The sequence below is a fragment of the Rutidosis leptorrhynchoides genome, chromosome 5 (assembly GCF_046630445.1).
Source record: "Rutidosis leptorrhynchoides isolate AG116_Rl617_1_P2 chromosome 5, CSIRO_AGI_Rlap_v1, whole genome shotgun sequence".
Taxonomy (NCBI): Eukaryota; Viridiplantae; Streptophyta; class Magnoliopsida; order Asterales; family Asteraceae; genus Rutidosis; species Rutidosis leptorrhynchoides.
The window spans coordinates 399,807,991-399,880,079 of record NC_092337.1 but is presented as its reverse complement, the minus strand read 5'-3'; the positions used below and the strand labels follow the sequence as shown (position 1 = coordinate 399,880,079).

The following is a 72,089-nucleotide window of genomic DNA, read 5'->3' as shown; positions in this document are numbered from 1 at the left end:
TTAACGTGGTGGAATACCTATCTAGAGCAAGTGGGACAAGACGATGCGTACACACTACCGTGGTTAGCATTCAAGCACTTGATGAACGAGAAGTACCGTCCCAGAACCGAGGTCAATAAGCTCAAGACAGAACTTAGAGGGTTACGAACCCAAGGATTTGATATTACCACGTACGAAAGACGATTCACAGAATTGTGCCTATTGTGTCTGGGAGCATTCGAAGATGAGGAAGAGAAGATCGACGCGTTTGTGAAAGGATTACCGGAAAGAATCCAAGAAGATATAAGTTCACACGAGCCCGCCTCCATACAACAGGCATGTAGAATGGCTCATAAACTAGTGAACCAGATTGAAGAAAGAATTAAATAACATACTGCTGAAGAGGCCAATGTGAAGCAAGTCAAAAGAAAGTGGGAGGAAAACGGTGATAAGAATCACCAATACAACAACAACAGCAATTATAATAATAATCGCAACAACTATCCTAACAATCGCAACATCAATCGCAACTACAACAAACGGCCCAACAACAACAACAACAACAACAACAACAACAACAACAACAACAACAACAACAACAACAACAACAACAACAACAACAACAACAACAACAACAACAACAACAACAACAACAACAACAACAACAACAACAACAACAACAACAACAACAACAACAACAACAACAACAACAACAACAACAGCAACCACAACAATCATCTTAACAACAATAATAACCGCAACAACAACAACAACAATCAGAAGCAGCTATGCCAAAGGTGTGAAAAGTATCACTCGGGGTTCTGCACCAAATTTTGCAACAAGTGTAAAAGAAATGGTCATAGCGCGGTGAAGTGTGATGTCTACGGACCAGGGGTTAACAGAACGAAAGGAACAAATGGTGTCGGAACGAGTAATGGCGGAGCAAGTAGTGTCGAAGCAAGTTATGCCAATGTAGTTTGTTATAAATGTGGAAAACCGGGCCACATTATTAGAAATTGCCCGAACCAGGAGAACACGAATGGACAAGGTTGCGAAAGAGTTTTCAATATTAATGCGGCAGAGGCACAGGAAGACCCGGAGCTTGTTACGGGTACGTTTCTTATTGACAAAAAATCTGCTTACGTTTTATTTGATTCCGGTGCGGATAGAAGCTATATGAGTAGAGATTTTTGTGCTAAATTAAGTTGTCCATTGACGCCTTTGGATAGTAAATTTTTACTCGAATTAGCAAATGGTAAATTAATTTCAGCAGATAATATATGTCGGAATCGAGAAATTAAACTGGTTAGCGAAACATTTAAGATTGATTTGATACCAGCAGAGTTAGGGAGTTTTGATGTGATAATCGGTATGGACTGGTTGAAAGAAGTGAAAGCAGAGATCATTTGTTACAAAAATGCAATTCGTATTATACGAGAAAAAGGAAAACCCTTAATGGTGTACGGAGAAAAGGGCAACACGAAGCTACATCTTATTAGTAATTTGAAGGCACAAAAACTAATAAGAAAAGGTTGCTATGCTGTTCTAGCACACGTCGAGAAAGTACAAACTGAAGAAAAGAGCATCAATGATGTTCCCATTGCAAAAGAATTTCCCGATGTATTTCCGAAAGAATTACCGGGATTACCCCCACATCGATCCGTTGAATTTCAAATAGATCTTGTACCAGGAGCTGCACCAATAGCTCGAGCTCCTTACAGACTCGCACCCAGCGAGATGAGAGAACTACAAAGCCAATTACAAGAACTTTTAGTGCGTGGTTTCATTCGACCAAGCACATCACCGTGGGGAGCTCCTGTTTTGTTTGTCAAGAAGAAAGATGGTACATTCAGGTTGTGTATCAACTACCGAGAGTTGAACAAACTTACCATCAAGAACCGCTACCCACTACCGAGAATCGATGACTTATTTGATCAACTACAAGGCTCGTCTGTTTATTCAAAGATTGACTTACGTTCCGGGTATCATCAAATGCGGGTGAAAGAAGATGATATTCCAAAGACTGCTTTCAGAACACGTTACGGTCATTACGAGTTTATGGTCATGCCGTTTGGTTTAACTAATGCACCAGCTGTGTTCATGGACCTTATGAACCGAGTGTATGGACCATACCTTGACAAGTTTGTCATTGTTTTCATTGATGACATACTTATTTACTCAAAGAATGACCAAGAACACGGTGAACATTTGAGAAAGATGTTAGAAGTATTGAGGAAGGAAGAATTGTACGCTAAGTTTTCAAAGTGTGCATTTTGGTTGGAAGAAGTTCAATTCCTCGGTCACATAGTGAACAAAGAAGGTATTAAGGTGGATCCGGCAAAGATAGAAACTGTTGAAAAGTGGGAAACCCCGAAAACTCCGAAACACATACGCCAGTTTTTAGGACTAGCTGGTTACTACAGAAGGTTCATCCAAGACTTTTCCAGAATAGCAAAACCCTTGACTGCATTAACGCATAAAGGGAAGAAATTTGAATGGAATGATGAACAAGAGAAAGCGTTTCAGTTATTGAAGAAAAAGCTAACTACGGCACCTATATTGTCATTGCCTGAAGGGAATGATGATTTTGTGATTTATTGTGATGCATCAAAGCAAGGTCTCGGTTGTGTATTAATGCAATGAACGAAGGTGATTGCTTATGCGTCTAGACAATTGAAGATTCACGAACAAAATTATACGACACATGATTTGGAATTAGGCGCGGTTGTTTTTGCATTAAAGACTTGGAGGCACTACTTATATGGGGTCAAAAGTATTATATATACCGACCACAAAAGTCTTCAACACATATTTAATCAGAAACAACTGAATATGAGGCAGCGTAGGTGGATTGAATTGTTGAATGATTACGACTTTGAGATTCGTTACCACCCGGGGAAGGCAAATGTGGTAGCCGATGCCTTGAGCAGGAAGGACAGAGAACCCATTCGAGTAAAATCTATGAATATAATGATTCATAATAACATTACTACTCAAATAAAGGAGGCACAACAAGGAGTTTTAAAAGAGGGAAATTTAAAGGATGAAATACCCAAAGGATCGGAGAAGCATCTTAATATTCGGGAAGACGGAACCCGGTATAGGGCTGAAAGGATTTGGGTACCAAAATTTGGAGATATGAGAGAAATGGTACTTAGAGAAGCTCATAAAACCAGATACTCAATACATCCTGGAACGGGGAAGATGTACAAGGATCTCAAGAAACATTTTTGGTGGCCGGGTATGAAAGTCGATGTTGCTAAATACGTAGGAGAATGTTTGACGTGTTCTAAGGTCAAAGCTGAGCATCAGAAACCATCAGGTCTACTTCAACAACCCGAAATCCAAGAATGGAAATGGGAAAACATTACCATGGATTTCATCACTAAATTGCCAAGGACTGCAAGTGGTTTTGATACTATTTGGGAAATAGTTGATCGTCTCACCAAATCAGCACACTTCCTGCCAATAAGAGAAGATGACAAGATGGAGAAGTTAGCACGACTGTATTTGAAGGAAGTCGTCTCCAGACATGGAATACCAATCTCTATTATCTCTGATAGGGATGGCAGATTTATTTCAAGATTCTGGCAGACATTACAGCAAGCATTAGGAACTCGTCTAGACATGAGTACTGCCTATCATCCACAAACTGATGGGCAGAGCGAAAGGACGATACAAACGCTTGAAGACATGCTACGAGCATGTGTTATTGATTTCGGAAACAGTTGGGATCGACATCTACCATTAGCAGAATTTTCCTACAACAACAGCTACCATTCAAGCATTGAGATGGCGCCGTTTGAAGCACTTTATGGTAGAAAGTGCAGGTCTCCGATTTATTGGAGTGAAGTGGGGGATAGACAGATTACGGGTCCGGAGATTATACAATAAACTACCGAGAAGATCATCCAAATTCAACAACGGTTGAAAACCGCCCAAAGTTGACAAAAGAGCTACGCTGACATTAAAAGAAAAGATATAGAATTTGAAATTGGAGAGATGGTCATGCTTAAAGTTGCACCTTGGAAAGGCGTTGTTCGATTTGGTAAACGAGGGAAATTAAATCCAAGGTATATTGGACCATTCAAGATTATTGATCGTGTCAGACCAGTAGCTTACCGACTAGAGTTACCTCAACAACTCGCGGCTGTACATAACACTTTCCACGTCTCGAATTTGAAGAAATGTTTTGCTAAAGAAGATCTCACTATTCCGTTAGATGAAATCCAAATCAACGAAAAACTTCAATTCATCGAAGAACCCGTCGAAATAATGGATCGTGAGGTTAAAAGACTTAAGCAAAACAAGATACCAATTGTTAAGGTTCGATGGAATGCTCGTAGAGGACCCGAGTTCACCTGGGAGCGTGAAGATCAGATGAAGAAGAAATACCCGCATCTATTTCCAGAAGATTCGTCAACACCTTCAACAGCTTAAAATTTCGGGACGAAATTTATTTAACGGGTAGGTACTGTAGTGACCCGAACTTTTCCATGTTTATATATATTAATTGAGATTAATATTTACATGATTAAATGTTTCCAACATGTTAAGCAATCAAACTTGTTAAGACTTGATTAATTGAAATATGTTTCATATAGACAATTGACCACCCAAGTTGACCGGTGATTCACGAACGTTAAAACTTGTAAAAACTATATGATGACAGATATATATATATATATATATATATATATATATATATATATATATATATATATATATATATATATATATATATATATATATATATATAGTTAACATGATACTATGATAAGTAAATATATCATTAAGTATATTAACAATGAACTACATATGTAAAAACAAGACTACTAACTTAATGATTTTTAAACGAGACATATATGTAACGATTATCGTTGTAAAGACATTTAATGTATATATATCATATTAAGAGATATTCATACATGATAATATCATGATAATATAATAATTTAAAATCTCATTTGATATTATAAACATTGGGTTAACAACATTTAACAAGATCGTTAACCTAAAGGTTTCAAAACAACACTTACATGTAACGACTAACGATGACTTAACGACTCAGTTAAAATGTATATACATGTAGTGTTTTAATATGTATTTATATACTTTTGAAAGACTTCAATACACTTATCAAAATACTTCTACTTAACAAAAATGCTTACAATTACATCCTCGTTCAGTTTCATCAACAATTCTACTCGTATGCACCCGTATTCGTACTCGTACAATACACAGCTTTTAGATGTATGTACTATTGGTATATACACTCCAATGATCAGCTCTTAGCAGCCCCTGTGAGTCACCTAACACATGTGGGAACCATCATTTGGCAACTAGCATGAAATATCTCATAAAATTACAAAAATATGAGTAATCATTCATGACTTATTTACATAAAAACAAAATTACATATCCTTTATATCTAATCCATACACCAACGACCAAAAACACCTACAAACACTTTCATTCTTCAATTTTCTTCATCTAATTGATCTCTCTCAAGTTCTATCTTCAAGTTCTAAGTGTTCTTCATAAATTCCAAAAGTTCTAGTTTCATAAAATCAAGAATACTTTCAAGTTTGCTAGCTCACTTCCAATCTTGTAAGGTGATCATCCAACCTCAAGAAATCTTTGTTTCTTACAGTAGGTTATCATTCTAATACAAGGTAATAATCATATTCAAACTTTGGTTCAATTTCTATAACTATAACAATCTTATTTCAAGTGATGATCTTACTTGAACTTGTTTTCGTGTCATGATTCTGCTTCAAGAACTTCGAGCCATCCAAGGATCCATTGAAGCTAGATCCATTTTTCTCTTTTCCAGTAGGTTTATCCAAGGAACTTAAGGTAGTAATGATGTTCATAACATCATTCGATTCATACATATAAAGCTATCTTATTCGAAGGTTTAAACTTGTAATCACTAGAACATAGTTTAGTTAATTCTAAACTTGTTCGCAAACAAAAGTTAATCCTTCTAACTTGACTTTTAAAATCAACTAAACACATGTTCTATATCTATATGATATGCTAACTTAATGATTTAAAACCTGAAAACACGAAAAACACCGTAAAACCGGATTTACGCCGTCGTAGTAACACCGCGGGCTGTTTTGGGTTAGTTAATTAAAAACTATGATAAACTTTGATTTAAAAGTTGTTATTCTGAGAAAATGATTTTTATTATGAACATGAAACTATATCCAAAAATTATGGTTAAACTCAAAGTGGAAGTATGTTTTCTAAAATGGTCATCTAGACGTCGTTCTTTCGACTGAAATGACTACCTTTACAAAAATGACTTGTAACTTATTTTTCCGACTATAAACCTATACTTTTTATGTTTAGATTCATAAAATAGAGTTCAATATGAAACCATAGCAATTTGATTCACTCAAAACGGAGTTAAAATGAAGAAGTTATGGGTAAAACAAGATTGGATAATTTTTCTCATTTTAGCTACGTGAAAATTGGTAACAAATCTATTCCAACCATAACTTAATCAACTTGTATTGTATATTATGTAATCTTGAGATACCATAGACACGTATACAATGTTTCGACCTATCATGTCGACACATCTATATATATTTCGGAACAACCATAGACACTCTATATGTGAATGTTGGAGTTAGCTATACAGGGTTGAGGTTGATTTCAAAATATATATAGTTTGAGTTGTGATCAATACTGAGATACGTATACACTGGGTCGTGGATTGATTCAAGATAATATTTATCGATTTATTTCTGTACATCTAACTGTGGACAACTAGTTGTAGGTTATTAACGAGGACAGCTGACTTAATAAACTTAAAACATCAAAATATATTAAAAGTGTTGTAAATATATTTTGAACATACTTTGATATACATGTATATATTTTTATAGGTTCGTGAATCAACCAGTGGCCAAGTCTTACTTCCCGACGAAGTAAAAATCTGTGAAAGTGAGTTATAGTCCCACTTTTAAAATCTAATATTTTTGGGATGAGAATACATGCAGGTTTTATAAATGATTTACAAAATAGACACAAGTACGTGAAACTACATTCTATGGTTGAATTATCGAAATCGAATATGCCCCTTTTTATTAAGTATGGTAATCTAAGAATTAGGGAACAGACACCCTAATTGACGCGAATCCTAAAGATAGATCTATTGGGCCTAACAAACCCCATCCAAAGTACCGGATGCTTTAGTACTTCGAAATTTATATCATATCCGAAGGGTGTCCCGGAATGATGGGGATATTCTTATATATGCATCTTGTTAATGTCGGTTACCAGGTGTTCACCATATGAATGATTTTTATCTCTATGTATGGGATGTGTATTGAAATATGAAATCTTGTGGTCTATTGTTACGATTTGATATATATAGGTTAAACCTATAACTCACCAACATTTTTGTTGACGTTTAAAGCATGTTTATTCTCAGGTGAATACTAAGAGCTTCCGCTGTCGCATACTAAAATAAGGACAAGATTTGGAGTCCATGCTTGTATGATATTGTGTAAAAACTGCATTCAAGAAACTGATTTCGATGTAACATATTTGTATTGTAAACCATTATGTAATGGTCGTGTGTAAACAGGATATTTTAGATTATCATTATTTGATAATCTACGTAAAGCTTTTTAAAACCTTTATCTATGAAATAAAGGTTATGGTTTGTTTTAAAAATGAATGCAGTCTTTGAAAAATGTCTCATATAGAGGTCAAAACCTCGCAAAGAAATCAATTAGTATGGAACGTTTTTAATCAATAAGAACGGGACATTTCATATTTGATCAGAAACAATTGAACATGAGGCAGCGTAGGTGGATTGAGCTGTTGAATGATTACAACTTTGAGATTCGTTACCACCCAGGAAAGGAAAATGTGGTGGCCGACGCCTTGAGCAGAAAAGATAGAGAACCTGTACGAGTAAAAGCCATGAATATAATTATTCATACTAACTTTACTACTCAAATAAAGGAGGCGCAACAGGGAGTTGTAAAAGAGGGAAATCTGAAGAATGAAATACCTAAAGGATCGGAGAAACACCTTAATATTCGGGAAGATGGAACCCGGTATAGGGCTGAAAGAATTTGGGTACCAAAGTTTGGAGATATGAGAGAAATGATACTTGGGGAAGCACATAAAACCAGATACTTAATACATCCCGGAGCGAGAAAGATGTACAAGGACCTCAAGAAACATTTTTGGTGGCCGGGTATGAAAGCCGATATTGCTAAGTACGTAGGAGAATGTTTGACGTGTTCTAAAGTAAAAGCCGAACATCAGAAACCATCAGGTCTACTTCAACAACCCGAAATCCCGGAATGAAAATGGGAAAACATTACCATGGATTTCATTACTAAATTGGGTAATATTTGGGTAATAGCCGATCGTCTCACCAAGTCAGCACACTTTCTACCAATGAGAGAAGATGATAAAATGGAAAAGTTGGCGTGATTATACTTGAAAGAAGTTGTCTCCAGACACGGAATACCAATATCCATTATCTCTGATAGGGATAGCAGATTTGTTTCAAGGTTTTGGTAGACATTACAGCAAGTATTGGGAACTCGTCTAGACATAAGTACTGCCTATCATCTACAAACCGATGGACAGAGCAAAAGGACGATACAGACACTTGAAGACATGTTAAGAGCATGTGTTATTGATTTTGAAAATAGTTGGGATCGACATCTACCGTTAGCAGAATTTTCCTACAACAACAGTTACCACTCGAGTATCGAAATGGTACCTTCAGAAGCACTTTATGGTAGAAAGTGCAGGTCTCCGATTTGTTGGAGTGAAGTGGGAGATAGACAGATTACGGGTCCAGAGATAATCCAAGAAACTACCGAGAAAATCATCCAAATTCAACAACGGCTGAAAACCGCTCAGAATCGGCAAAAGAGTTACGCGGACATTAGAAGAAAAGATTTGGAATTTGAAATCGGTGACATAGTCATGCTTAAGGTATCACCTTGGAAAGATGTTGTTCGTTTTGGGAAACGGGAAAAACTAAACCCGAGATACATTGGACCATTCAAGATAATAGATCGTGTCAGACCAGTAGCCTACCAACTTGATCTACCTCAACAACTCGCCAATGTACATAACACCTTCCACGTCTCAAATTTGAAGAAATGCTTAGCCAAAGAAGATCTCACTATTCCTTTAGACGAAATCAAAATCAACGAAAAACTACAATTCATTGAAGAACCCGTCGAAATAATGGATCGTGAGATTAAAAGACTCAAACGAAACAAGATACCAATCGTTAAAGTTCGATAGAATGCCCGTAGAGGACCCGAGTTCACCTGGGAGCGTGAAGATTAAATGAAGCTGAAATACCCGCACCTATTTCCAGAAGATGCGTCAACACCTCCAACAGCTTAAAATTTCGAGACGAAATTTATTTAACGGGTAGGTACTGTAGTGACCCGAACTTTTCCATGATTATATATTAAATGAAAACTGTGTTTGCATGATTAAATGTTTCCAACATGTTAAGCAGTCAAACTTGTTAAGACTTGATTATTTGAAAATGAGTTTCATGAAGATAATTGACCACCCAAGTTGACCGGCGATTCACGAACGTTACAAACTTGTAAAAACTATATGATATATATATATATATATATATATATATATATATATATATATATATATATATATATATATATATATATATATATATATATATATATGTAGTTAACATGAAATTATGATAAGTAGGTATCTCACTAGATATATTAACAATGAGTTATATACATAGAAATGAGACTTTTAAGTTAAGAAACTCGAAACGATATATATAACGATTATCGTTATAACAATGTCTTACCAAATACATATGTATCATATTAAGATATTGTTACACTATATTTAACATGATAAAATGATAATTAAGTATATCATTAAGTGTGTTAACAATGAACTACATATGTAAAAACAAGACTACTAACTTAAGGAATTCCAAACAAGTCATATATGTAACGATTATCGTTGTAACGACATTTTAATGTATATATATCATATTAAGATATATTCATACATCATATTATTATGATAATATGATAATTTAACATCTCATTAGATATAATAAACAATGGGTTAACTACATTAAATAAGATCATTAACTTAAAGGTTTCAAAACAACACTTACATGTAACGACTAACGGTGACTTAACGACTCAGTTAAAATGTATATACATGTAGTGTATTAAGATGCATTTATACACTTTTGAAAGACTTCAAGACACATATTAAAGTACTTATACTTATAAAAAAAATGCTTACAATTACGTCCTCGTTCAATTCCATCAACAATTCTACTCGTATGCACCCGTATTCGTACTCGTACAATACACAGCTTCTAGATGTACTTACTATTGGTATATACAATCCAATGATCAGCACTTAGCAGCCCTTTTGAGTCACCAACACATGTGGGAAACATCATTTAACATCTAGCATGAAATATCTAACAAAAATACAAACTTATGGAGCCTATATCCATACCCCATATTCACGTGAACTATGACCAACCATAAACACATTCACTTTTCTATTTTCTTGAATCAAATTACTCTCTCTCAAGCGTTCTTCCATTGTTCTAAGTGTTCTCCATCATCTTCAACAAAATCTAGCTCAATCTAGTTCATAAATCCCTACATAAACCAAGTTACAAAATAATTACACAAGAACACATCAACAACACTTTCAAGTTTGCTAACTTACTTCCAACCTTCCAAATCCATTTAGTGTGATCATCCAATCTCAAGAATGTGACGACCCGGAAATTCCGATCAAATTTAAACTTAATCTTTATATGATTTCGACACGATAAGCAAAGTCTATAATATTGAGTCTAGAAAATTTTGGAACTATGTTTATGTATTCAATTACTTTCGACCAGTCCCGACGATTCATGAACACTTAATTGTAAATTGATATGGATATACATAGATGTATTTTTATTATAACTTGAAAGGTTATTAAATCTTAGTATGAAATTAATTATTTTATATATATATATATATATATATATATATATATATATATACATATACATATACATATATATATAATTAGTATATTAGGTTATGTAATAAAAATTGATAATTAAAATGTATTCATATATATATAGTAGATTAAATATACATATGGCTTCGAAATTAGTTATTAAATAATAGTGACGATTAATTGTTAGTCGATTGATATTAAACGAAGTTAAAAATGAATATTTATAAATACAAAATTTTAAATTATTATATTAGTATTATTATTATTACCTTCATTATTATTATAAATATTAACAGTAATATTAATATCAGTATCATTAATATTGTTGTATATAATATTTATATATGAAATAAGAGACAGTTAAATTGTTATAATATTATTATTATTATTAATATTATTGTTATCATTACTAATATCATTATTTTTATAATTAGTAGTAAATTTATAATTTTGAGTCATTATTATAATTATAATTAGTATTATTATTAGTACCATTTATAATATTATTGTTATCATTTTTATTATGATTACCATTATTATTAATTATCATTAAATTTGTCTTTTCTTTTATATTTATTATTAATATTATTATATCAGTATTTTTTTATTTCATTTAATTATTTAATATTATTATTATTAATAATATAATTAATTCTATTATTATTAGTAATTTTATTTAATATATTTATAATTATTAGTTAATAATTCTAATAAAGGCGTACTGATTGGAAATCAGTAATAGGAAAAGTGTACCATTCTGTTAGCTTTCATTATCTGCAATAATCCTTATCTATAATTGGTATACTATAAACCAAATACAATTTCCAAACAAGATCTGTGTTTTATTTTATTTTATTTTCTTAATTCTATACTCGTTTTGTTTGAGAAAAAAGTATGTCGACATCCACATCATCCAAATCAATCAATTCTCATTAGTTATATACTTTATATAATGTTAATTACCACCATAAATCTAACGAAAGAAATCCCAGAAAGAATTGAAGAACACCATTTATTTTTTTTCTTGTTTTTACTCAGAACATTCTTCTTTTTCACAAAACTCGAATTCAAGTCGTTTTTTCAAAAACTAAAAATGCAGAATGGTTATGAATCTTCTAACGAAACTCTATGCAAAATTTCAAATCTCAATTTATCGTTTTGATTATTAATTTTTGAGTCAAAGTTATATTCTAAAAAGTTAAACGAATGATCTTTGATAAAATTCTAGATATTTGTTATAGTTAGAGTTCAATTGATGATAGATAAAGTTTCTTTGATTGATTTAACACCTATTTCATTTAGAAATTTTTGTCTAAAACATTCGGGATTTCGAAATAGAAGATTGAGTTCATGTCGTGTTTATCAAAAAAATGTTACAGCTATTTTTTTTATTAATTATTTCTGTTCTGTTGTGATTAAATCCAATCACCACTTATGAACATCCTAAGATTAAATAAATAACTAGATGATAGATGGGTATTAAGATTCTGGATCGTTTGAAACTAGGAAGAAGAAGAGGGAATAGAAACAGAAAAGAAAAAAAACAGGTTAACTATAAACGGGTTCTGTTTTAAACGAATATGATAGCAGCAGACGACTGGTTAAGAGGAGTGTCGGGTTAGCTAGAGGTCTCGGGTTCGATCCCTGCTTTGAGCAATTGTTTTTTTTTTTTTTTGAAAGGCTTTCAAGGTAGTTCTATATTTTTAAAAATCATTATTATTATAGTTATTGTTATTTTTATTATTATAAATTATTATTGTTATGGTTATTATTATTATTAATAGCATTATTATTAAGTATTAGTGTTATTAATATTATTAAGTATTATGAATACCAATGATTATTAGTATTATCAATATTAATATTGTTATTATTAGTATCATAACTATTATTAGCATTATAATTATTATTATAAGTATCATGATTGCTATTATTACCATAATTATAAATATTATAACTATTATTATTATTATTATTATTATTAGTATAAATATTACTTATGATATTGTTATAATAAATTTAATATTGATACCATTATGATCAATATGTTTATTATTATTAATATTATTATTATAGTAATACAAATTATTATCATTTTTCGTAAATATTAGTATTAATATCTTTTTACAAATAATAGGAGTGTTAATATTGACATAAGTAATATTATTATCACGAGTATTATTATTATGTAGGTACTAAAATCATCGTCGTGACTATCATTAACAGTAAAATCAATATTGTTACAAATATTATTATTAATATCACTATTATTATTATTATGATTCTTACTATAATTATTATTATGAGTAATTTTGTTATTAATATTATCATTATAATAAAATACAACTTTTAATTATTATATTATCAAGTATATAAGAATATACTTATAAATAATATTACATATAAGTATGAATATATTATATTAATTTTATTTATATATAATAATATCCATAAAAAAATAAATTAGGTATTTCAATATATATATATATATATATATATATATATATATATATATATATAAGTAATAATCATTTTCAAATATATATACAAATTAATTAAATAATATATAAAGTTATAATATATGAAATTGTTCGATTACGATTATATGTATTAATGAATATACAAATTATATAGGTTCATGAATCCGAGGCCAACCCTACAATTGTTCAATGTCGTCATATGTATTTTTACTACAAAATACATTAAGTGAGTTTCATTTGCTCCCTTTTTAAATGCTTTTGCAATATATATTTTTGGGACTGAGAATACATGCGCTGCTTTTATAAATGTTTTACGAAATAGACACAAGTAATCGAAACTACGTTATATGATTGAATGATCGAAGCTGAATATGCCCCTTTTGCTTGGTAACCTAAGAATTAGTAAATCAGTCTACTAATTGACGCGAATCCTAAAGATAGATCTATTGGGCCTAACAAACCCCATCCGTTATAGCGGATGCTTTAGTACTTCGATATTGTTTTATCATGTCCGATGGATGTCCCGAAATGATAGGGGATATTCTTATATGCATCTTGTTAATGTCGGTTACCAGGTGTTCAATCCATATGAATGTTTTTTATCTCTATGCATAGGACGTATATTTATGAGAAATGAAAATGAAAATCTTGTGGTCTATTAAAATGATGGAAATGATTATTTATGTTAAACTAATGAACTCACTAACCTTTTGGTTGACACTTGAAAGCATGTTTATTCTCAGGTATGAAAGAAATCTTCCGCTGTGCATTTGCTCATTTTAAAGACATTACTTGGAGTCGATCATCGCAATGGGACCAGATGTTGGTGACTTCGTCCAGATGGATTAGGACGGGGTATGATAAAGAAATATTTCTTATTTACAGTAAGATATATTTCTAATCCAAGGTAATACTCATATTCAAACTTTGATTCGATTTCTATAACTATAACTATCTTAATTCGAGTGATAATCTTACTTGAACTTATTTTCGTATCATGATTCTACTTCAAGAACTTTCAATCCATCCGAGAATCCTTTAAAGCCAAATCATTTCTTGTCACTTCTAGTAGGTTTACCTACTATATTTGAGGTAGTAATGATGTTCGTAACATCATTCGATTCATATATATATATAACTATCATATTCGAAGATTTAAACTTGTAATCACTAGAACATAGTTTAGTTAATTCTAAACTTGTTCGCAAATAAAGTTAATCCTTCTAAATTTACTTTTAAAATCAACTAAACACATGTTCTATATCTTTATGATATACTAACTTAATGATTTAAAACCTGGAAACACGAAAAACACCGTAAAACCGGATATACGTCGTCGTAGTAAAACCGGAGGTTATTTTGGTTTGGATAATTAAAAACTATGATAAACCTTGATTTAAAAGTTATACTTCTGGAAAAATGATTTTTCTTATGAACATAAAACTATATCCAAAAATCATGGTTAAACTCAAAATGGAAGTATGTTTTTCAAAATGGTCATCAAGACGTCGTTCTTTCGACTGAAATGACAACCTCTTACAAAAATGACTTGTAACCTATATTTTCGACTATAAACTTATACTTTTTCTGTTTAGTTTCATAAATTACAGTTCATTATGAAACCATAGCAACTTGAATCACTCAAAACGGATTTAAAACGAAGAAGTTATGGGTAAAACAAAATTGGATATTTTTACTAGTTTTAGCTACGTGAAAATTGTAACAAATCTATACTAATCATATCCTAGCTAACTTATATTGTATTATACATGTATTCTAACATATATTATGTAATCTTGGGATACCATAGACATGTATACAATGTTTTGACATATCATATCGACCCATCTATATATATATATTTCGAAACAACCATAGACACTCTATATGCAGTAATGTTTGAGTTAGCTATACAGGGTTGAGGTTGATTCCAAAATAATATATATACTTTGAGTTGTGATCGAGCCTGAAACTTGTATACACTGGGTCGTGGATTGATTCGAAATAATATATATTACTTTATTTCTATACATCTAACTGTGGACAACTAGTTGTAGATTACTAACGTTGGACTGCTAACTTAACAAACTTAAATTATTAAAACGTAATAAAAAATGTTGTGAATATATTTCGATCATACTTTGATATATATGTACATATTTGTTATAGGTTCGTGAATCGACCCGTGGCCAAGTGTTGTTTTTTCGACGAAGGAAATCTGTGAAAGTGAGTTATAGTCCCACTTTTAAAATCTAATATTTTTGGGATGAGAATACATGCAGCTTTATAAATGTTTTACAAAATAGACACAAGTATGTGAAACTACATTCTATGGTTGAATTATTAAACCGAATATGCCCCTTTTTAGTATGGTAATATAAGAATTAGAGAATAGACACCCTAATTGACGCGAATCCTAAAAATAGATCTATTGGGCTTAACAAGCCCCATCCAAAGTACCGGATGTTTTAGTACTTCGAATTTATCATGTCCGAAGGGAGTCCCGGAATGATGGGGATATTCTATATGCATCTTGTTAAGGTCGGTTACCAGGTGTTCACCATATGAATGATTTTTAAATCTCTATGCAGTTTACGAAATGCCTGATATGAGATGTGTATTTATGAGAAATGAAATCTTGTGGTCTATTATTACAATTTGATAAATATATAGGTTAAACCTATAACTCACCAACATTTTTGTTGACGTTTTAAGCATGTTTATTCTTAGGTGATTGTTAAGAGCTTCTGCTATTGCATACTAAATTAAGGACAAGATTTGGAGTCCATGCTTGTATAATATTGTTTAAAAACTGCATTCGAAGGCATATATTGATGTGTAATATTATTGTAAACCATTATGTAATGGTCGTGTGAAAACGCTATATTTTAGATTATCATTATTTGATAATTGTCGTAATATTTTAAAAGTTATGGTTTGTTTTAAAATCGAATGCAGCCTTTGAAAAATGTCTCATATAGAGATCAAAACCTCGCAACAAAATTAATTAATATGGAACGTTTATAATCAATATGAACGAGACATTTCAGAAGGGTTATTCCGAAAAACTTGTCTAGGGTAAAGAAAAAAAGAAAAAAACTAGCATGCACTTTCAAAAGATCAAATGTTTTCATAAAGATCCAATTTCCTTAAAGGATCTAAATTTTCATAGTCATGTGGGACTGTAAACCACAATGTTACTATCATTGTTTATACCGCTGTATCAAAACCACTGATGTATAAAGTGTGATAATAAAAAGTGATTCGAGTGAAGTGAGATTTAATTTCAAGTTCTGTATTACTTGAGGACAAGCAACGCTCAAGTGTGGGGATATTTGATAGTGCTCCAAATGAACATATATTTAGTCGCAATATCACACCAATATGTAAAGTTTTTAGTTGTAATTATTATATTTTTAAGTTGTAATCGTTTAAATAAATAAATGTGAAGACAAAGCACGAAGATTAAAGAATTGAAGAAAAAGTGCCACTAAAGCCTGAAAAGTGCCACTAAAGCCATATTGCACTCAAAAGTGCCACTAAAAGTGAGTTAAAGACTTGCGCGGATTTTGGGAGTTAAGGAAAATAATTTTTTGTGCAAATTACAAATTGCGGAACGCAAAGTACAAGATATCTAAGCGTACGAAAGGACGTTCGAAAATTCGGAACCGAGACATAAACTGAGCATCAACGCACGAGTCAACGGACCTAAAATTACAAGTCTACTATGCACAAGAATATAATATAATATATATAATTATATAAAATTATATATATTATATTATATATTTAATTAAAATAGCCGCCCACGTTTTAAACTCAAATTGTGAGCTGGAACAAGTAGCCATGCGATCGCATGGAATATAGGCACACAGCCCATGCGATCGCATGGGCCCTAAAACCTGGCCAAGTGCTATAAAAGGCGACGTTTTCAGCAAATTATGGACACCATATTTTTCTTTTCCTTCCTCTGATCAATGTTATATATAATTATATTTATAATATTAAGTTTAATAATAATTAGGTTAATGTAAGAAATGTTTTAAGGTTTTGTAAGTCGAAATTCTGTCTGTGCGATGCTACGCGATTAATAACCACTGTAAGCTATGTTCTTCCTTTTTCAATTAATGTCTCGTAACTAAGTTATTATTATGCTTATTTGAGCCGAAGTAATCGTGACGTTGGACTAAATATTAAGACGGGGTTATTGGGCTTTGGACCATAATTGGGGTTTGGGCAAAAGACCGACACTTGTGGATATTGGACTATTGACTATTAATAGATGGGGGGTATTGTCTAAACGAATGAAAACTCTTTGGAATCTGTCGAACCTATCTTCAAATTAGTTAATCTAATAATTATTAAATGATTATGAATGTCCTATTTAGTGACATTTATACGACATCTGTTACAATCATTTAATTAATTATTCGGGTTGGGTAATTGATTATTCAAACTGATCAAGTGGGTAAATTAATATTCATATCTCATTAAAACAGGGGTGGATTACATTCAAGGGTAATTGGTGTAATTATTAACAAAGTATTAAAACATTGGATTATACGCAGTCGATAACCTGGTGTAATCATTAAACAAAGTATTAAAACCTTGTTACAATTTGAATCCCTAATTAGTTGGATTATTTGACTTCGGGAATAAGGTTAATTTGACGAGCATTTTATAATTATGACCGATGAACTATTATGGACAAAAACCAGATAGGTTTCAAATAAATCCAGGACAAAGGACAATTAACCCAGAGTAATAAATTAAAATCAAAACGTCAAACATCATGATTACGGAAGTTTAAATAAGCATAATTCTTTTATTGTATTTCTCATCATACTTTTATTTACTGCCATTTTATTTATTGTCATTTTAATATTGTTATTTATTTTATGCACTTTAATTATCGTCATTTATCTTTACGCTTAAAATATAAAATCGACAAATCGGTCATTAAACGGTAAAAACCCCCTTTTATAATATTACTACTTATATAATTATATATATTTTATACAAATATAGTTGTTAAAAATATAGTACGTATCACTAGCTCCCTGAGGAATGAACCGGACTTACCAAAAACTACACTACTCTACGATTAGGTACACTGCCTATAGTGTTGTAGCAAGGTTTAGGTATATCCCATTCTATATAAATAAATAAAACTTGTGTAATTTCGTCGTATTTCGTAGTAAACAATAATACTATTTCGTACATCTCCGCTCGCACATCAGTGATTATTTGAACACCAATTTAGCTTTGATCATTACATGATAAGTGAAATATTAACATGCTCTATATGTTTAGGTTATACATATGTTCATCACTAAGTATATAAAGAGATATGCTCTTAGTTGAATAACCTGAAACTTAGTGTATGATTTTTCAATGATAACGTTTGGACCTATCATATTTGTGTTATTAAGCACTATCACTTGACATGCTTCGACTAGTATGCTCATTATGATGAATAGAGGTGTCTCATGCATGTTTTAAACGTATATGTAAATTAGATCGTTATGGATGATTACGTATATTAGCTTCAACATGCCACTCTTACTTGTATTCTTACAATATGTATTCAACATGCTATACTTATATTATGTGCAATATGCTTAACATGCTATGCTAATGATACGTGCCATATGTATGCCATGCTTGTCTCTTTACATGATTGTTGAAACTACTATGATAGTATCTATATTGTTGCATGATATGATTACGTGTGATGCTCTTACTTGTTTGCCATGCTATTTTATGCTTGTGTTTTAACATGCTTGTTTGAACTTACTTTCATGCTCTAGCATCTATGCTTATAAATATGATTGTTATGCATGATTGTTTGCTTGACAATTGATCTAATGTATATTAACTTTTGCATGCTACTCTCACTTATGTTTTTACATTGTGCTATGTGCAATATGTATACCACGCTATGCTATATGGTTCTACATGCATTCTTAAACCTAATTGCTTTTATACATGCCCGAAATTGGTAGAACTAGTGGAGTAATGTTGGTACTTAATGATAATGTTGCATGATATACTAAGGCTTCTGCTCACTACATGTTATATCACACATTCATGCTATACTATTCATTAACTCTGATATGTGGTGGTTCATACGCACTTTTGATCTTACATGCTCTCTAACGATAACATATATTGGTCAAAGTGCTAGCTCCACTATCTTAGTTATGCATGATGCACAATAATTCTTATGCTTGCTATATACTATTATGTGTGCACTAACCCTTGATTGAAGGTTTATCTAGCTCGTTGAGTTCATATCACTCCTTACTTGATCTTATAACTGTGTATGTTTCAAGGGGGAGCCATAAGATCTTCTACTATGTACGATTCAAGGGGGAGCATAACTCTAGGGCGCGCTTAGTTTCAGGGGGAGCTAACCTTTTTGCTTCAACAAAAAGGGGAGAGAGTGTATGGTAAGTGATGTTAGCACTTATGTCGGCTTACATAACTAAACACATACTCATATGTTTGTCATCATCAAAAAGGGGGAGAATGTTGGTTAAACTTCAATTATAATATTCAAAAGTTAATCACTTTGTTTTGATGATGACACAAAAGATATAAGTGTTTAATCATATGTAAGACGACATGAGTTCATAAGTGAAAGGATCCGAAACTAATCATCCGGACATCGTCCATATAGATTAAAAACGAATTACAATAGTTGATAACATCGCGAGGTACTTGACCTCTATATGATACATTTTACAAACGTTGCATTTATTTCTTAAAGGCAATCTATTATTACATCGAGAGTTGACATATTAGCCTAACATTTTATAACAACCAAATGATCTAATCTGCCATTTTCATAACAATAGTCTTTAATGAACTTCAATGACTCGAATGCAACGTCCTTGTATCATAGCTTAAATGGTCCCAAGTAGTATCCTTAACATGAGCTAATGCACAGCGGAAGACTTAATTCGTACCTGAGAATAACATGCTTTAAAACGTCAACATAAAGTTGGTGAGATATATAGGTTTGATGCTAGCAGCGTTATAACAATGGACCACAAGATTTCGTATATAATCATTTCAATAAAAATATTCTAAGTGGTTGAGCACTTGGTAACCATACTTAACATTTAATCACGTCGCATATTCCCTTTAATATGAAATCTTACTACACCGTACCAAGGTGTAGTCGCAAAACGAAGTACTGTGCAACCGTTGAATACTGGTCGTCCAGTCCGGTTGGGGTTGTCAGGCCCGATAGATCTATCAACAGGATTCGCGTTTACAATACCGCTGTAAATATTAGTTACCAAGCTACAGGGAAGTATGCCAGTGGTACAACTCAACGTAGAACATATTTTTCAGTTACTTGTGTCCATATCGTAAAACATAAAATACATGTATTCTCATCCCGAAATATTTAGAGTTTAAAAGTGGGACTATATACTCACTGTTGTCTCGAAGATATATATATTTTTGACTTGGTCTTCCGGTTGATATCACGAACCTATCCATATATAATATATCAATATATTTTCATTTTAAACAAACATCTCGTATATATATTTATAATACTTTTAATACTTTGAATAATTCCTTAGTCCGTAGTTAGCGTTTCGATGTTAGTAATTCAATTTTAATGGTTCATTTTTAGATGTTTAATATACCCGCAATAAATAAACCCCCAACGAAATAAATAAAACTCCCATAAAACCCCATCGTATATGTCTTGGTCGAGATTAATCTTGACCCATGGTACCGGTGTTGTCAAATGACGTGTTGCGTACATAAAGTACCGGTGTTGTCAAATGACGTGTTGCGTACAATCATGGGATCTTATGATTAATCTTCTCGTGTTGTTTACGGGTGATCCTGAACCATATGAAATTGAATTATGAGTACATATATATAAAATATCATGTTATCTTAGAAATATGTGATTTATATCTTTTTTTCCAATTGATCCCGTAGTTGAAATGATCTAGGATAACCAATTTTGTTTCGGTCATAGTTTCTTCGTTACAAGTCCGTTTTCGTTGATTCAAATTGCCATCTTCTTGGATCGAGTTCTTCTTTAAGACTATGAACTGTAAATACCTTGGTTTGTATTCAAAATCATACGGCATAAGTGAAACATTAGTGAAACATATGAAGTTAAACATTTTGTTACAAAAAAAAATCATTTAATGACCATTTTTCTAAAAATACTTATACTTTGAAAAACCAAGTTTTACCTTATTAAATTAGCATATATTTAAGTTATATTACAGGTCTTGAAGTATTTTAAAAGTTAAGTTAGAAGGATCTATTTAGTTTGCAAACAAGTTTGAAAACATTCAAACTATGTTCTTGTTGTTAAACTTTTGTACCACAAAATAAGATAGCTATATATATATGAATCGAACAAGGTTATGAACATAGATTCTACCTCAAGTTCCTTGGATAAGTTTGCTGTAAAAGAGGAGTAAGAAGCTAGAATCAAAAGGGTGATAGAAGTGGATGAAAGATTGGAAGTAAGTTGGTGTTCTTGGAAGGTTTTCTTGAAGTGTTTTTGTATGGTTTTCTTATGGTGTTTATGTAAGGTTTTTGAAGCTAGATCTTCTTAGAAATTTACTGAATTGTTGAAGGTGTTTAAGGGTTATAAGTGTGTGTGTTTTAGCTAGGAGATTGAAGTAGTAAATGAATCAAAATGATGATACATATATACTCCTAAAAATGTGATCTTTAAGGATAACATGACAAAATTTTAGTTTGTAATCTTATGTATTTGTCAAACAATAATACAAAAGCAATTACCTTATACCTAGGGTAGTAACAAGGGCTGGTTAGGTGGTGATTTGATGTGTATATACCAATAGTAAATACGTATAGAAGCTAGGTATGATACGAGTACAAATACTCTAGATATACGTATAGAAATTTTGTGAAAAATGGAATGAGGATTCAAATATAGCTATCTTTTGTGAATACACTTATATGATTTTATGTATTTAAGTCTTAAAAGTGAGTAAATACATTACTTATACGATATATGTATAAACATTATAAGTCTTAAGTATTTATGTCAAATAACGTTACGTATAGTTATCGTTTTGAAAACTTAAGTTAGTAGTTTCAAAATATACTTATAACTTATAGTTTTTGATACAAAATAAGATATTAAAACATTCATTAATCATGTTAAATATGTATATATACATATATATACGCAAACGTATAATTATCATATATTGTATAGTTCGTGATATCGTCGGTCAAACTAGACGGTCAAACGTTGTGTAAAACTCTTTTCGGAAATATAAATCTCGACAATTTGGATTACTTATCATGTTGGTAAGTTTTAATTTATGTAAATATTAATCTTATAAGTATAGGACGATCGAAAAAAAATGCGGGTCAACTTTAGGGTTTTTGCTTATCGTGTCGGAACCATATAGAGATTAGAGTTTAAATTTGGTCGGAAATTTCCGGGTCGTTACAGTACCCATCCGTTAAAGAAATTTCGTCCTCGAAATTTGGTAGAGGTTGTCATAAATAACCATAGGAATGTTTTCATGACGAATATGAGGTAATAATGAAATTTTATCATTATTGAAAGATTTAGATAAAACGATTTGGTTATGTGAGACGCACGAGCGAAGCTATCACAAAAAAAAAAATGAAATGAGTAAATATGGAATCGTTTTTAATCGATGACGTGGTTTAGAATTGATTTCCGGGATTTAAGGGATTTAGGAAAAATCTTACGTAATAAGATTTGGTTATTCGGCGATCAGAATCTTCTTTGATTTAATGCGGTAATCTGTTTCGATTTCTCTGTCGGATATTTCACTATAAATCCACCCCTTCGTTTCCTTATTTTTCACAACTCGCATCTTCTACTCTTTCTCCTTAATTCCTACTTTAAGGTATCCTTTGAAATGCTTCATCCCGTTCTGATTTTTGTTATACTTCTAACTTTTATATCTTTCATTCTTCTCTTCCATCTACCGCCAGAAGAATCTATTCACTTTTATGATTTTCTTGGAATTATAATGTTTCTAATTCTCCCGTGTCTTTACGTCGCCATACGTATTGATATACATGGTTTGTAGTTTCTGGGTGGTTGTTGGGTTTGATATCTTTCCTTATACTTCGATGCTCCTGCTTCTGTTTTCCATAATCATTGTCATCCATAGTTAATATTCTCTCCTATTTGCTGTGATCTATACCCCAATTTCTATTTTGGGACTTTGTCCCTTCGTTTCTTCTTCCCGTCCTTGAGTCAAGCGATCAATAGTTCGGAATTCGTAGGTATAAAATTTGGAATGAACCTAGCTATTGGTTTTAGAATAAAATTGTAATGGCACGATCTTGATTCGTTAAATTACTCGAATATTCCGGAAAAATAGAACTATCAAGGTGATACGTTCTAATATGTTTGGAGACTTGATAGAATGTAAGAGCCGTGTAACATGGCACATGATGACGGTACTGTGAATCATCACATTCCATTAGAAACTTAACATGACTTACTGTAATATAATGAAGTTGATCAAGTTTCATTATATTATACTAATTCATGTATCAGTTCCCAACACTACTTCAAAACATTCCTATTTTAAACTTGAAGGTTTTAGAACTTAGAAACTAACACAGTTTCTTTTATATTGTAACGCAGATATTACGGAGAAATACATGATTTTGGATAAGAACAGTTGTGAGAATATCTCCAGAAATATGGAGGATATGTATAACAAAAGATATGAAGATATCTTATAATATCTAAGATAAGATGATGATGAAGAATATCATCGGGAAAGGTTTAGGATAAGGGGTAGGTTTTTTTTTTTTTACTAATGGTTTCAGCAAGCACTGAATCGTTTGAATCCTTTGAAAGCAGATTCAGTTCTTGTGATTTATCTACATCCTCCTTCATACTTTGCTCAATCCGTTTTCCAGTTCCAACTCTCCTCTTTTTCTAAGCTTTACCAATACAATGTACTTCATCATTAAACTTTTGACTGTTAAAGTCGTTTACAGTTTTTTTTTTTTTTTTTTTTTTTTTTTTTTTTTTTTTTTTTCTGCTTCTTCAGCATTTCAAGAACTACTTCATAGTCCAGGATGTTTTTCAGAACTTCACATTCGAAAAATGTAATTCTTAGGGATAGTCGTTCTCGGTATAACTGGGAGAATTTCTACGAGATTTTCAAAATACTGATTGCGGGTTTCGCCAAAGAGATAACGAGTTGCTGGTACGTCTGCTGATGATGTTGTGAAAAAGGTTCTCCGGTAACAACGTCGAAAGGACAAAGTATAAATATCGAGATTATAATAGGAGTAGTCTCACTGAGAAGTCGAAGTGGAGCTGTGACAAAATTAGCTTCTTGAAAAGGAATCGTATGATTGTTTTTGATAATGAATGATAAGGAATTCGACGCGGATACGTTTTAACTATAACTTCGGTTTCGAAAATTTTTCAGGTGCATCACTGTATGCATAAATCTTTCTTCCGTAAACGAGGTGCGGCTGGTTCAACTTCTCGATCGAGGTGTTTTCAAGAATCATGAAAAGATTTGAATGAGGATTATAATTGTCGAAGTACAAATGAGGTTTAGGATGAAATCAAGTGGCAAAATTGAAGAATTGTTTAGTTTCATATGTTATAATCAACATTTTATTTCATTTTAATTGTCCAATGTTTCTTCTTTATGCCACTTGTTGGATTTGGATAGGTAGAAAAAAATTCAAATATGAAATTTAAATGGAAATGGTTATTCTGGGGTGAACGGATACGTATATCGATGGTTGTAAGTAAAATAACAAATGACCGTTGAATCAGATTCAAGAATGTACAATATAACTTATTAATGTGAATTCTAAATATTCCTCGGGTACTACCCACCCGTTAAAATATTTTCATCATTATTAGTTTGTACGAAGGAATTTTTAATTACTATCTTTATGAAAATATACTTGCATATATATTTTCTTCAGAGATAATCATAGATTTAATGAGTCAATAAGATAATAAACTCATTTGATTTATCGTTAATTCTAGATTACATAATCTCTAAGACTTTAGAAATTACATAATCGTCATACGATACGTAAAGCGAAGATAATCGATGTAGAACGATATATAGAACGAAGATCATACTCGAAGTACAGATATTGAGTCGTGTGATGTTGATATTCGAGATACAGATTGTGATGTTGAGATTTTGGGGGTGACAAGAGTACTGTCGGCGTTGATGATGGTGGTATAGATTATGCTGCTGGTGCTGCTGCTGGTGTTTGTAACCTTCGCACCGTATTTTCTAAAGCCACTACCCGAGCGCGAAGCTCGTTGACTTCTTCTATTATACCGGGATGATTGACGGTTGGAACGAGCGAATGAACAAGATTCGAAATATGGGATAGTATGTAATCATGACGAGATACTCTAGAAATGAGCGAGAAAATGGTGTTTCGAATAGGTTCACCGGTAAGTGCTTCAGGTTCATCGTTAAGAGGACAATTTGGTGGATGGAATGGATCACCTTCTTCTTGCCTCCAGAGATTTAGTATATTACGAACCCATCCCCAATTCATCCAAAATAGATGATGGGAAATTGGTTGATCCATTCCGGTGACGCTGTTCTCGGAGCTCGAATGGAAATCCATATCGGCGTAGCTATCGAAGTCGGAGGAATTCGAACTGGATGAAGAATCCATCTTGTATAGTCGGAGAAGTGAATTTTTGGTTTGGAATAGATTATAGGAGTTGGGTTTGGTACTCTTCAATACATAATTTACATATGTATATATAATATCAAAATCCCATGAATTACGGAGAATCTTTGAAATACGTCAGGCAATGTCTATAGTAACAGATACGCTAAGATATGAATTTTGTCTATACACTATCGATGCACTAAATGCAGTAAGACGTGTCTAGACTTAAGAATGATAAGCAGGCAGTTCCCTAAGGATGATAAGCAGATGATTTCCGACTAGGATTGATAAGCAAAACTTTTGACAGGCAGACACGGTCAAAGTCCAGACTCACTTAATGTATCCTAACAACTACTAGTTAGACACACTAATGCAAGGCCTGGTTCGCTAAGACCAATGCTCTGATACCAACTGAAAGGATCCGAAACTAATCATCCGGACATCGTCCATATAGATTAAAAACGAATTACAATAGTTGATAACATCGCGAGGTACTTGACCTCTATATGATACATTTTACAAACGTTGCATTTATTTCTTAAAGGCAATCTATTATTACATCGAGAGTTGACATATTAGCCTAACATTTTATAACAACCAAATGATCTAATCTGCCATTTTCATAACAATAGTCTTTAATGAACTTCAATGACTCGAATGCAACGTCCTTGTATCATAGCTTAAATGGTCCCAAGTAGTATCCTTAACATGAGCTAATGCACAGCGGAAGACTTAATTCGTACCTGAGAATAACATGCTTTAAAACGTCAACATAAAGTTGGTGAGATATATAGGTTTGATGCTAGCAGCGTTATAACAATGGACCACAAGATTTCGTATATAATCATTTCAATAAAAATATTCTAAGTGGTTGAGCACTTGGTAACCATACTTAACATTTAATCACGTCGCATATTCCCTTTAATATGAAATCTTACTACACCGTACCAAGGTGTAGTCGCAAAACGAAGTACTGTGCAACCGTTGAATACTGGTCGTCCAGTCCGGTTGGGGTTGTCAGGCCCGATAGATCTATCAACAGGATTCGCGTTTACAATACCGCTGTAAATATTAGTTACCAAGCTACAGGGAAGTATGCCAGTGGTACAACTCAACGTAGAACATATTTTTCAGTTACTTGTGTCCATATCGTAAAACATAAAATACATGTATTCTCATCCCGAAATATTTAGAGTTTAAAAGTGGGACTATATACTCACTGTTGTCTCGAAGATATATATATTTTTGACTTGGTCTTCCGGTTGATATCACGAACCTATCCATATATAATATATCAATATATTTTCATTTTAAACAAACATCTCGTATATATATTTATAATACTTTTAATACTTTGAATAATTCCTTAGTCCGTAGTTAGCGTTTCGATGTTAGTAATTCAATTTTAATGGTTCATTTTTAGATGTTTAATATACCCGCAATAAATAAACCCCCAACGAAATAAATAAAACTCCCATAAAACCCCATCGTATATGTGTTGGTCGAGATTAATCTTGACCCATGGTACCGGTGTTGTCAAATGACGTGTTGCGTACATAAAGTACCGGTGTTGTCAAATGACGTGTTGCGTACAATCATGGGATCTTATGATTAATCTTCTCGTGTTGTTTACGGGTGATCCTGAACCATATGAAATTGAATTATGAGTACATATATATAAAATATCATGTTATCTTAGAAATATGTGATTTATATCTTTTTTTCCAATTGATCCCGTAGTTGAAATGATCTAGGATAACCAATTTTGTTTCGGTCATAGTTTCTTCGTTACAAGTCCGTTTTCGTTGATTCAAATTGCCATCTTCTTGGATCGAGTTCTTCTTTAAGACTATGAACTGTAAATACCTTGGTTTGTATTCAAAATCATACGGCATAAGTGAAACATTAGTGAAACATATGAAGTTAAACATTTTGTTACAAAAAAAAATCATTTAATGACCATTTTTCTAAAAATACTTATACTTTGAAAAACCAAGTTTTACCTTATTAAATTAGCATATATTTAAGTTATATTACAGGTCTTGAAGTATTTTAAAAGTTAAGTTAGAAGGATCTATTTAGTTTGCAAACAAGTTTGAAAACATTCAAACTATGTTCTTGTTGTTAAACTTTTGTACCACAAAATAAGATAGCTATATATATATGAATCGAACAAGGTTATGAACATAGATTCTACCTCAAGTTCCTTGGATAAGTTTGCTGTAAAAGAGGAGTAAGAAGCTAGAATCAAAAGGGTGATAGAAGTGGATGAAAGATTGGAAGTAAGTTGGTGTTCTTGGAAGGTTTTCTTGAAGTGTTTTTGTATGGTTTTCTTATGGTGTTTATGTAAGGTTTTTGAAGCTAGATCTTCTTAGAACTTTACTGAATTGTTGAAGGTGTTTAAGGGTTATAAGTGTGTGTGTTTTAGCTAGGAGATTGAAGTAGTAAATGAATCAAAATGATGATACATATATACTCCTAAAAATGTGATCTTTAAGGATAACATGACAAAATTTTAGTTTGTAATCTTATGTATTTGTCAAACAATAATACAAAAGCAATTACCTTATACCTAGGGTAGTAACAAGGGCTGGTTAGGTGGTGATTTGATGTGTATATACCAATAGTAAATACGTATAGAAGCTAGGTATGATACGAGTACAAATACTCTAGATATACGTATAGAAATTTTGTGAAAAATGGAATGAGGATTCAAATATAGCTATCTTTTGTGAATACACTTATATGATTTTATGTATTTAAGTCTTAAAAGTGAGTAAATACATTACTTATACGATATATGTATAAACATTATAAGTCTTAAGTATTTATGTCAAATAACGTTACGTATAGTTATCGTTTTGAAAACTTAAGTTAGTAGTTTCAAAATATACTTATAACTTATAGTTTTTGATACAAAATAAGATATTAAAACATTCATTAATCATGTTAAATATGTATATATACATATATATACGCAAACGTATAATTATCATATATTGTATAGTTCGTGATATCGTCGGTCAAACTAGACGGTCAAACGTTGTGTAAAACTCTTTTCGGAAATATAAATCTCGACAATTTGGATTACTTATCATGTTGGTAAGTTTTAATTTATGTAAATATTAATCTTATAAGTATAGGACGATCGAAAAAAAATGCGGGTCAACTTTAGGGTTTTTGCTTATCGTGTCGGAACCATATAGAGATTAGAGTTTAAATTTGGTCGGAAATTTCCGGGTCGTTACAATAAGCCTACATTATCTCTAGCAAAATACCAATACATAAATAATTAACTTGGTAAAACTGTTATGCGGCTGCACCACGGTCGATCGCGGATCTGACCGTAGATGTCCTGTTCCAACGGCTGCACCATTTTACAAAATTGTTGATCTACGGTCAACCTCATGGCCGACCGTGGATCGACCGCAGTTTTCACTGTAACCGAATTCAACCACTTTGAGTTAGACCACTTTGAGGCATCTATAATTTACAAAACCTTTTTAAACGTACTTATAATAGTTGCCTTCTTTGATTTCAAAAGAGTTTTGAATCAAAAGATGTTAATCTTGATTAATCACACCTAATGACACCTTAATGATGATTTAACTTGAAATAAGATTAAACACACAAGTGTTATATCTTTTTATCTTATTACATAGTGTCATTTAAACATACTAATAATAGTCATTAAAGTCCCAATTAAAGAGGTGCTCTCCCATTAGTTTTAAGTACCATTGTATGTATGTAAATGTAATTAGTTCAAGCTAGTTAAGGTTGTAACAAGGATCATTAAGTTCCAACTAGATTCAAACTAGTTCATTTGAGATGTAACAATGTTCCAAAGAGCAATATACTTCCATCAAAGAAAAGACAAGTTGGTGAAGACATGGGTATGAGGTTTGGAATGTAGTGATTTATCTCTTTATGATTAGTGCAACTAGTCAAAGATTTCCCAACTAGATTTAAACAAATCCAATTGACTTATAACAAGCACCAATTAAGCAAGATACTTCCATCAAAGATGAAGACAAGAGTTTAAAGATTTGGGTAATGAAGTTTGGATGTTAGTGGTTTGTCAAGAGACAAAAATCTGCATTTACCTTTTTAGGAAATCAATGACAATGGTCAAGGACATTGGACTTTCCTCTTTGGCTAGCACATGTCAACCTCCATGCATATGTCCAAGATCAAAGGGGTAATGGAGTTAACTTCTAGGTGTATTAAGCATATTTTGAAGGCTCTATATTGGGTAAAGAAGGCAAATATTCAAAGAAAAAGGAGCTCCAACGGATATGTTGAAATACTGACAGAAGTTGTACGGCTGCCTGCAAGGTCGACCGTGCTTCGACCGCAGTTTTGTCTGTCAAGTTTTTCTTGGAATATAAATACACCTCTTTGCCAAACTAGAAGACTACCTCTTTCCAACATTCTTTCAAAGTCATATCTACTGATCTCCCAAGCCTCAAGCACATATCAATGGAGAGATTATAAGAGAGAAAGAGATATTCTACTTACACTAAGTGGAATTGAAATGTAAACTTTGTACTTATCATTTGTATCTTTAAGTTTACTTTGTAAGATACTTCCTTAGGGGGTCAAGAAAGTTAGATAGTTCTTATGATAGGAAACACCATCTTACTTAATGATTCAACTTCCTTAAAGGGATCTAGGAAGTTGATCAATTCTATTGAGAATTAAGTTGGTGTGACCTATTGATGAACTATGAGTGATTGTAAGCTTAGCTATAAGTTTAATTGTAAGCTATCTTCTTAAAGGGATCTAGAAGGTAGTTGTGATTTCACTAGGCTGGAGCATTAAGATCTTGTGGTAAGAGCATTTGGTGTTTGTGAATTCTTCAAAGGGACGTAAGGGTTCATAAGTAGTGGCTTATCGAGGAGCTAGTGTTGTATCCGGACACTCTACCGGGTTTGGGGTATCATAGTGAAGAAAACTCTCAATTCGTAGAATTGGGGAGTGGATTAAGTTGAATTAATTAACATCCACCCGAACTACTATAAATCCTTGGTTTGTGCACTTACATTCTTTACATACTTGCATTAACAAACACAAATGCTTGCACGCTTAAAACTTATGTTTTGATTGTTAAATATTTCGAAAAAATTTTAAGAAACCACTAAGTAACTATTCACCCCCCTAGTTACTTACACCTCTGTTGACTTTTATGTAAAATCTTCTGATTTTGTTACCCCAAGCCCGATGGACATCAAGTGGAAATCAGAGTCACCACCGGATGTTCAAAATTTAGAGACACCAACGGGGAAAACATCTAATGGCATTGCTGCTATGAATATACCGCGAATGGAACCTCTTTAAGTGATTATAGAGTTCAAGTAGTCCATAATGTTTAGCTTTTATGTTTTGCCAATCGTTTCAAATAAAGATGTGATCAAACTGTTTAGTCTTCAAGATCTTACAGGATGGTGACGTCTCACGTTTTAAGTTTTTATAGATTTCTTGTCCAAAGCACCGAATTTTCCTTATTTTGAATCGAATTACTAGCTATGTTAAAGTTTCCTATTATATAAACTTCTTATGAATTTGTTATTATTCTCTGAAATTGCATTGTTTATTTTTATGAAGTTGAATTTCATTAGCAAAGATCGGGTAATTTCACGTGCAATTGTGTTAGACTTACGCTTAACAATTGAAAGCTAATCTGATTGTCAAAAATCAGAAGCTAAGTATCTGGTTAATGATATTGAAACTATGTTACATTCTTATGAGGCTGCTCCCATCGTTGACGTCCACACAGCCGCTTAGGCCACCGCCCACATGGGCGCCGTTGGCAGTGATCCGCCCAGAGGGCCGCTCAGACCACATCCCTCCACTTCGTCCCTTCCACCGTGCTTTTGTGAAATATTTGAGGACGTGATCACTGAGATTATTTTACTTTTATGTTGGTTTTTTATTTTATTTTTAATTTTTACACCAGAAGATGAAATTGAGGATAGAAATCAAAAGAGGTTGAAATTAAAATGGAGCATGTTGAAGAAGATGAGTAGTAGAATGGTGGGTTTCAGAATTTGTGTGGTTACATTTACACCACATCATATAGATTTCATTTATTTTTATTTAATTTTTTAATACTAACCAAAAAAATTTGTTAATTTTAAATTAGAATTGATTTAATAATTATATATTTATATATAATAATTATAATAATCCGGAGTAATTTATATTTGATTTTAGAAAAAAGTAAAAAGTAATTAAAATATTGAGGAAGGAATGTCATGGTTGGGAGTGTTTAGTCCTGGGAAGGAAGTGTTGATGTAGCGTTAATGTGGCGCTGAGGACTTAGATGGAGGAGTGTCTCCATTGCGTTTTTGTTATTTGAAATAATTGTGCCGTTGGTCCTTCCATTTTACTCCAAAAAGCTAACAGCGTCCCTCAGTTTTTTTTTTTTTTTTTTTTTGGCTTTCAGCGTCCCTCTATTATCACATTTTTTGATTAATCGTCCCTCCGTCAACTTTCTGTTAAAAAAGTCCGTTAAGTCATGCCATGTGACTTGCATGTGAGGGTACATTCGTCTTTTTACTCTTTTCTCATCTGAATTTGAAGCTTGTTCTTCTCCAAAATTACAAACCCTAATTTTCATATCTTTTTCCCAAAATTAATAACACCTCAAAACCAAACCTAATTAACAAGAAGACTTCATTATCAATACCAAGTTAACAAGAAATTCAAATTATATGTACACAAATAATCCATTACCTACCCTTTTTTGGGCAAAGATAGATCAGATGCAATAATTTTTGTCAAAGGCTTTCTTGTAAATAAATCATTTATGCCCATTTAGTTGACGAAAGCAATTTATGTTTGCTTCGATGTTTCATACTACTGCCCAAACATTAAATTTGATATAATATAATGGGCAATCAGGCCTTTTTTGTACAAACTTAGATTTGCATTTAAACAAAATCGTTGAACTAACAAAATTAGATTTACATCAGGTTCAATCTTTGTACAAAAATTAAAAATCAAAATAGGGCTCATTAAAAATTACTTGAAATCACCACCTGCTATTTGTCTTTGTAGTTTGTAGATCTGAAAATCAAATTTAATGCCTCTAAACCACCACTGAGTTCAAGCGTAATTAATTGCAAGTCACCACCGCAGTGTTCCGACGAAGATGAAGATGATAATGACGACGACAGTCCATTGTACGGTGAGATCTGAAACATTTTGTAATTCGATCTGGAAACAATTGCGCTCAAGTGTATATGATTTATGTTTTTTTAGATGAATGAGGAGTATCAATTTGTGTACGAGGACTATCAATTTGTGTATAAGGAGTATCAATTTGTTAGTGATTTTTGGCTTTAGATTTCTATGAAATTAGGGTTTGTAATTTTGGGGAAGAACAAGATCAGCAAACCTTAAATTCAGATGAAGAAGATGAGTAAAAAGACGAATTTACCCTCACATGCAAGGCACATGACATGACTTAACGGACTTTTTTAACAGAAAGTTGACGGAGGGACGCGTAATCAAAAAATGTGATAATAGAGGGACGCTGAAAGCCAAAAAAAAAAACTTGAGGAACGCTGTTAGCTTTTTAGGGTAAAGTGGATTGACCGACGGCACAATTATTTCTTGTTGGGTCTTTCTGTGGAAACCTCCACGAACAATCGTCGTTTTTTGATTTTTTTCGCTTCTCACAGCTGCTCTTTCCACACCTCCGGATATTATTTATTAACATTGTTACATACTAAAAAATCTAATTGCATTCCACAACGTCGATGTTCTTCCCCGAAAAATCTCAGTGATGACTATGTTGGTTGTAATTTGTAAGTAAGTAATGACATACTTCGTAGATGTATAACTGGGAGTTAGCCTGATGAAACTCCATAAGCAATGTGGATGGTATGTGTTACAATAATGATTTAATGTTGTTCCTCATGCAGTTTTATTTTGTATATTACTACTCGTATTAAGTATTTAGTGACAAATTCAATTACAAATTTTCTAGATCGAGCTCGCAAGATTGCGGGTATTAAAGTAGTATAAATATAAATTAAATACAGAGTATAATAATCCAACCAAATATACATCTCAAAAACATTATCTCATTTCATCAAAAGCCGTGTAGTACTACAAAACAATTAACCAATGCCTTCTTCAACCTCCAAACCTCAACCCTCCGATCACCTCCAAACCCTACTCGAATCCGCCCGTCCATTCCTCCGCGGCGAGCTCCAAACAATCAACGACAACCTCCCGTCCCTAATCGCCGTCCTAAAATCCGTCGGTGCCGGTGAATGCTGGCACAAACACGGCAGTTTCCTCGACCACTTAATCGACATCTACCGTATTCTCAAACTCTGGAACGCACCTGAATCCGTATGCCTCTGCGGCCTATTCCACTCCGCTTACTCTAATTCCTACGTTAATCTCGCCATCTTCGATCCGTCAACCGGCCGTGACACCGTCCGTAACCACGTCGGTGACGCCGCGGAAAGGTTGATTCACTTGTTCTGTACCGTTTCCCCCCAAAAACTGATTCACGATGACTTATTGTTCAAGTATCCTGATGAATCAGAGCTGGTGCAGCACGTTAAGGATTCTGAACGAAGTATGATCGATGCATGCAAATTAGGGTTTACAGACGTTGCGTGGCGAAATAAAATTCGGTCGATTTTGCCGGAAAATGGAATCGTTATGAAGCATATAAAGACCGGTGAAGATGTGCGTTTATCGAGGAGAATTGTAGCGGTGTTTTTGCTGATGACGATTGCTGATTTCAGCGATCAATTGTTCAGTTTTCAGGATGAGTTATTTGAGAACGATGACGGAGCGTTACGATTTTCAGGGAATAATTTAGGAAATGCGTTGTGGCCGGGTGATGGAAAGCCAGGGTTATGGATGAATTCGTTATCTCGAGTGGGGGCGATTTATTTGTTAATTGTTAGAGAAGAAGAGTTGTTTTTAATCGAACAAAAACGATTAGGGAAAGTTAGTAAGGATCGAGACGAAGAAATCGAGCTAGTGGTACCGCCGATTTTTGAGAATTGTAGTAAGGTTTTGAGTGCGAAGAATCAAATCGAGGCGCGGGATTTGTATTGGGAAGGTGTTTGTGAGGTGTCGAAAAGGGGGTTGATTGGGTGTGAAGATGTGCTGAAAAGAAGTGTGGAGTTGAATCCGTTTGTTGGTGAACCGCGTGTCGTTTTAGCGCAGATTTATTTGAGTCAAGGGAGGTTTGAAGAGGCCGAAAAAGAGAGTGAAGAAGGGTTGAGGGTTTTGTTGGAATGGGGTAGTCCATGGGATAAGAGAATGTCATGGGAAGGTTGGGTTTCTTGGTGTAGAGTTTTGGTTATGAAATCGAAAGAGAAATCGTGGCCCGATACGGCTTGGGGGATCCTTAATTTAGGGCTCGTTCGATAGACGGTTGCAAACACTACGATACGGTTTGATTACGGTTGCAAACACTACGATACGGTTTGATTACGGTTAATATGGGAGAGGTAAATCAGAACCAAGTATGTTACAGTAAAAGTTAGGTTACTTGAATAAAACAAACAAAACTCGTGTCTTTGTAACATGTAATGTATTTGAATGTTCTAAAGAAATTGTTATACTGTGGTAGCATTGTTCATGTAATTTGTCTACCCATTCCCAGCGTTAGTCATCCCATGTGGCCACAGTTGACAGATTCTGACGCCTTTAACCCGCGTCACTTTTTGACGCCTACAACTGTTAGTCAGATATTTGATGTTCCAAGCTTGAGCGTGAGATTTAATTGCAACCATTCACAATATATATTTATTATTTATTTTATTTATTTTTTTCACCCAACTTCCAATCGAATTTTACCACTTCACCCTATCAATATTTGACACAATAATTTTACATTTTGGGTTAACGGGTGTCAAATACAGTCACAGTCAAATACCCACTTTTTCACCAAAAAATACATAATCCCACTCTGACATCACCGTCAGGTTAGGAATAGTCTAATAGTAACTTTCAACGTAAAGATTGATAATTGTTGAATTGCTGATTATATAATGCACATCAAGACCGATATGATGAATAGGTGACTGGGAACAGATTTGGACCAAAATAATAAGATGAACATACTTTGGTATTTTTACATAACACGATAGTTGGATCCATAAGGTATCATTTTGGGTCATTGATTGACAATGTAAGACATTTTTATGTATAAACATCTTAGTTCACGGATTATAACTTGTAACTTGTTTAGGTTGATAAATACAGAGTAACTAATATCACATAACCATAAATCCTGACTTCGCCTCTACCATGTCTTTTCTGGTTCACCTGTAACTGAAAGTATGCTATATACCAAAAGAGAAGTACACTAGTTGATAAAGGTAAAATCATATGAAATAAATATAAAATTTCAAAGAACAATCGAAGCAGATGCTATGTATCATCTTTTACAGTTATTTTGATTGTGTATGCAACTCATCTGATGGTTACAAGTACAAACATTGTAGCTGCTAACTTGCTAAGGATACATTATCTTCTATCTTTTAACAAATGACTAAAAAAACAATACTGTTGTTGGTAGCATCAAAATCCAAAAGGCGATTGTCTCCTACTCCCGCCTTCTCCATATTGCTCATTCCATTTTCTGAGTTCATTCATACTTGCCGCATCATAAGCGACAGATGGACCCACCTATACATTTAATGTTCATAAGATTACAAGGAAATTTTTGTATTTCGGGAAAAACTCAATATGCAAATAACGGGCAGGCTGTGTAATGGGTTATGTTGTAGTACAGGTTCGAACTGGTCATTCTGGAAATTTGAGTTGACCCACAAACACATTTTACATAAAATAATAATCAAAATGTAAATCTATTAATTTGACATAATTTTGACCCGTTTGATATAAAACAGAACCCAATTTGACCCGCCCATAATTAAATAGATCGAACTGCCACATTGATATGACAAATGAATGAAAGATCAACAAAGTCAACCTTGGCTTTGGATTGAATAAAATCATCCAAATTAAGCGGCCTTAATGCTGGCGTCTTGTCGTGTTTTTGTCCCTGCAAAAACATCGTGTATATATTACAAACACTTGCGAATATAAACAGTATATCACAAGAATCATGACATCAGCACATTTTCAACTAACTCGTCATTGAAAAGACGTTTTAGTTGATAGTTAATTAGGCTGTAGGAAACTTACTTTCTTTTCTTCATCTAAAAGTTCTTGAACGGGTCTATAGGCCGCAGCAATACAAAGATTCTGCACCCAAAAAAAACAAAAAATTAAAATACAAATATATATAAAAAAAAATATCATATAAAGTCAAATCAGTCAACAATGGGAGGATTTACCTTTAAATCACTTCCCGAATATCCTTCTGTTGCGTTTGCAAGACTTCGTACATCAAAACCGGGTTCGATATTTTCTTTAGCAAGAAATATTTTTAGTATCTTTAACCTATTGTCGGCATCCGGCAAATCCACGTATATCCTAAAATACCAAATCGAATAAGTATTAAATCATTATGTTCAAATTTAGATTACTTCTCAAACATAATCACTTTATCAAGGTTGCAAAAAATCACTACTCAAGGAGTACTCAATCGGGACTTTTTAGGGAGTACTCGACAACTCGGCTAGTACTCGGATGTTGACCAAGTTTGACTTCGAAAGATTTTGAACGAGTATTGATCAATGTTGACTGATTTTCCGAGTTTTGGCTGATTTTTGACCAATTTTGATTTTCTGAGTAATCCCGAGTTTGGCCAAGTTTGACCGACTTTGACCGAGTTTGACTATGACCGATTTTGATTTTCCAAGTAATCCCGAGTTTTGGCCGATTTTGACCAAGTTCGACTATGACCGATTTTGACCAATTTTGACCGATTCTCCGACTTTTTGCCGCGTTTTGAACAATTTCCCGAGTAATCCGGATTTTTGGCCGAGCTTGGCCGACTTTGAACAAGTTTGACTTTGGCCTTTTGACCATTTTGGACCGATTTTGACCAATTTTGACTGGTTTTCTGGCTTTGGCCACGTTTTGACTGAGTTTTGACCAACTGTGACCAAGTTTGACCGAAGAGTCGCCGAGTTGAAAAAACCGAGTATTCCGCGAGTAATTCCAAGTTCTGCAACACTGGTTGTTAGTTGTTATTATAGAGTCCTTTGACTATCAATTGAAGATGGTTTTGAGAGTTATTCTTATAGAGTCCTTTTGAGCACGCTATTAATTGTTCTTATTATATTATTCAATAAAAAAAAGTATTTATTAATATCATTTTACCTTCTTGGCAATCGACGGATAACGGCATCATCAAGATCAAACGGTCGATTAGTTGCACCAAGGATAAGAATCCTTTGACTATCTTTAGATCTGAATCCATCCCACGCCGCCATAAACTCGTTCCGCATTCGTCTTGTAGCCTCGTGCTCAAAACCACCTCCACGGGCACGAAGTAAACTGTCAACCTATTTAACGTTCACCACAAAAGGTCAAACTAAATGGAAAATAACCGAAGGCCGAAAAGAATTACAATTAAATTTAAGGTAATGAAAGTAGCTTATCACCTCATCGACAAAAACGATTACAGGAGCTAATTTGCTGGCAAATGAGAAGAGCGCTTTCGTAAGTTTTCCAGCATCACCAAACCACTGAAATAAAGAAATGTAGTCAAGAACCGAAAAGGAATATCATGTGTGTGATACATGCAAGAAAATGTGTGCTCTATGTAATCATTCAATACATAATTCGGTATCTGAAATCAGTTTCCACAAACCGAACCGGTACCGAATTTCCCAAACTGAATTATCCCAAAACTAAGAACCGAAATACAAACTGAAACCGAATCGGTGAGGTTTTCGGTTTCGGTTTTTTAGGATTTTTGCTCATTGGTTTAAATATTGGTTGAAATTGTAATTATGAGATGTTTAGTTTTTGACCTTTATTATTATTATTATCTAAATCTAAATCTAAAAGAACTAAATGATCAAAAATAACATTTTATGTGAAAAAAGTGAAGATATCCTGCTAAAAGAAGGTAAACCTGCCACGCGAGAATTAATAACGCTCAGAAACTAAGTTTATAAAGGCATAAAAAGGTATTTATTTACTTCAAAATAATTAATAGCATTGCAGGTGGTACAAAATTGATTACCCAAAATTGATAAATTGACACATAATTATCAGATAACCACAAGTAAAACTTGATATTCAACACTGATTAATGAAGTGACAAAAAAACAGATAATTAGTTAACAACGCAGATCCAAACGCCGATTTGAGAATGCATAAAGTACCTTAGATGTAAGTGTAGAACCCGTTATGCTGATAAAGTTGGCTCCTGCTTCAGTAGCAAGTGCCTTTGCAAGAAGCGTTTTCCCAGTTCCAGGCGGCCCAAAAAGCAATATTCCTTTACAAGGCTGACAAACGTTACCTTGTGTTAGTTACTAAACAAATGTGGAAAGTAGAATGGTGAAATAACGTGCTACGAGAAAAAAAGAGGTACCCGTAATAGATTTCCATGAGAAAAAAGTTCGGGTCTTTTCATAGGAAGAATGGCCAATTCATGTAACGCTGTCTTCACATCTTCAAGAGCTCCGATGTCGTCAAATTTGATGCCGATTTCACCGGGAGGAACGACTGATGATATAAAGTTGCTCTCGTACTCATCCTTTGCAAGGTTCTGAAAATAATATGTGTTTCGCATGTTTATGGTTTGCATTAGTCACACATAATATAGATGAAGATGGACTAGTCGAGTAATGGGTCACTTTGTGCAGATGAACTCTTAAACAGTGTTTGTCTGAACTCTTTTAGAGCACATAAATTGCGTTGAATTTGATAATCAAATATTGATTCAAGAAGTTAAAATCTAAATTTACGAATAACATGTTTAGACAGTTGAGTAACTTTCGAGATTCAACCCGACGCCTTTCCAAATAATTTTTATTTAAGCCGTTCATCCTGTTTATAAGAGATGACCCAAATTGACCCTTTCATAACTAAATGGGTCAAACCCAAGGGGTGGCCTAGTGGTTGGATGCTTAAGAATCTCCAAAGGAGACCCATGTTCAACCCTCACTAGCTACACTTTGAGGCCTTGCCGTTAAAAAAAATAATAATAAAATAACTAAATGGGTCAAAATTGTCTGTTCAAAACATAAAAAGGACAAACCTTAAGGTTATGTGCAGGCTTCTTGGAGATTGATTCCTGCTCCATTAGCCTCATGATCGCGACTTCAAGGCTTCACGTTGAAAACATTTGTAAGCTTGAATGATACGCAAATACCTTCTAAAGCTAATATGAAAAAGATTTCAGTTCTCACCTTGATTTTCTGATCACCACATCATGGGACGGGACCCACAAATCAAGAGTGAGAAATTATACAGAACGAGACATTAATCAAAACTATCAATACCTTTCACGAGGCAAATTCAATCGATCTGACTTGATGGAAGGAACATCACATGTGGATAAATAATGATTTTTCGCCCATCCAACAATATTTTCAGCTTCTGTAAAATCAGAAAAATAATAAACATCGATTCATTAACAACTTAAAACTCCAACTTCATTATGTCCAAATACAATCAAAATTTGATCTTAACCTTTGATAATCAGTTTAAACATGAAAAAAATAATCGAAAACTGATCATCTGCTTAATAACAAGAACTTACTCTTTGTGGTGAGTATCACTCCATCCGTATTTACATGCAAGAGATCCACGCAAGACAGTTCATTTTCCTCAAGAACCTGAAAAATATAAGTAATTTCACAAACGACGTCTAAATGTGTTAACGAATTTATCGCACTTAGACTATTAAAGATATATATGTACCTTATGCAGTTCATGTATATTACTCCGTGATATAACAATCCGTCTATCTTCATCAATTTGTTTATTAAATACTCTAAGGATATCATCCTCCTGATAACCACAACATAGAATAAAAAATTATTGAAAGGTAACTACAAATTTTACGTCCGTTGCAACCAAATGATGATGTCAGCTTCCCGTTTACCTTTGGAGGATGTAGAGACATAACGTTGGTAAATATCTTGTAGATATCGTTGTCTTCTGATCTTCTCGTGGGCTTTAGTCCCTCGGTGAGTCGTTTTAAAGAGAGAGGCTGAAAAAGAGTAAAAGAACAGATTGCAGTTCATGAATTTGATCAAAGAAGAAAACACGACTAATAAAACGTATTCGGGGATAAATCTGGAAATTACCAATTTCGCAAGACGGCCTAAATTCGGAAGAATCATAGTCTGCTGACAAAAAAGATAAAAATGAGAAATAAAGCAAGTTTTTTTACTATATGTAAGTAAGAAACAAGAGTTTCAAGAAAAGAAACACAACTAGAAAATTGCAAAACGGGTGGGTCAGATACTCAGATGAGTTGTTTAACAGTCAAAATGGGCAATTTTTTAAACGGGTCAACCAGGTCAGGCAAGGACAAGGTGGAGCCAACGGCACTTATTGGCCTTCTTCTGTTATATCTTATATAAAGTATATTGCAATGTAAATATGTAATATGATTACAAATATTATAACAATATTATTTGTTTATCAAATGATGTGATTCCTGAAATTGTATACATTCGAATTGACCTTAAGCAAGTTTTGACACATTTGGCCTGTTTTACTTTCTGGTGAGGTTTCAAATTTTACCCAACTTAACCAATTGCAGATACTTACAACCCAAATTATATACCTATATCTATAAGGCAAAGGTGAAATGAATAGTACCATTCATTTCACCACTTTTCACAAACTTAACCCCCTAATTATATATTATATATTATATTATATATTATATATTATATATTATATATTACATATTATATATTATATTATATATTATATATTATATATTATATATTATATATTTTATATCTAAAAGGCAAATGTGAAATGAATAGGACTATTCTTTTTCCACTTTTCACAAACTTAACCCCCTAACTTTTATTAAAATACAAATCGAACCCCCGCTTTATACGTATATTTTTTTCCAAATTTTACTAACTTAACCCCCTAACTTTTATTAAAATACAAATCAAACTCCCACTTTACTAACTTTTTTTTTTACTAATATTCAATTTTCAAAAACTTAACCCCCTAACTTTTATTAAAATACAAATCGAACTCCCACTTTATACGTATATTTTTTTCAAATTTCACAAACTTAACCCCCTAACTTTTATTAAAATACAAATCGAACCCCCACTTTACTAACTTTTTTTTTAAAAAAATAAAACCCGAACGCTAAAAGAAGCAACTTTCACAAAAGGAACAACCCTTCAATGTTAGATGTCGAAAAAAATTCTTTTTTACAAAATAGATCCAAGACTTTTTTTTTTTTTAACTCGCATTCAAAACGGAGCCCCCGGCGCGAAGCGAGGGCTCCACAACTAGTTAACCCACTATTAAGTAAAAGGGTTAACACACAAGCATGCTGAAATTAAACTTACGAATTTCTCTTTCTCTTTTGATCCCGTAGCGACTTTGTTTTGCCCACATATCAATACAACAGGCCCCGATATATGGTCAAACATTTCATGAAGCCTATTAACAAATACTTTGCGGTTTGACTTTGAAACAGCTCGTGACAACCATAAAGATGAGTCCGGGAAATAAACAATTAACGGTTGCACAGACCGCAATACCTATATAAAAAAACATAACAATTATAATATGCTTTTTAGTTTTTACTTCTCAAAACTTTTATATTGAACATAATAAGAGCTACAAAAATCATATATAACCTCGGATAATGCCTTCATTGCAATATAACAATCTTCAGCTTCGGTATCAAAATCACGTTCGACGCACGAAACTGCAATATGTAAAATATAACTGTCACTTACCTTAACTCAAAGCTTTATTAGTTATTATAGCTCGTCTAATTTATATTTAGTTCTATTTTTTAATTTATTAGGTTATTTTTTAGAAATAAAAAAAGTTACTATGAATCCAGATTATTTTATACTCCCTCCGTACCAGAATTACTGTCCCAATTTGACTCTTTTAAGTCTTTCTTGTATAACTTTGACTTTGAATATCTTTGTTAGTGTTGTATAATATTTGATGAAAGTTATACCAATGAAAACACATTTTAAAACCGAATCCATTTATATAACTTTCATCAAATATTATACAGCACACAAAAATATTTGAAGTCAAAATTTAATAAGACGGACTTTGAAAAGTCAAAGGGGACAGTTATTTTGGGACAAAGGGAGTATTTAGTTCTATTTTTGTATACTGAAATTTTTTAAAAATAAAAAATTTTACTATGAATCCAAGTTATTGATGGATTTGCAGATTGCTCATGTTTCTCATTTTCTTTTACGTCCTCAGTCCCATCTTCTGCACTATCCATGATAACTGCAACATTATCGCCACTGATCTCGTAAATTTCACCGCGTTGACCGGGGGCTAAGGGTCTGAGGACAAAAAAAAAAAAAAAAAAGAACCAATATTCAAATTTAGCTATTGGTGGCTAGTTATAAAATCGCCAAAAATGCCACATAACGACAAACTGCAACAATATTTTCAGTAACCAAGAACATAGTCATATGGTTTACGTTTCGGCAAGAGCATTCAAGAACAGATAAGTAACATAGTCAACCATTGAATAAATTACACACAAGTACAAAAGTCAACCATTGATTTAATAGCAGATAAATACTATAGTCAGCCAAAATTAATTAACAGATAACTAATACAATTCACAATATCATTTTCTATAAAGAAAGGACTAAACTTTTCTTGTTTTCACGCAAGACGGTGTGTTAAAAGGATTAGATTGGGACAATAGAATCAATTTACGTTGTGAATCAATTATAAAAAAATAAATATGGATAAAATAGTTTTTCTCGCATACATCAGTACAGCTTACCAACCCACCTGCGCGAGATTACGGTATATGCTTTTGTTGGACCATCAGATGTCGCTATCGACCCCAATTTAATCCTGTGACGCAATTTGATATGTAAACAAGCACGTGTTAACGTTGTTCTTGATGGGCACTCTTAAAGTCAAGGACTTTTTAACAGATGCTCATATTCGAGCGATCGGTCAATGTCAGTTGTGTTTATGTCAGTTGCCCAATGCATTATTATATATTATAACCTCCTACATCTTTTCATTAAAAAATTTATATAACCTCCTATAAACCATAAAGCAACTTGAATAATGTGCTCATAACTACAGAGAAACATAAGTCCACATAAAGACATCAAATAAGTGAAGTTCATATTTACAAGAAACTAATAAAGTAATTAATGCACATAACTGAGTGTGGAAACTACTAATTGAAGATAAAAGATGAAGATCATAACCTTCTATCATCCACTTGTATAAAAGCTCCAACATACTTGACACGATCCCCTAGTTGAAATATATATATACATAAAAGATTATTTATTTACCAAAAAGGAATCAACTTTATTGATCATAAAATATAGAATTCGTTTCGAATAAATAGATATACCTTTCTTTAATGGCTCCTTTGTTTCCTCAGAGGACTCTGTTTCTTCCTGCTTTGGTTCAGACGCAATCTCTCCGACAACCGCAATGTTCTGTTATAAGTGAAAGTGAACGATAAGAGATACAAAACATCACAAATATTAAATTTTAATATATAATATGACAACCTAAATTAACCATAATTAAGTATTAAACAAGATAATTCATACTGTTGAAGATTTCAGGATAACAGGTAATCTAGAAGGATCCTAATAACTGAATGCTTGTACTTGGTTATAAGATAAGAGAGTATTCGTATGTGTTTTAGATCTGAGTATCTTCTTATTAAGAATTAAGTCGAAATAATCAGTTTTACGTATAGATGAATAAATTATGCTTCAGATTATGGAGTATTAAACAACCAGCTTTTGGATAACCAGCTGACAAAACTAATTAGTTAAGGATGAAATTAATTAACTAATTTACTCTTCATTCAGCCTTTTGATATAATTTGAGAAACTTGTATTTTCAATTCAGAAACTCTCTACCTTGTTCACATAAATGTCTGTTTCGGTCAAATCAAACTGGTAATCTTTTAAGTAACTAGACTTTCTCAAACATATGATAAAATATGATTAATACAACTACATACACAATCTATTACGGCCCAGTTTATCACGCTAACTTAGCAAAATACACATTCAAACACTCTGTAATATTAACTACAACAATGTTACTTTCAAGGTTGCAAAAATTGCTACTCGAGGAGTACTTGGTCAGGACTTTTTAGAGAGTAATTGGATGTTGACCAAGTTTGACTTTTACCGATTTTGACCAATTTTGACTATCCAATTAGTCCCGAGTCTTTGCCGACTAATCCCCATTGACCGAGGGTTGACTGAGTCTTAATCGAGCCCAAACTTTTAACCGAGTACTCAACCCAAACTTTTAACCGAGTACTCAACCCAAACTTTTAACTGAGTACTCGGAGAGTTTTACTGAGTTCTGCAACCACACTAGTTACTTTGCAAGCATATACTGTTATGAAACTAAATATAAAAACCTCAAAACTTAAGAGAGAACTATCTTGTCAAGTTGAGCAATGGCATATAGAAATACACCAGTAAATAGCTGGCCCCACTTCGTTGGGGCAAAAAGAAAAGGCCTAACCGCACACACAACAAAAAAAAGGGGGATGACACCATGATGATGTCAGCAATGGGGAAATTTTTAAAGTGGTAGAAAGGGAAAACTGCACAATGACATTTTTACCCCCGTGAACAGAAAAATGGCCTCTATAATTAGTATTAATAAAATAAAATAATACCTTTGCAAAATCTTCAAGATTACCAGGAACGAGCTTCTTCAAAGCTGCAGTTGCCCGAGCCTCCATATCTTCATCATCCGATTTATTTTCATTACTGCTTGTCCAATCTTCTTCGTTGCTTGCCTCGTCATCAATTTCGGATTCAGAAGTAACCTCTGATTCTCCATGTTCATCATCTGATTCGTTTTCAGAGTTATCTTCACCAAAATCCTGCAATAATTTATTAAAAAATAACAGTTTGAGAACCATGAGTACAAAGAATGATTGGTTAATTTCAGGAACAGGTAGAAGAAATATTTCTCAGAATAAACTTACATATGGAGCTAGAACACTACTGTCGAGAATCAATAACGGGACTTGTAAATCACGTGCAAGTACAAAGTCCGTTAAGTCATGCCATGTGACTTGTATGTGAGGGTACATTCGTCTTTTTACTCTTTTCTCATCTGAATTTGAAGCTTGTTCTTCTCCAAAATTACAAACCCTAATTTTCATATCTTTTCCCCAAAATTAATAACACCTCAAAACCAAACCTAATTAACAAGAAGACTTCATTATCAATACCAAGTTAACAAGAAATTCAAATTATATGTACACAAATAATCCATTACCTACCCCTTTTTCGGCAAAGATAGATCAGATGCAATAATTTTTGTCAAATGCTTTCTTGTAAATAAATCCTTTATGCCCATTTAGTTGACGAAAGCAATTTATGTTTGCTTCGATGTTTCGTACTACTGCCCAAACATTAAATTTGATATAATATAATGGGCAATCAGGCCTTTTTTGTACAAACTTAGATTTGCATTTAAACAAAATCGTTGAACTAACAAAATTAGATTTACATCAGGTTCAATCTTTGTACAAAAATTAAAAATCAAAATAGGGCTCATTAAAAATTACTTGAAATCACCACCTGCTATTTGCCTTTGTAGTTTGTAGATCTGAAAATCAAATTTAATGCCTCTAAACCACCACTGAGTTCAAGCGTAATTAATTGCAAGTCACCACCGCAGTGTTCCGACGAAGATGAAGATGATAATGACGACGACAGTCCATTGTACGGTGAGATCTGAAACATTTTGTAATTCGATCTGGAAACAATTGCGCTCAAGTGTATATGATTTATGTTTTTTTAGATGAATGAGGAGTATCAATTTATGTACGAGGACTATCAATTTGTGTATAAGGAGTATCAATTTGTTAGTGATTTTTGGCTTTAGATTTCTATGAAATTAGGGTTTGTAATTTTGGGGAAGAACAAGATCAGCAAACCTTAAATTCAGATGAAGAAGATGAGTAAAAAGACGAATTTACCCTCACATGCAAGGCACATGACATGACTTAACGGACTTTTTTAACAGAAAGTTGACGGAGGGACGCGTAATCAAAAAATGTGATAATAGAGGGACGCTGAAAGCCAAAAAAAAAACTTGAGGGACGCTGTTAGCTTTTTAGGGTAAAATGGAGGGACCGACGGCACAATTATTTCTTGTTATTTATTAACATTGTTACATACTAAAAAATCTAATTGCATTCCACAACGTCGATGTTCTTCCCCGAAAAATCTCAGTGATGACTATGTTGGTTGTAATTTGTAAGTAAGTAATGACATACTTCGTAGATGTATAACTAGGAGTTAGTCTGATGAAACTCCATAAGCAATGTGGATGGTATGTGTTACAATAATGATTTAATGTTGTTCCTCATGCAGTTTTATTTTGTATATTACTACTCGTATTAAGTATTTAGTGACAAATTCGATTACAAATTTTCTAGATCGAACTCGCAAGATTGCGGGTATTAAAGTAGTATAAATATAAATTAAATACAGAGTATAATAATCCAACCAAATATACATCTCAAAAACATTATCTCATTTCATCAAAAGCCGTGTAGTACTACAAAACAATTAACCAATGCCTTCTTCAACCTCCAAACCTCAACCCTCCGATCACCTCCAAACCCTACTCGAATCCGCCCGTCCATTCCTCCGCGGCGAGCTCCAAACAATCAACGACAACCTCCCGTCCCTAATCGCCGTCCTAAAATCCGTCGGTGCCGGTGAATGCTGGCACAAACACGGCAGTTTCCTCGACCACTTAATCGACATCTACCGTATTCTCAAACTCTGGAACGCACCTGAATCCGTATGCCTCTGCGGCCTATTCCACTCCGCTTACTCTAATTCCTACGTTAATCTCGCCATCTTCGATCCGTCAACCGGCCGTGACACCGTCCGTAACCACGTCGGTGACGCCGCCGAAAGGTTGATCCACTTGTTCTGTACCGTTTCCCGCCAAAAACTGATTCACGATGACCTATTGTTCAAGTATTCTGATGAATCAGAGCTCGTGCAGCACGTTAAGGATTCTGAACAAACAATGATCGATGCATTCAAATTAGGGTTTACGGACGTTGCGTGGCGAATTAAAATACGATCGATTTTGCCGGAAAATGGAATCGTTATGAAGCATATAAAGACCGGTGAAGATGTGCGTTTATCGAGGAGAATTGTAGCGGTGTTTTTGCTGATGACGATTGCTGATTTCAGCGATCAATTGTTCAGTTTTCAGGATGAGTTATTTGAGAACGATGACGGAGCGTTACGATTTTCAGGGAATAATTTAAGAAATGCGTTATGGCCGGGTGATGGAAAGCCAGGGTTATGGATGAATTCGTTATCTCGAATGGGAGCGATTTATCTGTTAATTGTTAGAGAAGAAGAGTTGTTTTTAATCGAACAAAAACGATTAGGGAAAGTTAGTAAGGATCGAGACGAAGAAATCGAGCTAGTGGTGCCGCCGATTTTTGATAATTGTAGTAAGGTTTTGAGTGCGAAGGATCAAATTGAGGCGCGGGATTTGTATTGGGGAGGTGTTTGTGAGGTGTCGAAAAGGGGGTTGATTGGGTGTGAAGAAGTGTTGAGAAGAAGTGTGGAGTTGAACCCGTTTGTTGGTGAACCGCGGGTCGTTTTAGCGCAGATTTATTTGGGTCAAGGGAGGTTTGAAGAGGCGGAAAAAGAGAGTGAAGAAGGGTTGAGGGTTTTGTTGGAATGGGGTAGTCCATGGGATAAGAGAATGTCATGGGAAGGTTGGGTTTCTTGGTGTAGAGTTTTGGTTATGAAATCGAAAGAGAAATCGTGGCCCGATACGGCTTGGGGGATCCTTAATTTAGGGCTTGTTCGATAGATGGTTGCAAACATTACGATACGGTTTGATTACGGTTGCAAACACTACGATACGGTTTGATTACGCTTAATATTGGAGAGGTAAATCAGAACTAAGTATGTTACAGTAAAAGTTAAGTTACTTAAATAAAAGAAGCAAAATTTGTGTCTTTGTAACATGTAATGCATTTAAATGTTCTAAAGAAATTGTTATACTAGCACTGTTGTAGTGTTGTTCATGTAATTAGTCTACCCATTGTTTTCAATATGCTTACTAATACAACATTGAAGTAGCGACAATAATTCTGGTATTGGATGTGCTCCGTTTGTTCTGTTGGGCCATTTTAAACAGAAACACAAATACACTAACTTTCAACGTAGACATTGATACAATATGATGTTCAAGTCAATTGTTGAATTGTTGATTATATAATGCACATCAAGACCGATATGATGAATAGGTGACTCGGAAGACATTTGGACCAAAGTAATAAGATGAACATACTTGGGTATTTTTACATAACACGATAGTTGGATCCATAAGGTATCATTTTGGGTCATTGATTGAAAATATAAGACATTTTTATGTATGAACATCTTAATTCTTCAAGGATTATAACTTGTTTAGGTTGATAAATACGGATTATAACTTATTTGGTAACATGTAATTAATTAGATTTCACCATTCCCGCGTGCATTGTATAATAAATTTGGTCCTGTTAGAAAAAACAGACAAAATCAAATTGGTTAATTTAATGTTTTTTAGCAAGAAAAAAAAAACTTCTCTATTTGTATCTCCAGATATCAGCAGGTACAATTATCCCTCTCCCGCTATTGCAACGTTACAATCTCGAGAATCAGCCTTCAAGAAGTTTTTGCGGTTAGAATTGTTAGTGATTTTAGTATCATCTAGGTAATTGTGATTTACTAGAAAATATGGATAATCAAGTCATACTTTTTTTTTTCTTTTCATTTTTTCATAATCAAGTCATACTTAACAACTCGTAAGGGTTAACTTGATACTATCCCGGAAATCGCGGGGCTTAAGGGGCAGCGCCCCGATCCAAACGATATGTTACTATATCTGTATAGTGAAAAGTTGTGTCCCAACTATATTTCTCGTCAAAATACCAACCGGTATTTTCCCGCCAAAATGTAGGGTTAACCCTTTCATTTTCAACCGTCAATTATGACAAAATTGAATTCGTTTTTGGCATATTGCTTTCATAACACCACATTGCAGAAATGTTCACTTTCTCGCTCACTTTGATTTGAATTGTTCTTGCCCACAATCAAAAAATTTTCTTGTCTGATCCCAATTGAGATTTCGTCCAAGGCTTGTAAAGGTCGAAATACTTAATTAGAAAATTGTTTCACGATTCAAGAAACAATCAGGGTTTATCGAATTAAAACTCGTTTTATAACAGAAATAAGCATCAAGACTTTCTTACAACACACCTTACCTTTCCTTCACACCCCAACTCTTGAGTTTATTAACTCACTTCGTCTTTCGGTGCACAACTTTTAAAACCAAGATCCCTACTTAAATAGATCATTGTAGTCATCTTATAAAGCAAATGATCTCCTCAACAAACTCTGACTCCATTGAGTTGCAGACGCTGTTGAAATCAGCTAGACCGCTCCTTAAGGGACAACTTGAGAATATTGATCTCAATTTTCAATCACGCATTGTTGTCTTGAGTGCTGGCACAAACACGGCAGCTTCCTAGACCACTTTGTTGACGGGTACCCCGTATTCTTAAACTACAGTTCGGTGGCGATTCTATGTTGTGCAGTGTAACCGTGTGGGGTCATTGTACTATTCAAATTGTATTGGGACACCATTAAATTTAACTATACGACCCTACATATTTTTCAAATTTATGATTTTTTAGAGGTAAACAACAATAAAGTGTCATTCAAATATAATTAGCTTTGAATTATTATTTTTGGGACTCCATTTGGTTTTCAACCTGGATTTGACACTGCTGTCGGTGCACCAGATGAAGTATGTCTCTGTCACATCATTCTTTCCGCTTACTCTAATTTCTATCATCTCATGTAAGCCTATCCATTTTTGGCCCTTCAACTGGCCATGACATTGTTAGGGCACACGTTGCTGAGGTGGCAGAGCGGTTGATGATCCACTTGTTCTATATTGTTTCCCGTCAAAAGTTGATTCATGATGATTTGTTGTCCAAGTGTTATGATGAATCAGAACTTTGTCCAACACTTCATGGATTCTGAAATTTCATTGATTAACACGTGAAAGGCGATACGAAAGTTTGGAGATGAAGGATGAATGAAGAAAATTACTTCGGTTTTGCCTAAGAATTTGGGACCATATCAAAGCATATAAAAACAAGCGACGACCTGCATTTGTCTAGAAGAATAGTATCAATATATTTGCTCATAACTATTGCTTCCACTGATCAGTTTTTTGGTCTTAAACTGTTTGATAACTTAGATTGTAATGGTGTATCCTATCGTATACACGCATAAAGGCATAATGATCGCATGAAGTTAGCAACAAAAGTACTTGAAATAGCAGTTTTGTGAAACTGTCCGTCCAGCGTTCTCCGCCGTGCAGGCTGCTTCCGTCACGGGTCTGCAGGGATTATTTCCCGAGGGTAAACATCAATCGGAAACACTCCCCTACTTTTAGCTAGATACTTCTAGTATCGTGCTGATACACTAAGCCTTACCTCATAAGGAAATAGGTATCAACAATGGCGCCATCTATTATCAAAACAACTCATCTCACCGATACTGACGAAGAAGGCAAGGATAAAGAATTGGTACCCATAGGTGTAGGCATGATACATCCATGGAAAGCTGGACAACGGAGGAAGGCAGAAGTGTTAGAAGATTGGAAAGAACAATTAATATCGTTTCCTTCTATGTTTAACACAAATTCGTCCGATAGTCCAGTAGTTATAGAAGCACGAGTTGCTAATTGCAAAATAGGCAACATTTATACTGACACGGGAGCTGGAGCAGACATTATGTATGAACATTGCTTCATACAGCTCCCTAAATACGTACAAGAGACGATGAAGGAAACGTATGTGCCGTTAGCAAGTTTTACAAGTGAACCGTCTTGGTCTGAAGGAAGTATTCTTCTTGAAGTAGTTTTGGGTAAGGCACCCCTTAAACGCACAGCAAACATCGAGTTTCTGGTGGTAAAATAAAATTCGCAATACAATATAATTTTGAGAAGAACTGCCTTGATGACGTTTGGGGCTGTGACGTCAACTGTGCACGGCATGATGAAGTTTCCAACGCCTGGCGGAATAGCAACGTTGTACGCGGAATGGCAGAAGTCAATTGAGTGTTCTCAAGTAACAAAAGCAATAATTAAGCCAATAATACATGATGATGGGTCAATCTCGCCAAATCTACAATTTCCAGATCAAAAGATCATAATTGGGCATACGTTATCTACGGCATGTAAAGAAAAGTTATACAACATTTTGGCAACAAATTTAGACGTCTTTGCATGGCAACCGTCTCATATGACTGGTGTCACAAGGGAAGTTGCAGAACATAGGTTAAATGTGAATCCTAATATACATCCTGTTTGTTAAAAGAAGCGAGGCATGGCGCCAGAAAGAAGTAAATTCATCCGTGATGAGGTACGAAGTTTGGTGGATGCCGGAATCTTACGAGAAGTTAAATATCAGACGTGGGTGGCAAATCCAGTCATGGTGAGGAAGCCGGACAACTCATGGCGGATGTGTGTAGATTTCATAGATATCAATAAAGCATGCCCAAAGGATAATTATCCTTTACCTGAAATAGATTAGAAGGTTGAATCATTGGCAGGATATCGATTTAAATGTTTTTTAGATGCAGCTAAGGGGTATCATCAAATACCTATGGCCTTAAAAGATGAAGACAAAACGGCTTTTCACACGACGGAAGGCATATTCTGTTACATGAAAATGCCTTTTGGTCTAAGAATGCAGGAGCAACATATCAACGACTTATTGATATGGCGTTTAAGGATCAAATTGGGCGAAACCTGGAAGCTTATGTGGATGATATCGTTATAAAAAGTCATACTGAAGAAAAGAAGTTGCGAGATATACAAGAGACTTTTGCATCTTTGCGAAAAATCAATATGAAATTAAATCCCAAGAAGTGTATGCTTGGCGTAGAAGAAGAAAAATTTTTAGGCCATATTGTTACAGAACGAGGTATCAAAGCTAATCCTAAGAAAATTCAAGCAATTGAAGACATGAAGTCGTCGGCCAGCAAGAAAGACGTTCAAAGGTTACATGGATGTTTAGCAGCATTAACAAGATTTTTATCCAAAGCAGCTGAAAAGTCGCTTCCATTCATGAAGGTGTTAAAAAGTTGTCTAAATAAAAAAGATTTTGTATGGACGGCGGAAGCCGAGAATGCATTCTAAGAGGTCAAGCAATTGTTAAAAACATTACCTACGTTAACAGCACCAAAGGAAGGAGAGACTATGATTTTGTATTTAGCTGTCTCAAAAGAAGCAGTTAGTTCTGTCTTAATCGCAGAACGGAACGGCGTGCAAATGCCTATATATTTTGTTAGCAAAATATTACAACTCAGTGAAACGAATTATCCACTAATTCATCGCATGGTTTATGCCCTTGTGCATACTGCACGACGTTTACGGAGGTAATTTCAAGGTCATCCTATCTTGGTGTTAACGGATCAACCGTTGAAGCAAATACTCCGGCGTCCAGAGTCATCTGGCCGTCTAGCAAAATGGGCCATCGAGTTGGGCGAATATGAAATCAATTTTGCTCCCAGGAATGCTGTTAAAGGACAAATATTGGAGGACTTCCTTCTGGAGACAAATGAAAAAGTGGAATATGACAATAAGATGGCACCACAACAGCATGTTTGGGAATTGCACACTGATGGGGCCTCAAGTGAAGAGGGAACAGGTGCAGGACTGGTGCTAACAAGTCCAGATGGAGAAGAGTATACTTATGCATTGAAATTTTGTTTTTATGCGTCTAATAATGAAGCGGAATATGAGGCATTACTCTCCGGCTTGCGTATAGCAGTAGAAATGGGCATAACAAACCTAAGGGCATATGTTGATTCTCAAATTGTAGCCCAGCAAGTTAATAGAATGTTTGATGCAAGAGATACATCAATGAGGCAATATGTAAAATTGGTAGAAGCAATTTCCAAAAAAATTGATAATCTAGAGGTCGTGCAAATCCCTCGAAATAAGAACAAGAAGGCTGACATCTTAAGCAAGTTAGCTACTTTAACCTTTGATCATTTGCGCAAGCGAGTGTTAGTTGAGGAACTTAAGGAAAAATCAATACTTGAAAAACCAATTATGGCAATAGTTGAAGGTGCTAAGGAAACTTGGATGACTCCATATTTGAGGTATTTGCATGACGGAGGGTTACCCATTGACAAGGCGGAAGCCAGAAGGATAAGAGTAACAGCACCAATGTATGAAGTAGTTAATGGTGATCTTTATCGAAAGTCTTACAATGGTCCGTTATTAAGGTGTTTAACCAATGATGAAGCATTAAAGGTAGTCAAGGAAATGCATGAAGGAGTTTGTTCTCAACATTCCGGCTTCCGTACTGTGGCATCACGGATTATGCGACAAGGATATTTTTGGCCTACCCTTTATCGAGATGTTGCAGAGATCATAAAAACATGTGAGAACTGTCAGAGGCATGGGACAGTTCAGCATCTCCCAAAGTATGATTTGATACCAGTGTCATGGCCGTTTTGCAAATGGGCGATTGATATTGTGGGACCATTCAATAGAAGCACTGGTAATGCTAAGTTCTTGGTGGTAGCAATTGATTTTTTCACAAAGTGGGTTGAGGCAAAGGCTTTAGCAAAGATTACAGGAGAAAATGTCAAGAAGTTTGTGTGGCATGACATAATGTGCCGTTATGAGGTTCCAAATGAAATAGTCAGTGACAATGGCAAGCAAATTGCAGAGAATCCATTTCGAAGTTGGTGTGAAGAGCTAGGAATAAAGCAAAACTTTACATCTGTTGCTCATCCTCAAGCGAATGGGCAAGTGGAAGTTACTAACAAAGAAATTGTTGCTGGCATTAAGGCACGTTTGGGATTAAGTCAAACTGGTTGGGTTGACGAACTACCAAATGTACTATGGGCACACCGGACAACTCCAAGCGGAGCACGGGCGAAACACCCTTCAGTTTAGTGTATGGTACAGAAGCAGTGATACCAGCTGAAATATGTGTTCCAACACAACGCATTATGGCGTTTGATATTGAGGCTAATTCTGAAGCATTGAAAGAAAATCTTAATTTGCTGGAGGAAAGACGATTGATGGCTACCATTCGGCAAGCAGATCATAAGCATAAAATGGCAAAATATTATAACAAAAAAGTGAAGCTTGCACAATTTGAAGTTGGTGATTTGGTGCTACGAGATAATGAGGCAAGCAGGCAGATTAAATTTGGAAAATTGGCACCAAAATGGGAAGGACCTTATAAGGTCAAAAAAGTAAATCAGAATGGATCATACATGCTTGCTGCGCCATCCGGCGAGCAATATGAAAGAGCTTGGAAAGCAATGAATTTAAAGAAATTTTATGCGTAGTGTTATATGCATGGACAGCTTGATCACCTGTCAAATGCATGAGATATAGTCATAAATGTAAAAATTTCTTTTTGAATATGAATAACAGCAATTATTCTTATGGCAATATTGTTCATAAATTTTATCCGGCCAAGGATTTATTAGCCCAGGTGTCACATAGCTGTGTGTCATCCCTACCTGCAGAAAGAAAGATAACCTTTCGGTGGTAGAAGTACAATCATACTCAAAATGATTGTATCGATAGTGAGACATGTAGAACTCACTAAAGCATCGAAGCGTTAAAGCGAATCTACAAATGTCATGACACAAAACTTATACACGAAAAATACAACGCAAAACGGATAACGGACTATGGCGTCCTGCAAACTCTTTGAAGGCAAAAATAACACAACTTTTCCTCAAAAATATCATGACGGAAAGCGTCAAACGGAAAATATTATTTCAATGTTTGAAGGCATGATGGTTACAAACTAAAAAATCAATATCTTGTACATTTTTAACTCAGAAAATATCAATACGCTAAGGCACCTTAATAGCAATAACAGCAAATCCAATATTAAAAGTTATGCACGGCATATATAACTGAAAGCATAATATTTCATTCATCTTGGGTGGTATAATTTAATACATCATCAATAGTTACATCGGGATTGTTACAAAGATTTTCAAGATCAGAAAATTTCATATTTTCTATTAAAGCACCGGCTACATCAGCTTCTGTGATAGCATTTTCATTAATCTTTAATGTAATTACCTCGGGCAGTGGATTTGGAAGTTCTGGTAGTTTTCTTTTTATAAAATTGAAAAAAACTTAACCGTTCAGCAGATTTAGCAAGGCGGACAAATTCACGAATCCTGTGAGATAACGCCTGACGGTTAAAAATACGGTTCACAAGAGCAGGAATCCCAGCAAGTATACGTTTTTCATTCTCCTCTTTAGCTTTAAGCTGTTCTTTCAGAGCATTATTCTCCTGTACTAGTTCTTCAGTCCTGCACAAGTGTTGTTCTTCTCTGAATGATAGTTCCTTCACTTGTTTATTAAATTCTCCCATCTGAGTGCTACAGTTCAAAAAATTCCTCTTCATCGTATCATAATCCCTCTTTAAATTTGTAGCCACTTATTCCAGCTGAGTTATTTTCTCCTTTTCAGTGGAAAGTTGCTCACTCGTGGTAATTTCATTATTCTCAAATCCGGATAAGCGTTGAAGGTAATTTATCCCAGAAGCAATATTAAGGATAATATTTTGGGCTTTAATCTTTTTAGCATCTGCACCAGATAGGTTATTGAAAAATTGGGATAGATGGACATACCATGGCATTCAAATAATTCATGAAACCATCATACGAGTGTGGTGGTCCTTTTAGAAAGGAGGAAAGAATATATGTGTCAAGATTGGGAAGAATAATTTGTTTTTGAGAAGAACTAGTGCCAGCTTCTTGTTGAACGGATGATGGGGCATTTTGACCAGTTCTTCTTCTCTTGGCGTTAGGCGGAAGAGTTGCTATTATATTATCTTGGTGAGATGCAGTAGCTGTTGGAGATAAAGGGAAATTGTTACTTATAAAAGAGTTCCAATATGACTCACAAGACTTTAAAGGTGGCATAACGTATAAAGCAGGGTTTGGATTATAAAATCCACCAGTAATGGGTCTAAAAGAAAACAAAATCAAGTTTTGGTTTAGTATTTCACATAATTCAGTGTTATCATTCTCATTACCCGAGGCACGACGTTCTCTAGAGGCAATTCGATTCATACCTATGTCTAATTCTTCTTCTTCTTCCTCCTCCTCCCTTGCAACATCCTTTTCAGGAATGGGAGTATCGTCAATAATTTTCTGTGTGGTAAAATTAAGTTGCGAATAAGATGACGATCGCATGGCGGTAAGCGGACTAATTTCTGCAAAGTTTAAAAAGTCGCAGTGGTTAGTTGGATAAACAAAAAGAAGCATCTTATTAGCATACATGGCAAAAATAAGCACTTACTTTTTCTCCCAAGAAGAACACAAGCATAGCCTTGTGTAATATCCCAATCTTGGCTTACAGATGTCAATGATAGCATATGTTCCTCATATTTGACATCGTTGATTTGTTCAGCTTTAACTTTTTTAAGCAAAGTGTTCTCTTTGCTATTTAATCTCGGAAATGTAATTGATACGGGCTGAGCGTATTTACACCAATATCGCGTAGATGAATACTTATCAGCAATTACATCTTCATTTATGAAAATAAAAGAGGCGTGCCAATCATGACAGGGATGATCAAGTGCAGGTCTCAAAAATTCATCAACTTTGCTGAATGTAAACCAACCTTTTTCATAAGATGCTATATGCACCAAAGAGCAAAATATTCGCACAGATGGCACTATTTTATTCGCATGACAATACATCTCAAATATGAGAATTTTTCGAATAGCTGCTGGTTCGAATTGACCAACGGCGACTCCGTAAAACTGACAAACTTCTAAGAAGAATGGCGTGAAGGGCAGTCGCAAACAATAACTGAGAAACGAATAACCATAGACAGCAACCTTGCCAGGAGGTGGCGAACAGGCTCTAGCATTAACTGCAGGAATTATTGGCTCAGCACCAGCTAATCTTGGAAAATGTCGCAACAGCACTGCTAAGTACTTGTCATTTACTAAGCTGCGAATCTTTGTGACGTCCTTTGTTGTGGCCATTTAAGGTTTTAATAAAACAGGAAGGGAAGAAGATATTAATGGTAAAAGATGAAGATTGGTAAGAAAAAGCTGTAAAAGTGAAAGGTCCATTAGGGTTGTTTGGTAGTTAAAAATGAAGGAAGATGTGACAGCAATGACCGATGGTAATTTTGGGGGTTCTATTTTCACCCACACACGTGTATGGACAGAATTCAATCGATAAACGCGCCTATTGCTCTCGGGAAACCCAAGAATCGACCTATTTTGAAATTCAAATTTTAAGTTTAATAACTTTAACTTTTTGCTAAAGTTAAAGTCATTAAACTGGGGGGACTTAATGGTGTATCCTATCGTATACACGCATAAAGGCATAATGATCGCATGAAATTAGCAACAAAAGTACTTGAAATAGCAGTTTTGTGAAACTGTCCGTCCAGCGTTCTCCGCCGTGCAGGCTGCTTCCGTCACGCGTAAGCCCTGAAGGCCGCCCAGCGCTTAAGCCCTTACCGGAGAGCGTCACATCCAGCGCAAATATCGGATCATGAATAACAGAATGCAACATCATCTGACACGTGTCCCCGAACATTCCGGTGGATCTATCACTATAAATAGACCCTTTGGATCGTCATTTTACAGATTCGGACACTCTGGCAACTTGTGAGCAGAGATTTCACCTTTCTCTCTCACATAGTACTTTCTCTCACTAGAAGTCATCCGGCTAGTAGCTTTACGCTCAGCGGACAAAAGATTGATTAAGCCACCCCACAAGTTTCTATACTTGTGAACCGGGTCTGCAGGGATTATTTCCCGAGGGTAAACATCAATCGGCAACACTCCCCCACTTTTAGCTAGATACTTCTAGTATCGTGCTGATACACTAAGCCTTGCCTCATAAGGAAATAGGTATCAACAGATTGAATGATAACTCAATTAGTCAATAACTACGTTTCACTTAATAGGTTGAGATTTTGAGGCCAAAACGGGTCAGAAACGGTCATTAGAAACACTTAATAGGTTGAGATTTTGAGGCCAAAACGGGTCAGAAACGGTCATTAGAAACACAGTTAGGTCGCGTATATCTGAGTACGCAAGGTACCCATACTCATACCCATACGTCTTTTTTGGTCCATCTATAAGTATGCTACATACAGAAAGAAAAGTACTAAGTCGATAAAGGCAAAATCTTATGAAATAAATGGAAAATTTTAAAGAACATTCGAAGCAGATGGTATCTATCAACTTTTACAGTTATATTTTGATTGTGCATGCAATGCAACTCATCTGATGGTTACAAGTACAAACATTGTAGGTAGCTGCTAACTTGCTAAGGCCACTAGCTACATTATCTTCTATCTTTAACAAATGACTAAAAAACAATACTGTTGTTGGTAGCATCAAAATCCGAAAGGCGATTTTCTCCTACTTCCGCCTTCTCCATATTGCTCATTCCATTTTCTGAGTTCATTCATACTTGCCGCATCATATGCGACAGATGGACCCACCTATACATTTAATGTTCATAAGATTACAAGGAAATTTTTGTATTTCAGGAAAATTTCAAAATACAAATAACGGGCAGGCTGTATAATGGGTTATGTTGTAGTACAGGTTCGAACTGGTTATTCTGGAACTTTGGGTTGACCCACAAACACATTTTACATAAAATAATAATCAAAATGTAAATATAATAATTTGACATAATTTTGACCCGTTTGATATAAAACACAACCCAATTTGACCCGTCCATTATTAAATAGATCGAACTGCCACATTGATATGACAAATGAATGAAAGATCAACAAAGTCTAACTACCTTGGCTTTGGATTGAATAAAATCATCCAAATTAAGCGGCCTTAATGCTGGCGTCTTGTCGTGTTTTTGTCCCTGCAAAAACATCGCGTATATATTACAAACACTTGCAAATATAAACAATATGTCACAAGAATCATGACGTCCGCACATTTTCAACTAACTCGTCATTGAAAAGACGTTTTAGTTGGTAGTTAATTAGGTTAAAGGAAACTTACTTTCTTTTCTTCATCTAAAAGTTCTTGAACAGGTATATAGGCAGCAGCGATACAAAGATTCTGCACCCAAAAAAAAAAAACAAAATTAAAATACAAATATATAAATAAAATATCATATAAAGTCAAATCAGTCAACAATGGGAGGATTACCTTTAAATCACTTCCTGAATATCCTTCTGTTGCGTTTGCAAGACTTCGTACATCAAAATTGGGTTCGATATTCTCTTTAGCAAGAAATATTTTTAATATCTTTAACCTATTGTCCGCATCCGGCAAATCCACGTATATCCTAAAAAAACAAATCGGAGAAGTATTAAATCGTTATGTTCAAATTTAGATTACTTATTAATCATAATCACTTGTTATCAAGGTTGCAAAAATCGCTACTTGAGGGTACTCTGTCGGGACTTTTTAGATAGTACTTGGCAACTCGGGGATTACTCGGATGTTGACCAAGTTTGACTTTGACCGATTTGACCGGGTATTGACCAATGTCGACTAATTTTCCGAGTTTTGGCCGATTTTGACCAATTTTCCGAGTAATCCCCATTTTTGGCCGAGCTTCACTGACTCTGACCAAGTTTGACTTTGACCAATTTTGACCATTTTGGACCGATTTTGACCAATTTTGACTGATTTTCAGACTTTGGCCACGTTTTGACCAATTTCCCAAGTAATCACGAGTTTGACCGAGTTTTGACCGAGGAGTCGCCGAGTTGAAAAAACCGATTACTCCCCGAGTAATTCCAATTTCTGCAACACTTCTGGTTAGTTGTTATAGAGTAAAACTATGTTTTCATTAAAAAAAAAAAACACAGTATTTATTACTCCCTCCGTCCCTAATTTATTGTCTAGTATTCCATTTTGGAATGTCCCAAATTAATTGTCCACTTTCATAAATGGAAAAGAATAAGGAGCTTAAGTTCTATTATGCCCTTGACGTATGTGGATAAGATTAAAGGAGAAAGAAAAGGTAAGGGTAAAACTGGAAAGAAAACAGAAAGTACAATATTTTATGACATTTTCTTAAACGACATTTTCTTAAACTGTATGTTTTTTATCCGGGGACAATTAATATGGGACGGATGGAGTAATATCATTTTACCTTCTTGGCAATCGACGGATAACGGCATCATCAAGATCAAACGGTCGATTAGTGGCACCGAGTATTAAAATTCTTTGACTATCTTTAGATCTTAAACCATCCCACGCCGCCATAAACTCGTTTCGCATTCGTCTGGTAGCTTCATGCTCAAAACCTCCTCCACGGGCACCAAGTAAACTGTCAACCTATTTAACGTCCAACCGAACAGGTCAAACTAAATCGAGAATAACCGAAGTTCGAAGTGAATCACAACTAAAAGTAAGGTACTAAAAGTAGCTTATTACCTCGTCGACAAAAACAATTACGGGAGCTAATTTGCTTGCAAACGAGAAGAGTGCCTTTGTAAGCTTTTCAGCATCACCAAACCACTGAAATAAAGAAAAATAGTCAAGAACTGAAAAAGGAATATCATGTGTCTGATACAAGACAATGTGTACTCCATGCAAGGTTGCAAAAATCGGAAAATATCGCCGAGAACTCGGCGATAACTCGGTTTGGCGAGTTCTCGTTTTATAAATCGGAAAAAAGGGTCAAGGACCAATTTATCAGTCAACGACCGATTTCTCCGACTTCTTGGTCAATATCCGATTTATTGAATTTCTCGGTCAAATCATAAAAATTATCTCAAAAGTCTAATATTAATACATATATATTCAAAAATATATATATTTATATTAAAAGTCAACGAAAGTCAACAGCCGAGTTCTCCCCGAGTTCTCCGAGAACTCCTAAAAATTGTCCTGCCGAGAACGCCCCGAGTTCCGAGTTCTTTAACCTTGACTCCATGTAATCATTCAATACATAATTCGGTATCTGAAATCAGTTTCCACAAACCGAACCGGTATCGAATTTCCCAAACTGAATTATCCCAAAACTAAGAATCGAAACAGAAACTGAAACCGAATCGGTACGGTTTTCGGTTTTGGTTTTTTTGGGATTTTTGCTCATTGGTTAAAATTGTAATTATGAGATGTTTAGTTTTTGACCTTTATTACTATTTAAGAGAACTAAATGATCAAAAATAACATTTTATGTGAAAAAGGTGAAGATATCCTGCTAAAAGAAGGTAAACCTGCCTCGCGAGAAATAATAACTCAAAAAATTAAGTTTATAAAGGCATAAAAAGGTATTTATTTACTTCAAAATCATCAATAGCATTGCAGGTGGTACAAAACTGATTACTCAAAATTGATAATTTGACACATAATTATCAGATAACCACAAGTAAAACTTGATATTGAACACTGATTAATGAAGTGACTAAAAACAGTTTATTAGTTAACAACGCAGATCCAAACACTGATTTCAGAATGCATAAAGTACCTTAGATGTAAGTGTAGAACCCGTTATGCTTATAAAATTGGCTCCTGCTTCAGTAGCAAGTGCCTTTGCAAGAAGCGTTTTCCCAGTTCCAGGCGGCCCAAATAGCAATATTCCTTTGCAAGGCTGACAAACGCTACTTTCCGTTAGTTAAATTAAAAAAATATATGTAGAAATTAGAACGTTCAAATAACGGGCTACGGGAAAAAAAACAAAGTACCCGTAACAGATTTCCATGAGAGAAAAGTTCGGGTCTTTTCATTGGAAGAATGGCCAATTCATGTAACGCTGTCTTCACATCTTCAAGTGCTCCGATGTCGTCAAATTTGATGCCGATTTCACCGGGAGGAACAACTGATGAAATAAAGTTGCTCTCGTACTCGTCCTTAGCGAGGTTCTGAAAATAATCCGTGTTACGCATATGTTTTTGGTTTGCGTTAGTCACACAATATAGATGAAGATAGACTAGTCCAGTATTGGGTCAATATGTGCAGATGAGCCAGGTTGTGTTCGGCCCTAAACAGTGTTTGTCATTTCAAATAACTTTTATCTAAGCCATTTATCCCGTTTATAATAGATGACCCAAATTTACCCTTTCATAACAAAATGGGTCAAACCCCAAGGGGTGGCCTAGTGGTTGGTTGGTTGCTTGGGAATCTCCAAAGAAGACCCATGTTCAATCCTCACTAGCTACACTTTGGGGCCTTGCCGTTCAAAAAAATAATAACAAAATGGGTCAAAATTGTCAGTTCAAAACAAAAAAAAAAGGACAAACCTTAAGGTTATGTGCAGGCTTCTTGGAGATTGATTCCTGCTCCATTAGCCTCATGATTGCGACTTCAAGGCTTCACGTTGAAAAAGTTTGTAAGCTTAAATGATAAGCAAATAACTTCTAAAGCTAATTTGAAAAGATATCAGTTCTCGTATTGATTTTGTGATCACCGCATCATGAGACGGGACCAACAAATCAAGAGTGAGAAATTATAAAGAACAAGATATTAATCAAAACTATCAATACCTTTCACGAGGCAAATTCAATCTATCTGACTTGATAGAAGGAACATCACAGGTAGATAAATAATGATTTTTCGCCCATCCAACAATATTTTCAGCTTCTATAAAATTACAAGAAATATAAAAAGCTTCAGATGCAAAATTCAAATCCAAAAATCACGCTATAACCATATGTATCGCACTTATTTCTTTTACAAACAAACGGTTATTTCTCCAAGACTTGAAGTTAAACAATCAAAAATTAATACATTAGAAAATGGTAGTTAAGCTTAATAGAGCGACACCTTTATACGCGAGATATTTATATTTATAAATATATTAATAAAGTAATAACAAGAACTTACTCTTTGTTGTCAGTATCACTCCATCCGTATTTACATGCAATAGGTCCACACAAGACAGTTCATTTTCCTCAAGAACCTGAAACATACAAGTAATTTCAACTTCAACAGCTATTAAAAAAAATGCATTAATAAATTTATGGGAACTAGAAAAGGTTAAAAAATATATATATATATGTACCTTATGCAATTCATGTATATTACTCCGTGATATAACAATCCGTCTGTCTTCATCAATTTGTTTATTAAATACTCTAAGGATATCATCCTCCTGATAACCACAACATAAAAGAAAAAGTATTAAAAAGGTAATTACAAATTTTTACTACCGTTGCAACCAAATGATGATGTCAGCTTCCCGTTTACCTTTGGAGGATGCAAAGACATAACGTTGGTAAATATCTTGTAGATATCGTTGTCTTCTGACCTTCTCGTGGGCTTTAGTCCCTCGGTGAGTCGTTTTAAAGAGAGAGGCTGAAAAAGAGTAAAAGAACCGATTGCAGATCATGAATTTGATCAAAGAGAAAAAAACAACTAATAAAACGTATTCGGGGGTAAATCTGGAAGTTACCAATTTCGCAAGACGGCCTAAATTCGGAAGAATCATAGTCTGCTGACAAAAAAGATAAAATGAGAAATAAAGCAAGTTTTTTTTTACTATATGGAAGTAAGAAACAAGAGTTTCAAGAAACATGTATTATATAAGAATTGAAAAATGGGTGGGTCAGACGGGTTGTGTAACAGTCAAAATGGGCGATTTTTCAAACAGGTCAACCAGTGCAGGCAAGGACAAGGTTGACCCAACAGCACTATTTGGCCTTCATTTTTGAATTTTTTATAACATATAAATTGCAATGTAATATGAATACAGATATTATACCAATATTATATTATTTGTTAATCAAATGCAGTTGACCTTAAGTAAGTTTTGACCCATTTTGCCTATTTTGCTTTCTGGTGAGGTTTTCAACTTTTACCCAACTTAACCAGTTGCAGATACGTACAACCCATATTAACACACTATTAAGTAAAAAAGGGTCAACATTTAGGCTCTAAACACAAGCATGATGCAATTAAACTTACAAATTTCTCTTTCTCTTTTGATCCCGTAGCGACTTTGTTTTGCCCGCATATCAATACAACAGGCCCCGATATATGGTCAAACATTTCCTGAAGCCTATTAACAAATACTTTGCGGTTTGACTTTGAAACAGCTCGTGACAACCATAAAGATGAGTCCGGGAAATAAACAATAAGCGGTTGCACAGACCGCAATACCTATATAAAAAACATAACAATTATAATATGCTTTTTAGTTTTTACTTCTCAAAACTTTTATATTGAACATAATACGAGCTACAAAAATCATATATAACCTCGGATAATGCCTTCATTGCAATATAACAATCTTCAGCTTCAGTATCAAAATCACGTTCGACGCACGAAACTGCAATATGTATAATATAACTGTCACTTACCTTAACTCAAAGCTTTATTAGTTATTATAGCTCGTTTAATTTATATTTAGTTCTATTTTTTAATTTATTAGGTTATTTTTTAGAAATAAAAAAAGTTACTATGAATCCAGGTTATTTTATACTCCCTCTGTACCAGAATTACTCTCCCACTTTGACTTTTTTAAGTCTTTCTTGTATAACTTTGACTTTGAATATTTTTGTTAGTGTTATATAATATTTTAAAGTCAAAATTTAATAAGAAAGACTTTGAAAAGTCAAAGGGGACAGTTATTTTGGGACAAAGGAAGTATTTAGTTCTATTTTTTTATAAGGAAATTTTTAAAAATAAAAAAATTTACTATGAATCCAGGTTATTGATGGATTTGGAGATTGCTCATGTTTCTCATTTTCTTTTACGTCCTCAGTTCCATCTTCTGCACTATCCATGATAACTGCAACATTATCGCCACTGATCTCGTAAATCTCACCCCGTTGACCGGGGGCTAAGGGTCTGAAGACAAAAAAAAAAAGAAATTAGAACCAATATTCAAATTTATCTATTGGTGGCTACTTATAAAATCGCCAAAAATGCCACATAACAACAAACTGAAATAGCATTCATATGGTTTTCGTTTCAGTAAGAACATTCAACACACAAGTAACATAGTCAACCATTGATATATTAACAGATAGGTACCAAAGCCAACCATTAATTTTAATAGCAGATAAGTACAATAGTCGGCCGATATTAATAAATACATAAAAACTAATATAATTCACAAGATCATTATTAACTACAAAAAAACATGGCAACAATAGTATTTCTCTCATGCATCGGTACAGCTTACCAACCCACCTGCGCGAGATTACGGTATAAGCTTTTGTTGTACCATCAGATGTAGCTATCGACCCCAATTTAACCCTGTGATGCATTTAATATGTAAACAAGCACATGTTAACGTTGCTCTTGATGGGCACTCTTAAAGTCGAAGACTTTTTAACTGGTGCACATTTTCTAGCAAATGGGTCAATGTTGGTTGTGTTTATCTCAAATGGGTCAAGCAACTTGAACGGTGCCCAATGCATTATTTTATATTATAACCTCATAAATCCTTTCATTAAAAAATTTCATAACCTCCTAAACCCTAAAGCAACTTGAATAATGTGCTCATAACTACAGAGAAACATAAGCCCACACAAAGACATCAAATAAGTGAAGTTCATATTTAAAAGAAACTAATAAAGTAATTAATGCACATAACTGAGTGTGGAAACTACTAATGGAAGATCAAAGATAAAGATCATAACCTTCTATCGTCCACTTGTATAAAAGCTCCAACATACTTGACACGATCCCCTGGTTGAAATACATATATGAAAAAGATTATTAATTTACCAAAAAGATTATTAATTTACCAAAAAGGAATCAACTTTATTGATCATACACAAGAGCATGTGTTTAAAATAAATAGCTATACCTTTCTTTAATGGCTCCTTAGTTTCGTCGGAAGACTCCGTTTCTTCCTGTTTTGGTTCAGACGCAATCTCTCCCACAACAGCGATGTTCTGTCATAAGTGAAAGTGCAAAATAAGAAATAGAAAACATCACAAATATAGATTTTAATATATAATATGACAACCTAATTAACCACAATGAAACATTAAATAAGATTATTTAACTGTTAAGGATGTCAGGATATGCATACCAAGTAATTTATTAGGATCCTAACTGAACGTTTGTTTATAATATATGGGAGTATTCAGTTTTTGTTTTATATCTGTATATATCTTCTTATTAGGGCTCTAAGTCGAAATAACCAGTTTTTGGTGTGTAAGAATAAATTATGTTTCAGATCATTATGAAGTATAAAACAATCAGTTTTTGGATAACAAGCTGACAAAATTAATTAGCTTAGGACATAATTAATTAACTAATTGAGTCTTTTGACATAATTTGAGAAACTTCTATTTTTAATTCAGAAACTCTCTACCTTATTCATGAAAATGCTTGTTTCAGTCAAATCAAACTGGTAACTTTTTAGTAACCGCACTTTTTCAAGTATATGATAATTATGATAATTTGAATATGATTAATACAACTACATAAACAATCTATTACGGCCCAGTTTATCACGATTACTTTGCAAAATACACGTTCAAACTCTCCGTAAAATTAACTACATCAATGTTACTTTCAAGGTTGCAAAAATTGCTACTCGAGGAGTACTCGGTCAGGACTTTTTAGGGAGTAAATCAGCAACTCGGGGAGTAATTGGATGTTGACCAAGTTTGACTTCGACTGATTTTGACCAAGTTTTGACCAATTTTGACCGACTTTCCAAGTAATCCCGAGTTTTTTCCGACAAATCCCCATTGACCAAGAGTTGACCAAGTTTTAACTAAATACTCGGCCCAAACTTAAACCGAGTACTCGGCCCGAACTTTTAAACGAGTGCTCACCGAATACACGAGTCTGCAACCCTGATTACTTTGCAAACATATTGTTATGAAAAATAAGAAAAAACTCAAAAGTTGAGCAATCGCAAATAGAAATAAATACCTTTGCAAAATCTTCAAGATTACCAGGAACAAGCTTTTTTAAGGCTGCAGTTGCCCGAGCCTCCATATCTTCATCATCCGATTTATTTTCGTTACTGCTTGTCCAATCTTCTTCGTTACTTGCCTCGTCATCAATTTCGGATTCAGAAGTAACTTCTGATTCTCCATGTTCATCATCTGATTCGGTTTCCGAGTTATCTTCACCAAAATCCTGCAATAATTTTTACAAAAAAAAAAAAAAAAAAAAAAAAAAAAAACAAATATGAGAATCATTAGTTAGTACAAAGAATGATTGGCTAATTTTGGTAACATGTAAACGAAAAATTTGTGTGAATGAACTTACATAAGGAGCTAGAACACTACTGTCGAGAATCAATAACGGGACTTGTAAATCACGTGCAAGTGCTCTAACGAATCTCTCTCGATATAGCTCAGTGCCTGCATCATCAGTCATTCAAATAATTTATTTTATATTTTTAATGTTATATATAACTAAATAACTAATAACTAATGAATGATTATAGCAAATTTCTTTTATTTGAATTAGAACAGGTACAAATAGGTTAAACTGACCGACCAATGATTTTATCACTGTTTTATGAATATTATATATTATATATCTAGTGCAAAATATGAATATGCATACAACTTTATAGTGTTAAAATAATGATCTAGGTTCTTTCTTCCAAGAAAGTACCTTTTTAGGTTGTAAGCACTTTAATACACTATTGGGTAATTTCGGCCCATATGGGTCAGGAACTTAAGGAAGGTTCATGTGAAATATGTAGTAAATCCTTATTATGGGCCAAAACAGGTCCATATATGACTACAACAAAAACTAAACTATAAAATAACCATCTAAATATTCTATAGGAGGTTTTAAGCATACAAACACACTTTGGGTGATTTTCAACCCGTTCTACGCATTTCATTTTTAGCTGACTTTTCAAATTGTACCCAAATGGACTTGTCAGAAAGATAGGGTAATGGGTCATATCAAAACTGATCAGTCTTTAATACAAGACAAAGAGTCTGTTTTGTGGGTTGCAAGCCTCTTAAAAAACACTTTTCCCTGATTTCCACCCCGTTCGACCCATTTGACCAATCTCAATTTTAGCTAAGTATTCATCTTATCCATTTAACCCATTTAACCTAATAACCTAAATGGTTTCAATGTTTGTACCTGGTACGCTCTGAAGCAATATTCTCCCGCTTGAAGAATCAAGTCGTGACCCATATGTAGTCGTACACTTCTTGTGTTTCAAATGAGAAGCAGCACATTCAACTAACAAGTTCTTCGAATGTTGACTAAAAACAACATAAATCAAATATTTTAGAAACTTAAAACCAAAAAGTTAAGTGTGACACAAAAGAGTTTGTCTTACACTTACTCTATATAGTACGGAAACGTGTCCCACGAAACTGTTTGTTTCTCCCATGGAATAATTCTTCTTAAAAACTCGTTTTTAAACCGTTGACTTTTGGTCAAAAAAGGCGATTCCTTTCTTTTACTTTCAATAGCCAACTTCTCATTAAATAACCATTCTTTTTGATCTTGCTCGCCTAATCGAGCATGCACATCGTGTTGATTCAAATCTTTGATATTTTCGGTACCATTACTACCCGTATCGGTTTTCAACATGTCTTTTAACGGCACGTGTTTATCTTCACTTGCATTTCTTCCATCACCCTCAGAGCTATAAAATCTAAACGAGCCACTAGAATTTGCGTATGATCCCCCGAGAAATCGTGCGCCGTTAGAGCCGGAAAACTTCAAAGAATTAGACATGTATCGTCTAAAAACACTGTTTGTTTCGGTAGTAGCATGGATTAAAGATCGATAACATGTTTTTTCGCAACGATTTATACTACCTAAATGCTTGTATGGTTGAAACAAGAGATCCCATTTTTTATTCTTGTACTTTAATCTAACAGAATTCATTGGAGCCTTTCGTACTTTGTATAGATTAAACGATGGCAATAGGTTGTGTGACCCAAGTTCGCTTATTGACCAAAACTAATTCCTGAAATAGCCAAAAACAAACAACTCAAAGATTATATACCAATCTGCTATACATATACATATTAATAAGACAAGATATACATGGATAAACTGAAAAACTGAAATAACTGTTATCCAGTTATCCAGTTTTTATTCTTCTAACCTAATTCAAGTGACTTTTATTCTCATTCATAAACGTATGATATATAAGTAGAAATGGTAGCATATAATTACTTTAGTTACAGTCAAGAAGATACTAATCTTCCACTCTACAATTCACAATTACTCTACATTATTAGGGATACTGAAATATCTAACCAACAATATAAACAAAACCAGACTAAAAAACCTTCCTAGCCTTTCGTTTCAATAAAAATAAATAACACCCATTTATTAACAACAAGAAATAACTCAAATTGGCTCAATTTTAACTTCAAATCCATGCAAGAATTGATTTTTATAGAGTACAAATTACAAAACAAGTTTCCCATTAAATCATAAAAACAATTGCACCCACATAGTGTCAACTTCACATATTACAAATACAATATGTATTAAAAAAAACTAAAAATCTATAATCTTTCTTGGAATATATATTAATTAGCATGACATTGACATCCCAAAAACAAAAAAGGGGGAAAACAGCTATCATGAAATTTGATTTGAATCCAAATAAAAAAAAAAAAAAAAAAAAAAAAAAAAAAAAAAAAAAACAAACCTTTAATTCATATATGCAGTAACCTCAGGTTGGATATGAAAACGGTTATTGCTTCCTAAACAGACATGGATAGATAGATAGGATGGTGGGGCGTTTATTAAGGGGCAATGGGATCTGGGGTAAATAGGGGTGATATTAAATTTCAGAAATTGATTGATTGTGTTTGATGGTGTGTTTTTGTTTCACTAAACCTAAGGTAACATCGATTGTATGTTTTGTGTCGAACAACGAGATTAAGGTAAGGTGAGGGTGGTTGTGTTGGGTTGAGTTAGGTTATGGCGCAAGTTTTGGTGGCGGGCGAGAAACTATAGGTCATGAATGGGTATTTGGAAATGGATAGTGTCACTTTGTGTGATTTGATGTTCGGGAAATTTTGGTTTAAGGTGTGTTTGGCGCTTAGCTTATTGGGAGCTTCAGCTTACGATTTTAATAAGCTTCAAGTCATAAGCTTCGTTTCATAGATAAGAAAAGTAGAGCTTATGAAAATAATAAGCTCTGAAAAAATAAGCTACTTGTAGTAGCTTATGAAAAAAAGTAGAGCTTATGAACTGAAAAATAAGCTCCAGCTAGTTTACCAAACATTTATAAAAAATAATAAGCTCCAGCTACCAGCTTCAAAAATAAGCTCCAGCTCATAAGCTCCAGCTCCAGCTACTTTCGTCCAAACATACCCTTAGGCTAAGGTGTCATTTGCTTTATTTAATTTTTTTTATCAAATTGCATAAAAAGGTACTGTAACACATTTTCTGTTTTCGTATTTTCATGTATTTCATTAGGCTATAAAAAGATAATAATTCTGTTTTCGAAAGTTAATTAAAAAGAAGAGCGTAATTAACTTTCTTCGTTAAACGTCAACGTGATATTTTACGTCACTTCTTTTTTCTACGTCGTTCGCTTATTGTGCTAGCCCTAGTTAAACCTTTTAAATACCACCTAATTTCTAAATTGTCCCCAAATTTCCAAACTGAACCAAACCAAAATACATCCTAAATCATACGATTCGTTCTAATCCTCCCAAATCGAAACTTTAAATCTTTAAATTGGTACCAAATCGAAACCCTAAATCTTTCTGGAACTTGAACATTCTTTAAAGTTTATGTACAATAGATGTTCCTTATGGTGGAGAGGTTTCGAAAATCCGTTGAGTTATAATAGATGA

The 72,089-nt window shown here is 34.0% G+C and overlaps 5 protein-coding genes across 5 annotated transcripts; 3 read left to right on the top strand and 2 right to left on the bottom strand.

Moving 5' to 3' along the window:
* The first annotated feature begins 34,250 nt into the window (after nt 1–34,250).
* LOC139847195 (uncharacterized) lies at nt 34,251–35,792 on the top strand. The gene has a single exon (XM_071836832.1). It carries the CDS (start codon nt 34,320–34,322, stop codon nt 35,589–35,591), a length of 1,272 nt encoding a protein of 423 aa, XP_071692933.1. The 5' UTR covers nt 34,251–34,319; the 3' UTR covers nt 35,592–35,792.
* Nucleotides 35,793–36,553: 761 nt separating this feature from the next.
* Nucleotides 36,554–46,467, bottom strand: LOC139849874 (uncharacterized). Its single transcript, XM_071839490.1, has 21 exons — nt 46,288–46,467; nt 45,973–46,182; nt 44,671–44,758; nt 44,085–44,208; nt 43,470–43,621; nt 42,941–43,011; nt 42,647–42,841; nt 41,405–41,443; nt 41,200–41,307; nt 41,016–41,105; nt 40,855–40,930; nt 40,595–40,691; nt 40,351–40,420; nt 39,682–39,858; nt 39,473–39,595; nt 38,744–38,827; nt 38,460–38,644; nt 37,529–37,667; nt 37,377–37,436; nt 37,162–37,233; nt 36,554–36,854 (listed from the first exon to the last, which is right to left on the bottom strand). Exons 1-21 carry the CDS (start codon nt 46,465–46,467, stop codon nt 36,747–36,749), a joined length of 2,448 nt encoding a protein of 815 aa, XP_071695591.1. The 3' UTR covers nt 36,554–36,746.
* A 1,349-nt stretch (nt 46,468–47,816) lies between these two features.
* On the top strand, nt 47,817–49,282 carry LOC139847064 (uncharacterized). The gene has a single exon (XM_071836659.1). It carries the CDS (start codon nt 47,892–47,894, stop codon nt 49,161–49,163), a length of 1,272 nt encoding a protein of 423 aa, XP_071692760.1. The 5' UTR covers nt 47,817–47,891; the 3' UTR covers nt 49,164–49,282.
* A 3,458-nt stretch (nt 49,283–52,740) lies between these two features.
* Nucleotides 52,741–55,328, top strand: LOC139849873 (uncharacterized). Its single transcript, XM_071839489.1, has 7 exons — nt 52,741–52,848; nt 53,148–53,489; nt 53,604–53,794; nt 53,930–54,180; nt 54,241–54,701; nt 54,822–54,927; nt 55,171–55,328. Exons 1-7 carry the CDS (start codon nt 52,741–52,743, stop codon nt 55,326–55,328), a joined length of 1,617 nt encoding a protein of 538 aa, XP_071695590.1.
* A 4,437-nt stretch (nt 55,329–59,765) lies between these two features.
* On the bottom strand, nt 59,766–71,235 carry LOC139849872 (uncharacterized). Its single transcript, XM_071839488.1, has 25 exons — nt 70,931–71,235; nt 69,602–70,234; nt 69,394–69,518; nt 68,554–68,648; nt 68,212–68,421; nt 67,130–67,217; nt 66,960–67,008; nt 66,508–66,573; nt 66,011–66,162; nt 65,571–65,641; nt 65,278–65,472; nt 64,766–64,804; nt 64,561–64,668; nt 64,376–64,465; nt 64,198–64,273; nt 63,858–63,954; nt 63,615–63,684; nt 63,060–63,236; nt 62,843–62,965; nt 61,804–61,887; nt 61,520–61,704; nt 60,565–60,703; nt 60,415–60,474; nt 60,200–60,271; nt 59,766–59,888 (listed from the first exon to the last, which is right to left on the bottom strand). Exons 2-25 carry the CDS (start codon nt 70,150–70,152, stop codon nt 59,781–59,783), a joined length of 3,030 nt encoding a protein of 1,009 aa, XP_071695589.1. The 5' UTR covers nt 70,153–70,234; nt 70,931–71,235; the 3' UTR covers nt 59,766–59,780.
* Nucleotides 71,236–72,089: the final 854 nt, after the last annotated feature.

Bases quoted from the DNA above. Each gene is read 5' to 3' on its own strand.
- LOC139847195 (XM_071836832.1), top strand. From the start codon at position 34,320: ATGCCTTCTTCAACCTCCAAACCTCAACCCTCCGATCACCTCCAAACC.
- LOC139849874 (XM_071839490.1), bottom strand. From the start codon at position 46,467: ATGAAAATTAGGGTTTGTAATTTTGGAGAAGAACAAGCTTCAAATTCA. The intron at 40,692-40,854 runs GTAAGTTCTTGT...CTGATTTTACAG, and splicing joins AGTGATACTCACCACAAAGA to AAGCTGAAAATATTGTTGGA. The intron at 38,645-38,743 runs GTGATAAGCTAC...AACGTTAAATAG, and splicing joins TAATCGTTTTTGTCGATGAG to GTTGACAGTTTACTTCGTGC.
- LOC139847064 (XM_071836659.1), top strand. From the start codon at position 47,892: ATGCCTTCTTCAACCTCCAAACCTCAACCCTCCGATCACCTCCAAACC.
- LOC139849873 (XM_071839489.1), top strand. From the start codon at position 52,741: ATGGCGCCAGAAAGAAGTAAATTCATCCGTGATGAGGTACGAAGTTTG. The intron at 53,795-53,929 runs GTAATTTCAAGG...TTTTGCTCCCAG, and splicing joins ACTGCACGACGTTTACGGAG to GAATGCTGTTAAAGGACAAA. The intron at 54,928-55,170 runs GTAATGCTAAGT...CTCATCCTCAAG, and splicing joins ACCATTCAATAGAAGCACTG to CGAATGGGCAAGTGGAAGTT.
- LOC139849872 (XM_071839488.1), bottom strand. From the start codon at position 70,152: ATGAATTCTGTTAGATTAAAGTACAAGAATAAAAAATGGGATCTCTTG. The intron at 64,805-65,277 runs GTAAGTTTAATT...TTTTGTCAGCAG, and splicing joins CAAAAGAGAAAGAGAAATTT to ACTATGATTCTTCCGAATTT. The intron at 59,889-60,199 runs GTAGTTAGACTT...TTAAATGTATAG, and splicing joins TTATTCAATCCAAAGCCAAG to GTGGGTCCATCTGTCGCATA.